We start from the raw sequence: 72089 nt of genomic DNA, 5'->3' as shown, positions 1-72089 counted from the left end.
GCTATCTGGTTCTTAGTATGGTAGGTATGGCAGAAAGACATGATTAGTTTTCTGGGTTATTATTGAAGATAATTATTGAAGAGCCTGTCTTTGGGTGGTGGAGAGGCTGGTGTAAGGATTTCAATATCTCCTAAGTGTTCTCTTGTAGATGAAAAAGTGAGAGTAACACAAAGTGGTGACCTATTATAACTGAATGGAGATGGGGTATGGAGATAATAATGTTATAACATATTTTACCTTATGTAGTGGAAGGGCTTTATTATTAGTTCCTTACTCTTCTTGGAACTATTCCTTCCAAATTGAAGAATTCATGACTCCATATTTCTCCTTCCCTATGAGGAAATAGCCGATATTCAGAAAGAATGATCCCCATAATAGAATATTAATATAGTTGGTCTGAATGGATTTAAGAGAATATCATAACTTGAAACTACCTTATCAAGCAGTAATTTTCCCAGTCAAAACTACAAAGCATTGATGAAGTAGGTAGGTAATAGGTAGATAGCGATTAGATAGATGTCAAATAAAAATTAATGTAGTGTTTTCCTATACATAAAACAGTATATGTATGAGCTCCTAGTGACATGGCATCAAGCTCTAGCTCATTATTAATGGATATTCCAGTTATAACCCTTCATATTCTTATAAGAATACAACCTCATTCAGCTACTATACCTCCTGTTAGGTTTTGCAGCAGTAGGGAAGGCACCTAAAATCCATGAATTTAGTACTGAATGGCTATCAAGGACTGTCAGAATATCTTTGTCATAGCATTTTTTTCTGAATTGGTATTTAATGGCTATAGAACACATGGCATCCAAGGTTGCTGGCAGTGTGAAACAATCACTCTCTTTTTGGTTCTTACAACTTTGAAAGTATATGACCGTCACACAATGAAAAGGGGATCATGACCTTTTGACCAAGTGGAAAGCATTAAAGTGTGAAAGGAAAAAGGGCACTCAAAATAATTCTCCCTTTTTTAAGTTCAGAAAACAACAACAAAAAATATACGTTACTGCCTTCTGTGCAGCAAAATGTACAAAAAATTTACTTTGAGCTTGTTAAATCTTTAATTATCTTAAAATAAAGTTTCAACCATAAAGAATTATAGTAATAGAAAGATAGCCTGAGGAAACTTCACATGATTTCAAATAGTCTTAATATGATCTTTTTTTTTTTAATTCTACTTTTTCCTACATTCAATTTTAGAAGTTGAGAGTTTAGATGATACTGCACTGTGATTATATAGAAACTACCAAATTAACATGAGGAGCTACTATTTTCTGTGTACTGTTAGGGGTGATTTGAACCTTATGTATTACATAAACTATAGAGAAAATTGACAAAGTTAGCAGGAGAAAAAATGAATCAGTAGCAAGCTTTATAATTTGATTCTATGGTCAAAGATTATATGAATATGCTTTTGTTTTTGTTTTGAAATAACTTTGGGCAACTGAGAGTGTTATAGGCAAAGCTGATGAACTACACTAAAGGCTAGCCTGCTAGACTTAATGTCCAAAATCTTGCCAAAAAGGGGGAAAACGTCTCCCACAGCCACTGTGCACTGTACTCCACAGTTTGCATTATTGGCTTTTCTGTGCCAAGAACTTGAATTTGCTTCAAGCACTATTTCCTCCTGCACCGCTGCCACTTCCCTGTCAGGTATTGACCTATGTTTCTTGCTTTCATAGCAACCATTATCAGTCCAAGACTTACAGACTGACAGAACTTATGGAACTTTTTCTAACTCCACTTGCTCCCCACCCTTTTTTCTTCTCTTTTGTTCACCAGCTTCTGAGTCAAACCATGGCCTGGATTCTTCTGATTGGAATATCCAAAACCAGTTGCTTATTCACTAGCCACAGGGAAGGTAGGAAAATAAGTGTATCAGAGATAGGGAACATTTTCACAGACTAATAAGAAAATTCTTCCAAAACTTAAAGTCTTCAAATCTAATGAGAAAAAAGAAAATAAAACTTCCTGTCTTAAATAAAGTATCTTTAAAAAGAAGCATACCTTTCTTTTTGTTTTGTGGTTGGTGTTAATATTGGTGGTGGTGGGGATGATGGCATGTATGTATTTAACTGGTTTTGCTTTCATCTATTTTGTTTTCAATCTGCTGAGGCAAGGCACAGGTTTAAATTACAACATGAGGAATTCAGATTTATTATTAGGGAAATATCAAGCTATCAGTATACGTGTTGAGAATCTATTCTACTGAGTACTATGGCAATAGCTTCCATCCTACTTTTGCTAGAAGTGGAGCCACTTGCAGCATGACAAGTATGCTATCTTTGTCCAAGTTTTACCTCATATCTTATTCAACATGAAGTTTTATCCAACCCTAGCTATTAAACTTCAAAACCAGTATTTTTCCTAAAATCCCCGCCAACATTTCGAGAGCATGAGTTTCATGGTATGCTGTAGAGTCCATTTCTTCAAAATTATGAAGAACACATATAATTCTATCCATCAACAATTCTTAAAAATGTCAAGCTTACTATAAGATCCTGGAGCCCTGATTCTCATTTATCATTAAGTTACCATGTTTCAAAAAGTACCCTGTAATAGAAAAGAAAAAGAATATACTCTCCGACTCAGCTTTTGATTCCCTTGAACTGACTTAAGATAACAGCTCAGTAAACGTCTGTCGAGTGAAATCTGACATTTCAGAGAAGACTTAAAACAAACACAAACTGGGATTATTATGAAATGACAAAACTATAAAGCAAGTCTACATTATCATCCTTTTATTTAGCATGAAAGGAAGAATTTTTCCCATCTATAGGCATGCAATTGACAAAGTAGGATCAAGTACAGGAAAATAATTATTATCTTCTATTTCAGATTCCATACATGATTTAATTTCTGTTTGAGTTGGAATTGTATAAAACATGCATAAGTAAATGAGAAAAAAAGACAAATTCTGCTTGTCTCATTTGGTTCCAAATTACAGTGTTTTATAGCTGAAAATCTAGAGATCAGTTATTAAGCTTACAGACTTGTATTAAATGAGATAATGCATTTGTAAATACATTATAAACTTTGAAACATTAAAATAAATATTCAGTGTTACTGTTTTCAAAGATTCAAGCAAATGACCTAGAGTAAGCAAACAATATCTAATTAAGAAAAGACACATGCCAGTTTTAAAACAAAACAGTGTTCCAGCCTGCTTAGTGCTTTTAAGTTTCACAGATTGCTAATTATTTTATAAAATAAATATTATGGACAGGTGGGTTCTCTAGTTAGTTCTTACACAAATGTTACCAACTCATATTGATCAAAAGAGACTGTTAAACTTACTAGAGCAAAGCAAAACAAAGAATTCCATTTATGCCTACTCCTTGTAGGTCTTATCTAAAATGTGACTAATTTATCTTGCCTTAAGGTAAACAACAAAACAGCAATATCACCAATGAAGTTTCATGCACCATGAAATATGCATACCTGGACATTCTTAACGTGGAGTTAATGCTGAGAAATATATTGTGTTAAATATCCTGTCGTTTTTCAAGATCCCAACGGCAGGGAGAGGGGGAATATTGCCTCTCAGCCACTTAATTATCTGCGATGTATATGCAGATGTTCAGAGTTAGATGAGGTCTTTACATTTCACCTCTAAGCACCACATTAGTAATTCATGAATCCACTACTAATGTTTCTGTGGCATTCAGGCAGAATGAAAAATTAAGCAATAATGACTTCAAAGGTGGAAGAACCACAAAATAACTCTGTACCTTTGAGGTCATTTTTACCATTTGAACACAAATTATATGAGTGCACTTCATTGGCTTCAGTATTTGCAAAGCATTGCTAATGAACAGGGAGGTTATTTAGGAAATGGAGTGCAGGAGGTAGATAGAGATAGAACACTGAAGCTTAACAGAATTGATTCCAAATATAAAAAGAAACTCATTTATTGCTTTTAAATGGCCTAATCTGTAAAATCTACAGATGAAACGTATTTTCAGAAAATCCAGGAAATGAACCAAAGTTGTTCAATCAACAAGATCAACTTTAGGCACTTGCTTTTTGTGACTCCTTTGCTCAATGGGAACTCAGAAATAATGATACATAAAAGCGTCTTTGTTTTATACAGTAGTTTTTGAAAATGCAGGCATATAAGACAAATTATACCCTCCTTAAACTGCTTAAAAGCAATTTTTCTCTAGCTGACTAAATTGTACATTGATACATAATATCATTGTATTAAAAATATTGTAATGGTCCAGTAAAGCAAACTGTCTCAGCCTTAACTGTAAAATTTCAAAATAATAAAAATGATAAGATAAATATTAATTTACAAACTATCCAGTATGTTAAAATTTTTGAAATCATTATGTAAAATAGTGAAATGCTAACTGTGAAACTTAATAATAACATTTTGAAAATATTCTAGATTATTTAGTTCAATGGATACCCAACAATCTGATATAGGTTAATCCTTTTAATAAGGTACATCTTTACTATTTGCTTCATTAGCTATATTGTGTTGTCTCACATAATAAAATATTCTAAATCAGCAAATATACAATGCCTAGAGACTAGATACGTTCAATGGATTATAATTATAATTGTCTTCCAAATTATGAATGATAGCTGTAAAATAATAAAAGTTCTTAGTAACTAACTTATTTTCCACAGGATATCTATTACCATGCCTACCATCAGTGCAACCCAATATAACTCAACTTCCTATGATACAGTCAGATTTAAATCTGATTTAATATGGTTGGGTGATACTTTAATATGATTAATATGATGAAGTTTCCAAATAAGATTGCCTAAAGCCAACAAAACCCTGAAAATATGTCCTGTAATCATAAAAAGAAAAATATTTTTCATAAATAGTTATCTTTATATAATAGAATGTGTATATATGTGTGTGTATATGCTAAATGTCATTCTCTGCTGCAGATACAACTAAACATTTTATTTCAAGTTGAAAAAAGTAAATATACAGATCTATTGCAAGAGTCATGCCATAATCTTTTTTGAGAGATTCTTGTCGACGTGATTCCCCATTGTCCCTAAATATGATAGTATGTATTGCCTATAAACAATGACACATTGCCATATTGCCGTAGTGCAACCATAAAAACCAGAAAATTCTCACTGGTACATTAATACCATATAATTCTCAGCCTGTGCTGAAGTTTTGACAGTTATCTCAATAATGTCCTTTATAGCAAAGGGGTCCAATCCAGGAACACCCATTTCATTGAGTTTAATCTCTTTCAATCTGGTACATATTCTTAGTCTTTGACTTCTGTGTCCATGACATCTTTAACATTTACAGTCCAGGTATTTTATGATTTATTTTTCCATTTGAGTATATTTGATATTTCCTATGCTTTCAAGTTGTATAGTCCTGGCAAAAATATCACAGGAAAACATTCTGCTCTTCTCATTGCACCTCATGAAATAGTAGCTGGTGCAGATTTGTCCCACTACATGTAAGATTAACTTTGATCACTTGAAAAAGGTGCTGTTTCTCCCCTGCCGACCTGCAGAGATATCCTTTTTTTTCTTTCATCACTAATAACACTTTATGAGAGGATGCTTCGAGGCAATGTAACTATCATTCCTCATCCAAATATTATATTATCAGTAGCTATGATATTTCTTGCCTGAATTAATATAAATATAATGGTGGCAAAATAATTTTCTAATTCTTCATTACTTGAAAATTGTTAGTTGTCATTTTTCCATGGAAAATCCCTCTCTAGCCTGCCCATTTATTCATGTCTTCTTTCAGTTTATTTATATCAATAGGGACACATGAATCGGTTTTATTAAATAGGTTATAATCTTTTACTACTAAAATCTACATTGACATTCACATTATCCCAGTTTTAACCAACAGGATCCCTTTTTTTTTTTTTCTGTCTTTTTGACATGTTCCCATTACTCTTTCAGCACTTTCTAACAACAGAATATTTAGCAAAAAGATATTCTTTCACCACCCCTGAAATCAGCCATTGTTCCAAGGAGCCTTTGGAGTACTTCTCCAAGCAGCATCTTATTCAAGTGATCAGAATTAATATCAGAAGTAGTTGAACGAATTTGCACTGGGTACTGCCTCATGAGATGCAATGAGAAAACCAGAACATTCTTCTGTGATATTCCTGCCAAAAATATTTAACTTGAATCTAATAATGACATTTGGAAATCAAGATTCAAATTTTAAGTATGCTCATTCTTACTGGGGTTTGGTGCTTTCGGATTTTGTTTGTGGTCAGGACTGTGGGTTGCAAAAATATAAACAGATTTTCACTTCTATATTTTTCTACTTTTCTCTGTATGTACTAAAACTCTTAAGTACACAGTGACAAACCCAAATTAGTATAATAGCACAAGGTTCATTCTGGTGTGTTCTCCATGTATTATTTAGGATAAGGTATTTTATGTAGAAAAGAAAAAAAGAAAGAGAAAAGGAAAAGGAAACTGTACAATAAAAACACCTGCTTGACCAAAGACCCCCATATATGCTGATTCAGATCTTCAGGCACTTTCTGACTTGATTTTCCATGAAACTGTTGGGTCCTTAATTCTATACACATCTAGCAGCCAGCAAATGTACTAAAATAACTTTCATTTACATTGCACTGTCCCAGAACTCTCCCTGTATCTAAGGGGATCCAAGAAATATAGCCCATAGCTAACCATTATAAGTGAACAACATATTAACATTATAAAAAGGGGGAGTGCAAACATTTGTTGAAAATATAATTATGTCAGTTACACCTTAATATGTCTCTCCTCTGCATGCCTGTTTTGATCAACCGCAGGTAGACTTTTACCATAGCTTATAGGAATTAAAATAATCCCCAAATGATTTCAATGCCTTCTCTCTTTTCCTGCCCACTCAATTTCATTCTTCTCTCTTCCAGCAGGTTGATCTAATTCTAAAATTTAACAAATTATTTAACTTTCTATGCATTCAATGATATCTATTACCTAAAGAATAAACCTCACTGTCTAAGCATGGTTTATGTGATATATCTACTAACTGGCCTTTGCCTATGTTCTCATTCTCCACTTAAGGCAATTGAAGGCTCACATTTTATCATCCAGTGTGTGAACTTTGCAATTCCTCACACACCGCTTGCTTTTCCCCTGAATTATTACTAGAGACCCAAGTCAGAGATGATCTACTATATATAGCTTTTCCTTATTCATGTTGATTTGTTTATGCAAAGTGACAGAATGCAATATGTAATTGTATTTTTGGGGCATTAGATTATCAAATTTTTAGGACCAAGTCATGTGCTAATTAAAATTCTAATAGAATATAATATGAAATTCTACTTCATTTACTATATTGTGCTATTTCAGATATCAATATATTTGATATAAAAATTGAAAGAAAAAAGGGTATCTTATTATATGAGACAAAGGAAATGATGGTCAAGTTGTTTGAGCCAATTTTTATGTACCTGTGTACAACATTGTCACTGCATATGCTAGAACACATTTTGCTCTCTTTATTCCCCATTGACCTGCAACAACATGGATCATAAAACACGATTTTTAACTCATTTATCACTGATGCTAGCAAAAGACCTAGATCATAGCTAGTATACAAGTTTGTTAAGCTCCTCAAAATGTGGTATGTTTCAAATAAGATATTGTTTTCAGAAATTCTTTGGGTAAAATAAATTAAGATCTTGATTGGAGCAAGATATTTTTGAGACATGAATATAATAATTATATAAAGCATCTGTTCCACAGATTAAAGTGACAGAATAATAATAAAAATAATTTTAACCATTTGACATGCCTATGAGTTCCTGAAGTTTATACCAAACTATCTGTATGATCTCGATTTATGAAAATTATAGTTTTGCATTCATGTGAAAAACCATTCTACTTTTAAATATTTTATTTTATTTTATTACTGTTTTTTGCTGGCTAAGACATGCTGGAAGGAATTGCATTTTTGCACAAACTTTTAAAATCTTATTAATTTACCTAGCACTTTCAAAGTGATGCATTGTTTCTCGTAAAAAATATCTCTGGCTTTTACATTTTAATCAGACTTCGATTCTGAAATACTTGTCACTCTTAATGGGATATTAAAGTCTTCAGGGCTTTTTGTTTTTGGTTTTATTTATGTGAAATTTGGGGGAAAATTTTACTTTACACTCTAATCTACGAAGCTTGTCATTTGAAATAATTTTGCATTTTCTGAAGACTTTCAAAGTGCATTAACACTTTGATGCCATCATTAAATTTAATAATAATAGCTTAAAAAGGTGAATATGTAATATTGTATACTTTATATATATATATCAAGTAGTGTATATGTATACTTTTGATATTTCTTTCAGACATTTTGCTGCAAAATTAATTATACCTTAATTGGTACTTTTCTAAATAAGAAGACTTTATTCAGGTGCAATCATGTAAGTCAGTGGAATTGTATATGCTGTGCACGTATTTAATACATAATACTCTATTTGTTATTTAATATAAAGGTTAAGTCAGAGATACTAAACAGGAAAGACTCAGCATGTGTTTGTTCATTCACTTCTTCATTCATCAAATAAGTACTAATTGCCTACTGTATATAAAGCACTTTGCTAGAAATGGGGTTTGTGCTTGGCAGTTGAATAGGTTGTTCCTTTCCTCATGTCATAAGAAACAAAATGACACATATACAGAAAAAAGTGTCTGAAGAACAGATAATGTCATCATATATATATATATGATCCTAGTTGTTGATTAATCCCACAAAACTAAAGGGCTGGAGGATTATAACTAACTCTCAAACAAAATGATATGTCTTCTTCCAAAGAGCTTGAAATGTGTATGTAAATGTGTTCTCTCAAACTGTCAAAGAAGCAAGACAATAGTGTCTCCAGGCAAAGACTTGATATTTAGGTACATATCTAATTATTATCACTACATATTCTCAAATAGGGGCAAAAATTGTTATGTCAGTGAAAGTATATAAAACTTATAAAATTTCTAATGTGGAAAAGAAAACCACCTTGTCAAAAAAGATGGAAATATAATCAACAACAATTTATTTCGGCTCCATGTTGTTTGCATTAAATTGTGTTTAAGTGACTCAAAACAATGGAGCTGAAACTTGTAAATAATAACTAGAAAATTTCTTTTGGAAAGGTGAGTCAAAGATTAAGTTATTGGAAAGATAAGGGCATTTTCCTTGAATATGTAGAATTTAAAACTCTCTTGGAGTACAGATGGGAGTCAAGAAGGTAAATTTAGAAGAATAACAGTTTTTCAAATTATGGGAACAATGTTTACAAATGAAGTGATGAATTAGAATAAAACATTCAGTGGTTCTGTGTGACAGGTGTGTGTGTGTGAGTGTGTGTGTGTGGGGGGGGAGGCTTTGATATGTCTAGATCATAGGCCTCATATTTTATTTGTCATTCTGAGAAGTTTGTTCTGTATTTTGTGACTGTGAGTGCTCTTTGAAGGACACGTGTATTCCATTGCGTAGACATTCTATATTTTTTTCAAGTGGCTTGTTTATTTGATAGATAAGAGATTAAACAGCAATGTAACTTACAAGACTTGCTGAAATTCTAAGAATTATTTAACTGGCTTTCTAATTTCAAACCCCTAGTTTAACAATAACTTCATTTTAGTAATCTTATTCCAACCATAATCATAATTTGACTAATCAAATGTCTAAGAAACACTTTGGACTACCATCATATTCTAAGCATGTTCAGCTTATTTTTAATTAAATAAGTTAGTTAATTTCTCTTATAGATACGATAAAGGACACAGTTCAGTTTCTCAATTCCCCCTGGATATTTTCTATGATAGTAAATCACATAGTAGTGCATATGTTCTCTGTTAAAACACTCTTATTCTAATGGTAAAAAAAAAAAACCTTTTATCTGTCATACTTGTTTCATTGATGTAAACTGTGTGGCCCTGAAGTCATATCCTTCTACCAAAGATACATTGGTACATAGCCCTTAGTCCAGGAGGCACATTCTCCTAAAATAAATACAAGTGAACTCTCTTCCTCTGTTGCTTTTCAACAGTCAGAAACTGACTTAACAACAAAACAGAAGAAGGAAGCGGTTGGTGGTCAAACTGGGAAGGAAGTAGTTTTTTAATTGATTTAATTGTTCATACTTTAAAATATCTTCATGTAACTGGCAGTGAGAAATGTAAACCTTTATTTGTTAAGGGTGGTGAGAAAATGCACTTTTTTTCCATTTGAAAGTAAAACTCTTTACCGTCTCAGCAATGAACTTTTCCCCTGAAGTTTATTTTTACAGAATTACCTAAAGCAATATAAAAGAAAATTCATTTTTAGAATCTCAACCAATTAATCTTTTATAAGTTAGAAACATTTGCGTATATATCATGGAATGGACAATGATGAGAGTATTTATATAATGGAAATTGAGAAATATTACCACTGAACTTTTGAGTCGTTGTTCTGTTGATTGTTTAAACGTAAGGTTGGCAACTTTGTCTATTGTAACTGATTAAAACTACCAGCTTGATTACCTAATATTTGAGGTGATAATTTTGTATTTGTTTAGAGAAATGTGAATGATCTTCAGTATTGATTTGTGAAGTCTTTAATTACCAGTTTTAAGGCCTTATTAAGATGAAATGGGAAGCTTCCTAATTTTCTATACTGTGTAACAACTCAGAGAGCATAATGCCTACTTTATCTTTGAAGATTTTTGAAAGAGTTTCTGAAAAACAAATTACCAAGTAAAACACAAGTTGTCTGGTTTCTTTTTCAGTCTGAAATCAGACTATAAGCTGATTCATCTATAGCTCATTATAAGCTTAGACTATAAATCATCAACTATTCTAAAAAATATGGTTGCTAAGTGTAGTTCTTCCTAATTTTTCAATTCTCATACAGATGCTCAGATTTTACAAAATTTACATTTATTGAATAAATCAATAAAAGTTTAGAAAATTTGCTCAGATCCAGTTCAAATAACTTTAATGCTAATAATAACCTATTATAGCTATTAAACTTAGATTTCATAGATTTGTATGCTTACTGTATAACCTTCCGAAGTAGATTATTTTTATGTTTTCAAGACACAAACAAAGGAAAAACTTTTTAGATAACTTACTCAATAAAACTTAAGCTTAGTTGTCAAATATATTTTTGAAAAACATTTGATTCTATTGTTTTAATTATCTAAGTACAATTTTTATCTAACATATAATATGTCACAATGAATCAATACACTCAGAATTTAAGAATCTGTATTTCATTTGCAAGAGATTCTGACATAACATAGCTTCTTGCCCTTTGGAAAACGCTTGACAAGTTATATCATACTTAACTCCTGTGAGTTAGCAAGCTGTTACCTAATTAGAGAAAAAAAACAATGTATTCTTTTATATTGAGATGAAACTCAAAATAAATAAATTCTAACTTTCTTACAGAATTCAGGAAGTTAAATGTTTTTAAAGCCTTTGCTCACATTGAAAGTACATTTTTTGTTGAATTAAGAATAATTAGATCAATATATATGAATTTTATGTGTTCCAGTTTCAACACATAACGATACATAAGTTAGATTTTGTCACTACTCTTATCAAAAGTCCTCAATGGCTTCTGATTTTATTTGGACCAAGTTTAAATCAATGATATTTAAGCTAAGTCATTATTTTAATCCAGAATATTATTAAATATTATTTTGTAGGTAATTCTAATAAGATATAAATGAATATATTTAAGCCTTAAAATAAAAAGGTTAAAGTGCAGTGATTAAGCTCAACATTTAAAGCAATTCAAGTTCCACTATAAAAGAGAGTATAGACATGACAGTGGTATGTTCCTGTGTTTTTTCTTTTCTTTGTGAGGCTGTCTGTTACTTTTATTAGTCAATATTCCAACCATAATTGGGAAGAGTGAGAAAGATCAAAAGAGGGAGAGAGAATAATTCTGTAATTAAAATCTCATTCTAACTAGAGACAACGTAATTTTTATATTAGCGCAAGTCACAAAATAAATACACTTTGATGACAACAAGACTAGAGTTCACTTTGCCTAATATGAGTATGATACCTGCTATGGTTAAGAAAATATATTTCTCACTACAATTAAAACCTGTAACTACCTGTCTACACATAACCTAGCAAGCTTAGCTGACTAGAATGAAGGTTGAGAATGCAGATTTTCGTAATAAATTTAGATCTGACATGACTAATTTTACACCCTCGACATGTAAATATTATTAAAATGAGAAAAATCCAAGTGTGTACAATGCTTTAAAAATTATAATTTCCAAAGTGAGTAAATGATATAATTGTTTGCATGTCTGATTGAGTCATTCTGTTGTTAAATTTGTTTATAATCATGTTCTGAGAATAAATACATTCTGAGACTTGACCCATGGAATCATAATCAGGGAAACCTTATTACGGCTTTGAGGTTACAGAAAGTAACCTCCAGCTGGCTGAGCAAGCTTACTAATCCTGGATGCTGCTGCTTTGTTTCTTAGTTCATTCAGCACTTTTTTTTTTCCTTTGGTTGTTTTGGTGTGTCTATGCTTTTATTTTTGTTTGTTCTGGTTTATTTTTTAATAGGAAATTTTTCTTCAAACTGTGATATATGGACAGAAAACTGCCAGAAACATACACACACACACACACACAGTTTAAAGAAAATCATGAATCACAAACCACTGTAATCATACATATGCCAAAGGATAGCATATTTACATGACCCCAAAGGCCACATGTTTATCTTCACTGATCAGAAACTTCTCCCTCCATCCTTGGTGCAACCATTATCCAACATTCTGTGATTAGCATTTTGTTTCTTTTCTTTATACTTTTGCCCCCTATATAAGTATATCTAAAAATCAAAACATTTTGTTTTCTGTTTTAAGAATTTATATAAATGGATTCATGATGTCTGTGTTTCTTTGTGTCCTGCATCTTTTTGCTTATTATTAGGTTTTTGTGATCCACCTTTCTCATTACTGGTATCTACAGTTTAATATTTTTATTATTGTATGGTTTGTGTTAATATACCACAATTATTTGCTCATCCATCCTTTTCCTGGTAAATATTTAGATTGTGTGTAGTTTTTAAATACATACAATTGTAAATGAAAAAAATGCTACTCTGAACATTTTTGTACATGTCTGATGTGAATAGGTGCAGGCATTTTTCTTGGGTATTTAATCAGGAATAAAGTTACTGAGTCAAAATTATGTATCTTTCCAAATTTTCTATATAATTTGTTGTTTTCCAACTTATTTTTATTGTTTATGCTCCAATTGTCTATATATGAAAGTTTCTTTGCTTAGAATACTCCCCAACCAACACTTAGTAATATCAAATAATTTGTAATGGCATCTTGTGATTTAACTTGATTATATTCCAAAAATAATGAACTAAATTTATTTTTAATTAATATTTTAAAATATAATAAGAATGAGTCATTTAATCAGTGATGATACAATCAGAAAAGCAAAAGATGCCCTAGGTAGAATGTAGAAAGAAATTTATCATAAGGAATTAAAAATAACAAAACTTTTGGTAAATCAAGTGAAGCTTAAATCACAAAAAGATGTTAGAAATGGATGATTCACGGGAGAAAGCCTGGAAGCCACAATGAATCTCAGCAACCTTATTATATGTTGCCACCCCGGAGATTTTTCAGCCGCTTTCTTGAAAGCATCAGTAAATCTCAGCAATTGAATTGTGAACCATTGCCGATTTTAGCTGCCTACTGTACCAATGCTGTTGATTTCCGAAGATTTGCCTCTGCTGAAGTTTTTCTTACAACTTCTTTCATAGAAAAGGGTTTCTCCTACCTTTCTTTCTTACAATTCTATTGAGAACTTCTCATAGTAGATTTTAATGCAAGCCATATGGAGAAATGGATTCTGCGCAAATCTCCAGTTTCCCATCTGTGATGTATGTCATGCTGTGCAACCTAGTAGGTGCAGAATCACTACACACCCTTGGCTGCATCTAAACCTCTCAGCACCAATGCTTCTGGTGTACACAGTACAAACCATCTCTTAACACAACAGAAAAGATACTTATGCTCTCTCCTAAAGCAGAGTATATATATCTCATAAATTTCTGCATCTATTTGTGGGTGATAATAAATGTTATTCTAGCTTAATTCCTATTATGTTTTGATACTATAACATAAATCTTGAATTATAGGTTTTACATATCCAGGAAGAGGAAAGGGGAAAACTGGCTAATATATGCAAATATGTGCATAAAAGTAAGAAAGAAAATATGCCTAGTTTTTCCTTGTATCTCTTACTGGTCATGAAGCCTTGGTTACTATTTATAGCTTCCTCCTTCTACTCTTTAATTTTTATTCCCCTTTTTTATTGAGCACCCCAGCTTGAATGCTATACTTTATATTCAATTTCATGAAATAATTCACACACTGATAAAAATATATAAAATCAATAATTTCAAGTCATTTGAGAGAAAATATGTATACAAGGCTCACTTATAACATTCTTGAAAATTATTATAATTTTTAAAATGCATTATATTCAGGAGAGTTCTAATACTTCAACCAATGTCTGTAATATGCATAGCAACTGACTTCAGGATAAAGATGCTTTCTGTAGAAGAAGTGTAGACTTTACTTAGTTAACCAAGTATTCTTATAGTATATTTAGATATAAAAAATCTAAGCTTTTAAAGAATAAAATATGGACACAAGATCATTGATATATTATAGCAAAATGTAATACAATGTAAGTGCATAAAAGTGCATACCCAGTTAATTGAAATGAAAACCCAACTTTAAAGAAGAGTGTCATTGGTGTTGTTTCCTCATATTCTTATGGCATAATACTTGTCAATAATAATAAGAGACTGGACATTAATCAGATAAACTCCACTTTATTATGTTCCTAATTATTAAATGACCTAATTCTCATTGACATGTAAATAGAAGCTGGGTACCACAAATTAACAGCACTGGATTATTTAAACAAGGTATGTTTTGAAGTACAGTAATTATATTATAATTTAAAATTTGCAGTTTTTTAAAAATATGCTTTCCTTTTGTCTTCCTTTTCTCTTATACTTTTTTCCTTTCTTGCTTTTCTAAAATGTGCCCCTTAGTTTCCAAAATATACAAACAGCTCATATAGCTTAATATAAAAAAAAATCAAAAAATGGACAGAAGATCTAAATAGACATTTCATCAAAGAAGACATCCAAATGGCCAACAGGCTCATGAAAAGATGCTCAATATTGCTAATTATTAGGGAAATGCAGATCAAAAGTATAATGAGGTATCACCTCACACCACTCAGAGTGGCCATCATCAAAAAAGTCTACAAATAATAAATGCTGGAGACAGTGTGGGAAAAGGAACCTTCCTACATTGTTGGTGAGAATGTAAATTCGTTAAGCTGCTATGGAGGACAGTATGGAAGTTCCTTAAAAAACTAAAAATACATTACCATATGATTCAGCATTCCCTTTTCCTGCAATCATATAATGGGGACTGAGTAGCAAGTTTGTTCCCCTTACTGCGTGTATGAATTACTTATGGAGGTTCTCCTTAGATCACAATTTATTATCATTTCATTATGAAATAGATATCCTCATGCATCTCATTTAATTAATTTTCAGATTAATTATATATTTTCAGAAATCTTATTAGTTATAAAATGTGTTAAATTTCAGGAATGGTTTCCTAGTTTTCAATAAATTTAGGGCCATTAATTATGTTCTTTTCTACAGATGATAAGGTTATTTGTTACAAGAATTTGACCTTACACAGGAGTGGTTGAGCAGGATCTGTAAGGTTGTAGTCTTCACGCCTAATGTGAGAATTACATGTCCATAGGTCAGGTAGGCAGAGAGATGAGAAAGAGCAAGAACAAATGGAACTCATAAATACAAACTCCACGAGACAGAAGGCAATCCATGTGTTTGTTACTTTTGGCCTTGATGGTGTGTTATCCTTCAGAAGTTAGGGTCATTAGTCTTAGAGCTAAATATACACAGACCTTGCCAGGAGTCAGAGAAGTTGAAGGAGAGTCCAATGGAAGGCAGAGAAGTAGAGGCACAGCCTCTGCCTCATGCCCACCAGGTGAGTCCCCAGATCAATGACAATGAGTATGAGCTACTAAATGGCTGCAGCTTCACTTCCACCCTTGAAATCTCTCACAGGAGACAATCTCAGGACCCATTCAAATCAGAGATACACAAGACACAAATGGGGATTCTGGAAAATATAGTTTAACTTGGGCAAGTTCACACATCACAGTCACCAAAATGAGCCATAGCAAATATCTTAACCTTGGAGATTTTCACTGTGTGTCACCAATAAAGCAAAGGGATTTTTAGGTGAATTTCAAAAGGATTTTAATAATGATTGATGGTACGAAAATGTCTTTCATTCATTTGGTTTAATATCTTGGAATAATTTGCAGAAGCTAAATAAACAATATATCCATTTTTAATATCTTAGACATTTCAAATTTGGGCAGATTATATTGTTCTATGAAGGAACAGAGGTGTAAAGAAGTTTAATTACTTGATTAAATAAAGTGCCAAATATTTACCTAACCTGCTGAATATAGAGAAATGGGTATTATGATTCCAGGACCAGTGATTTATATTCTAAGTAATATATGATCCAGTATTTTAGAAGACAGCTAAATCCAACTCAGAGAAAACTTTTAAATTATAGTTAATAATAATTGAGATGAAAGGAGGAATTTTCAGGAGGATGGCTTGATAAAAGGAGAAGATGATTCAAAGTTTTTAATAGAATGTAAAGATTTTTGAAGAATTGGAGTATTCCTCTGCAATATATCATCCATTGTAATACATATCTTAGAAAATTTTGTAGACACTGTCAGTTCCTCCATGAAGTGGCAGTTGGAAAGGATAAGTGTTATCTGTATTCAGTATAGATGCTCAAGATGCTGAAGTGTGCTATTTTTTTCCTATGATGGAAATGGAATAAAAGAAGGGGGGATAGTTTTTCAATTATTTCCATTATACCCCATAGTATAAGTGGGTTTGCGGTGCCAGAATATAGAATGACAGAACTTGAAAGATGAAAAATGCCATATTACCATTATTGTGCTCTACACTACTTTGACAAAAACAAGTTACTGAGACAGATACCAAATATTGTCATTCAAAATTGAAAGCAAATATTGGATCCACTCACATGTTTGTAGAAATGGATAGGGAGGATACTGGGTAAGTTTAAATACTCTGTGCTGTAATCTTTTCAGCCTTTTGCAAAGCATGTTTTAAGGTAGCCACTCAAAAAGAATGTTAGCTATCTTTAAATTTTGTTTCTTACAAAAATTTTGCAACTTCACTCTTGGTATCTTTTTTAACCTTTTTTTTTTCTAAATAGACTTTATTTTTTAAGAGCAGTTTTAGGTTACAGTAAAATTGAGGAGAAAGTACACAGTTCCCTTATACCTTTTACCCCAACACACTCATAGCCTCCCCACTGTCAACATCTCACACTAGGGTGGTATATTTGTTATAACTGATGAATCTACATTGACACGTCATTGTCACCCAAAGTCCATAGTTTACATTAGGGTTCATTCTTGGTATTGTATATTCTATGACTTTCAACAAAATTTTAATGACATGTTATCACCATGATAGTATCATAGAGAAGAGTTTTACTGCCCTAAAAATCTCTTGTGTTCTCTCTTTTCATTCCTAACCTTTTCCCTAACCCCTGGCAACCAGATCTTACAGAGACAGCACAATTCTATAGGTTTGCCTTTTCTATCATGGTATATAGCTGAAATCATATAGTAAGTAACTTTTTCATAATGACTTTTTTTCCCTTAGTAATATGCATTTAAGTTTCCTCTATGTTTTTTCATGCCTTGACAGTGCCTTTATTTTTAGCACTTAATAGTGTTTCACCATCTGACTATACCACTGTTTATTTATCCATTCACCTACTGAAGAACATCTTGGTTGCCTCAAAGTTTTGGCAAATATGAATAGAGTTACTAAAAACATTTGCATGCAGGTTTTTTACAAACGTGAGTTTTCAACTCATTTAGGTAAATATTAAAGAGTGCGATTTCTGGATTTTATGGTAAGAATGGGTTTAGTTTTATAAGCAACTGGTAGAATTCTAAAGTACCATTTTGCATTTCCACCAGCAGTAAGAGTTTCTGCTGTTCCACATTCTTGCCCATCATTTGATGTTGTCACTGTTTCAGATCTTGTCCATTTGAAAAAGTGTATAGTGGTGTCTCGTTTTAATTTGCGATTGACATATGTAGTATATTTTTACATGTTTATTTGCCATATGTATATCTTCTTTTGGTAAGGTATCTGTTCAGGCTCTTGACCTATCTTTTAATTAGGCTCTTCACTTTCTTATTGTCAAGTTTTAAGAGTTCTTTGTATATTTTGGATAACAGCCCTTTATCACATCTTTGCAAATATTTTCTCTCAGTCTGTGTCTTGCCTTCTCATTCTCTTGACAGTGTCTTTTGTACAGTAGAAGTCTTAAACTTTAATGGAGGCCAGCTTATTTATTATTTCTTTCATGGATCATGAATTGAATTTTTTTTAAATCATCACTATACCCAAGGTCACCTAGATTTTCTCCTATATTACTTTATAGGAGATATCTATATATCTATCTACATATGTATATATATATTCTAAGTATAAGAGCTAATTTTTATGAAGAGTGTAAATCTGTGCCTAAATTCTTTTTTTAATTGGAGTATAGTCAGTTTAAAACGTTGTGTCAGTTTTTGATGTATAGCATAATAGTTCAGTCATACATATACATACGTATATTCATTTTTATATTCTTTTTCATTAGCGGTTACTACAAGGTATTGAATATAGTTCCCAGGTCCTATACAGCAGAAATTTGTTGTTTATCTATTTTGTATATAGTAGTTAGTATCTGCAGATCTCGAACTCCGAATTTATCCCTTCCCACCTCCATCCCCTACTGGTAACCATAAGTTTCTTTCCTATGTCTGTGAGTGTCTGTTTTGTATATAAGTTCATTCTTTTTTTTTTTTTTTTAGATTCCATAAATGAGTGATGTCATCTGATATTTTTCTTTCTCTTTCTTTCTGACTTAATTCACTTAGAATGGTGATCTCCAGGTCCATCCATGTTGCTGCAAATGGCATTATTCTATTCTTTTTTATGGCTGAGTAGTATTTCCACAGCTTCTTTATCCAGTCATCTGTTGTAGGACATTTAGGTTGTTTCCATGTCTTGGCTATTAAATAGTGCTGCTATGAACATTGGGGTGCATGTATCTTTTTAAGTTAAAGTTTCCCCTAGGAGCAGGGGTTGCTGGATCATAGGGTAGGTGTATTTTTAGGTTTTTTTTTTTTTTTTTTTTTTGGCTGCACCAAACTATATCCCAACCAATAGTGTAGGAAAGTTCCCTTTTCTCCACACCCTCTCTGGCATTTATCATTTGTGGACTTTTGAATGATGGCCATTCTGACTGGTGTGAGGTAGTTTTTATTGTATTTGTAGTTTTAATCTGGATTTCTCTGATAACTAGTGATAGTGAGCATTTTTCCACTTGTTCATTAGCCATTTCAGTTCATTAGTATTTTGTCATTGGAGAAATGTTTGTTTATGTCTTCTACCCAGTTTTTGATTGGGTTGTTTGGTTTGTTTGTTGGTTGGTTGGTTTTGGTTTTTTTTGTTTGTTTGTTTGTTTTGGTTATTGAGTTGTATGAGATGTTTATATATTCTGGAAATTAAGCCCTTGTCTGTCACATCACTTGCAAATATTTTCTGCCATTTCATTTTATTTATGGTTTCGTTTGCTGTGCAAAACTTTATAAGCTTAATTAGGTCTCATTTGTTTATTTTTGCTTTTATTTCTATTGCCTCAGTATACTGCCCCAGAACATTGGTACAGTTTGTATCAGAGAATGTTTCACCTCTGAAGCCCAAGCTTCAGCGCTCAGTCCCTGTCAGCTCTCTGTGCTAACCTCTCTCCATTCTTTCTGCCACAAAGCAGCTTCTGTGCTCTCCTATGAGACTCTGAAGCTTGCCTTCTGTCCCAGTTAAACTCCTCAATGGAGAGAGGATTTCCCAGAGTGAGGGTGTTTTTCCTTTTTCGCCACTCCCTCCCTGAGGGGCAGGTTTTATCCTGATTTCCTTCTTTTTCCCTCCCACCCGGTTTTGTAATGAATTTCTTGTAGCTTCACTTGTACAAGATCTTCTGCCAGAATTCAGTAGATATTCTGGGAGAATTGTCCCACATGTAGCTGTATTTTTAATGTATTTGTTTGAGAGGGTGAGCTCCACATCCTCCTATTCTGCCATCTTGAAGCCTTTCTTCTCCTTCATCTTATAAGGATCTCTCCATTCTTTGTGACACTGTCAACATCCTGCCAACTTATTCTAAGGAGTGGAACATAAAACATAAGCAAAATATGTTTACTCAATACAAAAAATAAGAAAATAGAAAAGAAGAGACTGATACCTGTTGGTAGACTATTTCATTTGTGGTATTTTTTCAATTTTCTATGCCCCATAAAAGGTAGTGTGGCTTAGTGGACAGATCACTGGATTCAAAATCAAAGGACCTGAGTTCAATGATTCTACCCTAACAAGGTGCACAATATCAAGCATCAATTTACAATTATTGCATTTTGTCTTACCATCAGACTTATTGGGAATACTGCTTAACACAACATAATGGTTGTGGAGTAACTTAATCATTTTAGATTTACTTTATCTTTAAAATGGAGTCAGTCTATTATTTTTGTCCTAAAAGAATGTGTTTTTAAGTTTTTTTTTTGTTTTAAAGGAAAACTAAAAATAATTAGTAATTCTCATCGTAAGTTTTACTACGAAGAAAAATAAAATGTTTTAAATACCAAGTAAAGTTTTGGGATAGGAGTCAGTTCATATGTTGGCAATATGAACTCACCCAGCATTGTCTTCCAAATCGTTTTTAGTACATCATTGGCTAACGTGTGCTTAGACTAACACTTATTGACCCATCTGTGGCTGGTAGCACTCTGCTCTCTGTTTATGGCTAATTGCCTCATCTACTCTCTTTAAAGTGACATGGTAAGTTAGAGTAACAGCTCCAAACACTATTATATCATTTGTTTAAGGGACCCTAGACAGATAATTAATACAGTGCACCACAGGTTGAAATCTAGAGCTCATAATGAAGACTTAAAATCTATAACTCCACCCAAGGGCACCTCTCAGGAACTCAACTCTGCCCACTCAAGCAGTTAAAAGGATCACACAGTATTTTACTGCACTACTCTTAATATTTGCACTTGAAGCACAGAAAGCTTCCTGTAACCATACATTCTTATCTTATATTCTCAAATCTTATATCACTTCACTGTAGCTTGGTTCGTGCATCCATGCCATTTATATATTCTAAGTGAATGTATCAGTGAATACTATTTTAATGTATTCCTTTATAAATATTTACCTTTTTAGAAAACATTAATATACTGTATGATTTTAACTTGAATAATAGTAAGATGGAAGAGACTATAATGAAAAAACATCAAACTCTATAAATTAAAATAATTTTATCCATCATAGTTAAATTAAGGAATTTCATCTTATAAAAATACTTTTAGCATGGTATTCAATGCTCAGGGTAAACTCTTAATAAAAAAGCATTTACTTTTAATCACAATTTCTGATTTGAAAAACAAGTAAGAGTTTTAAAAGAATAACAATGTTCTGATAGAAATGGAATAGGGTCTCAATTACTCACTACTCTGTAATAGAGAAATATATCCATGCCGTTTGTCATGTAATTTCCACAATGAGTAGAGAATTTTCCCCTGCCTCACTGATGTTGGACTTGCATAGTATTCTGTTAATACAGTATAGCTAACAACTATAACTTCCATGTTTGGATATTCATCAGAATAGCGTAGCTGCTTCCTGCTGGAAAATCATTCAGTGACCACAGAGAAGACTCAGGGCAGAAAATGAGAAATGTGTTCAATATATTGTGATTGAGGTGAGGTGTTGTTGGTTTAAAACTGCATCCATCTAGTTGTCATCGCACCACTTAGAGTGAAAAGATGAGCCCAGAGGAAGTGAGAGGTAGAAGAGGTGTGAGATACACCCCTCACACAGGGCGATCAGCCTGTAATTTGCACTAAATACAATAAGTCACATAATCTCCATGGTGTTCTTTTATAGGAAAAAAGTTAGCATAGGAAGATTAATGTCTCCACCTACATTTCATACTGTAGCATCTGGTCCTAAGGCTGTAATTGATAATTTTATCTTCTCCCTTCTCTCCTATCCATTTTAGATTCCTTATCCTCTTGGCCACATAACTAGTTTCTTATCTTAAAACATTATAACCCTTAGTTACTTTATTTTTGTAAGTCTGGGGCTATTGAAGTTATCATTCATGGTAATTACTGGACATGGAAGCACCAAGAAACACCTCATTCAATCTCTTTTCTTTCATTTATGAGTTCTTTCCATTGTGTAACAGCAAACCAATGTACTCCTCATGAAGGTCAATGCCTCCTACAAATATAGTAAATCCTTTCTTAAAATGCGTTATTCCAATCTCATAAGAATATCAAAAAATCAGGGGTAGTTATAGCTTCAGATCAAGTATAATATTAATTATGTCCCTTGATAGAAGCATTATTGCCTCCTCTTGCCTTGAGATTCAGGGATTCCTGTCTTGAACCTAAGGCAATGCAAATGGGAAATGTAACTTCCACAAACTAGCTGCTGGGATTGTTGGTAAAAAAAGAAGGTACAATTTTATTGTATGCCCTTAGTTTCAGACTCAGCTATTCTAGTTATTCCTCACCACAAATTAGGTTCATTACATTTGCCACATCTTGGGTGACAGATCCTCAATCTGCATCATCTTGTGCCTCAGCTAACTCTTTATCTGAGAATTAATGAGGCAGTTCTCTCATTCTGTTAGGCTTGCTACTTCTGGTATATCCTCAGGTCATATACCAATTTTATGCATATTTCACTGTAAAATTAATTCCTTGTTTTGTGTTGATGAAAGATCCTGTCAGTAAATTAGGATCAGTTTTTTGGTCCTGTCATAGACTGTGCATGCCAATCTTTTCCAACCTGGTTACCTCTAATTACTTGATAATTGCTAGAAATTTATCCTAAGATCACACCCAAGATCCGTTGCAGAGTTCTCCCTTGCTTTGAGCCCCATTCACAACTGGCTACCATTTAAGTCATCTGATTAATAAAAATGAGCACAGTTTTCAAGTGTGGTATGTTCTATCTTCGGAATACAAAGAGGTCCGTCAAATGTCATGCCTCTCTTTCATTCTAAAAGTTACAAATTGCAACAATCTGCCTTAATCTTAGAGAATATGCCCAACATGCTCTAAGTCAATGGACTCCTAAATAGTTTATTTATGTGGCATAACCAATATTTTGGTGGGGTTCATCTTATACTTTTAAAATTCATGAGTCTTACATGCATGTGTCTTACAGGAAGGGTACCTGCTGCTTCCTCCTTACCAGGTACATTTAGTAGAACATAATTAATACAGTGAACCAGGATGAAGTCTGTGAAATATCAAGAATATCAAGTTCCTTTAGAAATATAATATCCATAAAGCAGTGCAACAGAAAGCTCTGGGAAAAGACAGTTACTATACACTGCAGTCTTCCAAACAAAAAACACTTTTGATTTTTTTCTCCACTGACAGATATTAAGGAAAAATTGCATTTTTCCAGATCAATAGCTACATACCCAATTCCAGAAACTATTTTATTTCCATCTTGTGGAATGGCTGGCAATGGAAATACATGGATAAGCATAGAGTAGTTCTCCAATACCTTCCAATGTCCATTTGCTTACTTTAGGGACCATCATAGTGCATATCATAGTGATCGCTATCCTGTAATGCTTGTGTATTTGGTGTTAGTGCTAATCTCTGTTAAATTTTGATAAAAAAGTTAGTATCGATACTGTTGTCTGTCTTAGATTGTGTGTAGGGCATTACACTTGGTTCTTCTTACCAAATATCTTCTAGTGTCATCAGCTAATTATATCCATTCTAATTATGCATTATGGGACAGGGAAATTAACAGAGTGGGTCAGTAGACCCATTGAAACCAGCTGAGATGCACATGGACCATAATTCTATTTATGACGTGAATTCTATACATTTCTCCTCTACATGGAGGACTAAATTATGGTGTATGGAATCCCCTGATGCAATTTTGAGCTCAGAGCCTACCTACTACTAATATCTCTGCATAATCAAGGTATTCATTTTTTCCTAATCCTTTGATTAAAGGTGATAAAGGACTGGGAAAATTCTTGTCTTATATATTTGTCTTATATATTTAGTTATTTCAGAGTTTTTGCTTAGAAGTATGTGTCTTCTCCTTTACTCTGGATCTAAGATTTGGCTTAGATCTGGAAACTACTAAGAGAATGTGATTATAGCAGCTGATGTCAGCACTTTGCTCTCAGCTTTCAATTTTTTATGTCTCCATGAATGCTGCGTCCAGTGTGATGCAAGACTTAAGAAACAGAGACCAAGTAAAGAGCAAAGATGGGACCAGGGGACTCAAGATCTTGTGGATCCAGAGTCCCAAAAGCCTGGTCGACATCATATTTATTAGGAGTATACAGCTCAGAAAAAAAATGCAATCGAAGAGGAGAGGCTTTAGATATTCCATGTGATAAACACTAACTTCTGCTTGCTATTTAACTGATTAATTTCAGGCCTATCTCTTCCAGGAACAATCACCTTCCTCAGGGTACGCAAAATTTCTAAATCTATCCTGTTATTGCCTCCAGGACACCTCGAGATAGCAAATATTTCCCCTGGGCTTAACCGCATGCTTTCATGCCAGAACAAAGTTCTCTTAATGGGCGATCTGGCTTTCCAGGACCATGCATTGTTTTACCCTAAGGAAATATCTGCCCTCCTTCGTGCCCTTATGATCAATCTCAGGATTGCCCACCTCAAATTTTCTTTAGCATAATACGTGCTATAGGTCATCTACTGCGTAAAACTTTAAAACAAAGCAAGCATGTGCATTTTAAGCAAGCAAGTGTGAATATAATATTTTAAGCTCATGGAAATTTAGGCGCGGCTTGTTTTCCAGCAGCTTATTTCCCAGCACATGAATAAGTCAAGAACCAAGCTGGTTAGCTCCAGAAGTATCTTGACCCTAGTAATACAATGGTCTTTTAGCATTGTGAGTTATCCCTGTAGGTCAAGTCATCAAGGTTGCCACTCTAACCTTGATGCCCATTAAGGTAACTATATCCACCCTTCTTTGTTTGTTAATTGGAACTCCCAGGATTCTAAAATTTCAGAATCCTATTAATTCCAATGAAACTAAGGAGCACATTTCCATGGTCACATCTCTTACTGTTAACTTTGATTTCCAATTCAACCACCACTGAGCTTTTCAAACATGCCAATACACTTCATCTTTTATTCCTTACTGAAGAAAAAAAATTTTTTTTTCCATATTTGTTCTTCTTGCTTTATTGAAGTGTGTCCTCTAGGTCCTTCTGGGAAACATAGTCAAGTGGTAAATTCTGTTGTCTCCCTAGTAAGTGCATTCTAACCTTAGTCCAGAACTATCCGACTCCATACTCTGCTAAGACAAAGTCCAGGCATTTCTACCTCCATGAAGCCATCTTTGTTTCCAAGTTTCACGGAGCTATTCCTAGAAGCATTTTAAAATTTGTCTTAGGTTTCCTTCTCAAGATATTAAACATGATTAATAAGTAAACACCTTCATTTCAATAAATTATTCCCCTATCAAGCTCTACATTTTACTCTACCTGGCCCAACTGATTCAAAATCGATTACAGCATAATGTGAGGCACCTACTCACTCTGGCTGAGAACTTTTCAGTGTTTCCTCCATGGAGGATAAATGAGGTGTTCTCACTTGCCCAAAGGATTAGGAGAAATGTGTGTGTTCGATATTCTTAAGCTTCTCCACTCAAGTATCGCTGGAGAGTCTAGGTCCCAAGTGTCCAGCCTCTCCCTATCAGAGGTCTTGGCAAAGAGAAGCACATCTTAGCTATTATACAGATATTATTATTAGTATTACAATAATGGCTCTTAAAAGAAAAATAGCAAATGAGCAATCTGATAATTCCTAGCCACAGTGGGAAGCATAGAAAATCAACAAAGAAGATGAATATTGCTGTTTCTGTTTTTATTTTCAAATTAATGCTCTTTTAAATTTGACATTCAAATCACCTGTTTTAAAGAAGCAGTATAACAAAGCTCATATTCAACTATTTTTTTTTCTTACAATTTGTTCTGAAGTGTTCTCTTTAGCTAGTGGAATAAACCTAAGAGACAATTCATATCATACAACTCTCTATTAAAGTGTATCTGATAATTCCTATTTGCTAATCACCTCACTCTTGAATTTTTTCTGTAATAGTATTGAAACACTAGTTCTGTGAACTTCACATTTTGTTTCCTTTCTTAGCACTTTTAAATACAGTGTTTGGCTAGTAAGTCTTAAACTCCATGCATTATCCTGATGAATCTATCTTTTTAAATTAGAAATTATACCATCCCTTTTGATAAATCAAAGCCAGTCATAATCTTTTTGCTTTGTATGACATATATATTACATACATAAGTTATTACACTTTTCATGTCTTATTAAATCATTATTTACATATCCATATTTCCTATTAGATCATTATTTTCTTAATAGCAATATCATGTTTTACTTTTTAATATTTTTATTGATTTATAATCATTTTACAATGTTGTGTCAATATCATGTTTTATTTATCTTATTTGTGTTGTAATAGCAAGTTCTAAGTAAGTCCTGTTGTACTTGACTCTACCAAATACCCCATCACACTCTATTTTTCCTCATGGAAATGTATTGCCTATCTAAAATCTATGTCAGAAAGCCAGACGTCATAACTTAAATCTACTCTTGTATTAGATCGTGCATTTTTCTTTCACTTAATTTTCCACTTAGTTCCCCATAAATTATAAAATTAACAGGCCATATTGAAATATGCCCCCCTCCCTCCATCCAGACCAACCCCATTTACATATGTACTTTCCTTTAATCTTCAACTTAGCAATAATCAATCTTGAGTAAATTGTTCTCAAGCTTATCCATATAATGGTATATTGGGCTTATAATAAAAGTGAAAAGGGAAAAAATATAACATTTATTGTAAGCTCAATTTATGAAGGAATTTCTATTTATAAAGTATTTTATCTTATTCACAAATAATCGCCAGATATTAAATGTCCCTATTATACACATGAGTAAAACATGGTGCCAGTAAGCTAAATAGTCTTGCCAAGGTTATACTAGTAATAAGTGGTAAATCTACAATTTAAAATTTAAAATTGTTTTCCAAAGTCCAAAAGCCATTTTCTTTATAAGATTCCAGTGTACATAGAAGCTAAATTGACTATTTAGTACTGCATGCCAAGTTGGAACACCTTTTTTTACACAACAAAATATGTACATTCTACAATATTCTACTATTTTTAAAATCAATGAAACTATTACTCATTAGACTTAACATCTGAATGCTGTGGGAGTATGTTTTCTAATAATCCTTAAGATGTCTTTGAAACTAGAGTAAAAATAGATTTCTTAGAAAGTAAAATCCCTGTAACTAATTTTTAGGGAAGGAGAGGATCAAACGTGCTTAGAGAGAGAAATGAACACAAACACAGAAACCCAACAGAACACACATTTACAGAATACTCATTATATTTGTAGTAGAATAACATTTTGAGATTAAAAAAATGGAGGTTTTTTCCTCCTCTGTAGAAATATGAAAGCCTTCTCGAACTCTGCTCATACCACTTTTCTTACATACACTTGGCAGAGTTAAGTCATGTGGCCACACCTCACTGTAAAAGAGGCACAAAGAAAATGTAATCTTTGTTCTGTACAACTGTGTAGTTTATGTTATTGTACAAGAAGAGAAGGGCTAGTGTGGCACAGATAACAGTTTCTACTACCAGAAGCAATCCTCAGTGTCTGTTGCTCATTTTCAGTCACCCAGAAAATTTGTAATTTAAATTTTAAAAATTCTGTCATTATAGAAAAGAAGTCACATTTCATGTATAACAAAATGTGTAAACCATTTGTACCCACAGCACACTTTTGGGATGAACATTAGAAAATTACATCACCAAAATAATTTGGAGTCACATTTCTATCAAGAACAGATGAAGAACCATACATTTTAAGCTCATCTATTACTAGTTACTTCTCATGGCCATCTGGATGTTCCTTTGTGGTGATTTCTTTTTAACATCTTATAATCACATTGTAATTGGCAATTTCTTAGAAAAAATTAAGAAGGCATTCCTTTATAAAACCCATATGTTCCTAACATAAGTACAGTTTAAAAGTTTTAAACGGTAACAAACACAATTCTTTAACTATCACAGATTTTTGTAGCAATAAAATTTTGTCTTTTGAATAAGTGGCAAATGGTTTAGCTATCTAAGGATTAGAGGTTGAAATGAATTATCTAAATGTCAAGCAAAACAAAACTTGTATCTTAAATTAGCACATAATTTGAGGTATAATTTATAAATTTGTATATATTACAAGCAACAAAATATTTAAGACAGATAAAATCAATTTGTAATCATTTTTTAAGATACAAAGATGTTATTGACACAATTTTGCAAAATTGCAATATAGATTGCAAAATAAGCATGCTAGCACCTTTCTATTAGAAAACATTTTATTATGTCATGTCAGCTCCCATTTGCCTATAATAGTGGGAAAATTTTTGCTTAGAAGGTGTCTTGGTAATTTTTCAAGAGCCTTGAAGGCTAACTCAAGTTAGGGAGTCAGCCCTGTGTCAAATGCAATATAGAAACAGGGATGGGTATTTTGATTTGTCCTATAATGGTAGAATTTTCATGTGTCCTGGGTTGCTTGTGAAAATCCCAGGAAACACTGTTGTTCTAGAATAATTATCAATAGCACTCACTTTCACTCTTTTAAATATATGAACCAGAACATGGAGTTGAAACCCACCAACCAGCATTACTTTGTGACACTCCTAGTTTTCAATTTACTTTGCTGATTCAAGGAAATTAAAAAAATATTAATATATGTGTTTTATTATAGACTGCCTTTTAAAAATTTAAGATAGTGTAATAGCATATGTAAGTCAGATGCACTCTGTCCTTTGAGATTTCTAAGAATGTGTGTCTACTCCTGGCATATAGCCTGGAAATTGCTCCTGAATGCCAATTTTTTTGAAGATAGTAAGAAAAGAATGGCAGGTGATGACTTGTGATTTTCTTAGACCCCCCCTAGCTAATGATTTTTATTTCTCTTTAATATTTTGATGTCCTACATATAGCACCACTTATCCTTATCACATGGAATAAAGTAGCTACACAATGCCTTTTAAAAAACTTTTAGTATAACACACACACCCCCCAAACAAACACAAACAAAAACATAACAAAAATACTTTCTTATAGTTGTAAATTTCTGAAGATTTTGAGCGTGCAGCAGGTTCTCAATGATGAAATTTTACAAAGTAACTAATATAGGTCATCTAAATTCTTGAAATGTACTTTGACAGTTGTGGAAAATCAAGTTCCAGAATTCTGCCAGTTCCCCAGCTCCCTTTATTTCTAACATTACTGGTCGCTGGGAAGCCCAAGATCGAAGTGCCAGCTAATTCGGTTCCTGTGGGAGCCCTCTTGCTGGCTCAGAAAACATTGCCTTCTGGACGCACCCTCACACGGCGGAGAGAGCAAGCTCTGGTGTATCTTTGCCTTCTTATAAGGGCACTAATCCCATTAGGGGAGCTCCACTCTCATGATCTCATCTAAATAGAATTACCTCCCAAAGGCCCCACCTCTGAATGTCATCACGTAAAGGTTAGGACTTCAACATATGAATTTTGAGGGGACACACATAGTTAGTTCATAACAGAGGATAATTTTACCTGTTCTATCTAGAAAAATGTAAGTCAAATTACAAATTTTTTCAGAAAGAATGCACTCATGACTGTCAAACATAAAACATACTACAGATAAGTTTTCTGTGTAAATAAAATGGAACATTCTGAAAATCAGATTCTGGCTATTTGCATCAAGATATTTGATCTAAGAAGATCCTTAAAATGCAATGCCAATGAAAACATTATGTAATTTTAGGTATCTTTTAGCTCCTCCTAATAATAATCTAGTTGAGACATGTTAGTCTAATGTAAACTTTTTAAAGAGAAGATAAACGTATTTTGTGCATAAGTAAAGCAAAAAAATTTTTTTAAAAATCATTGCAATTTCCTTGTACCAGTGACTTAAAGATTTTTTTTAATAAATAAAATGAATATTTCTATTCTAAATTAAATGCCAGTGTATTATTGAAATATGTCAGTAGGTGCTTTCTCATTGTAATTTCATGGACTTCTTATATTTATATATAAAAAGCAATTAATAAGATTTGAACAAATATAGATCAACAACTACTATTATGGGAAGAATAGCATTGTGTGCAAGACACAGAGAATTCACTGGTTTATTGAGTTATTGAACAAATTTTATATTCTCCATTAAATAAAATACAGATAGAAGGAAGTGAACTTCACCAAACCTCTAAAGATATTGGAAAGTTAGAGGAAGAATATTTAGTTAGATGATCTGGGAATTTTCATGAGTGAGGTGGCATCTGTGCTAGGACATCTTAAAGAATATGTAAAATGTTGATATATGAGATGACAGTAATGGCAGTGCTGTCAGCGGGGTGACCATTACTAACATACTCTAGTGGAAAATTATCAGGCATATATTATCTCAGATAAAATTTAAAAACACTAGTAGACTTTTAGGGCAGACAATAGATAATCTTGATAATAGTGTAAGTAACATGGAGTTTATCTTGTAGACAAAAAGGGCTATTGTGTGTGTGTGTGTGTGTGTGTGTGTGTGTGTGTGTGTATGGAAGTGCATGTATCTGTATGAGAAAGAGAAAGAGAATGAATATGTTCATATCATGCTTATAAACCAGTGAGCGAAGGGAAAAATTTTTTCCCCCTATACTAGCGTGTCAAAATGTTATTAGTAAATGAACACAGTATTCTATGTTGGCTTTGCTTATTAAGTTCCAGTGGGAAGAAATGAACAATTTTCATGTATCTGCATGTTTATGAGATGGATTACAATGTCTTTTTTTGTGTTTTGCAGCCTGACAATACACACTTTAATGTTTTATTTTATTTCATTTTATTATATACTTATTTGATAATTTAGTAAATGAAATACAAGTATGGGATTTTAAAAAAGTGAAACACAGCCTTAATTATATGCCCAAAGGCAGACTCTTCTGACTTTTTCTATTCTTTGGTTTTAATATTTAGTCCCTTTATATGAAATAATATACTCTTGTTTCTTTCTTGATTTATCAATTTTTCACTATGCCTATTGATTATTTCCCATGACAAATTAGAAGTTAGCCAACACTGCTAGCTCTAATTGTCCTTTACTTTCTGAAAATATTTGGTAGTTTCAATATTAATTTCAATTTTTCTATCAGTTTATTTTAAATGTTTATAGATCTATTTTAGTCAAGTTTGCATAATAGCTAAATGTTCCTTTAAGAGCAGAACATTATTATTTATTCCTTTCTCTTTGCTGTTCTTTACTTCTACCACCTATAAAATATAAATATGTATTTACACAGTTTTTCTTAACCTTAAACTTCTCATTTTATCCATCATTTGATTCAAAAATTTGAAAAGCAATAAGTAACATTTATAATATTAAAACTGCATAATTATTTTTCACTGAAGGACTAATGACTATTTCTTGAATAATTTTTCTTTCCTACAATCCCAGTGATAAAATGCAAAGTTCACTTGGTGGATTATGTTCTCAGCATTCAGGTGAATTAGGATATTTGCTCTTATGCCAAAATTCATTTGCCATTTTATTTTGTTTTGTATTAGACTGTGTTTTTCTTGAATAGTTTTGTCTACTTTTGGGGTTTTTGTCCTTCCAGATTTTAAATTTTTCTTCATTTGTGATAGCAACAGAATGATACAAATCAGACATACTCAAGTTTTTGCTATCTTGGCAGCCACACTATCAATTAAATAGATAAAACTCTTAAAAATAAGTTGGGCATTTATGCAAGAAGTCTGCAAACAATCTTCTGTTCCAATCTTTACTGTGTCCTGTTTTATAGCTGTCTAGTATGAACTCTTTATTGCATTTTTTGGTTAGATACATTTAGATCCATTTTTCAAAGACGTTAGTTTATCTTCCTCTTTCTTGTGTTTCTCACTGGTATTCTGCATGATTGCCTCCACACATGCAAAAAACTTTGTGGAAGAGAAATTTATGGTGTCATTATTTCCGAATTTAATTACAATAGTTATGTTTAATGGTTGTCCAGTGATTTGGTAAGATGTAAATTGTTGACTTAAAGAAATATGTTTTTTGAATAATTTGGTAAGACTGTTCCATTTTTTATAAAAGGTTGTTGAATTTATTCCAGTTATTTTGGAGCAGCTATTGAAATGATCACACTAAATTCCTCTGTTAATTTATCAAAATACAATTACTAGTTTACCTATCTTAAAAATTAGTGATATATCTGCATTATATACTACTGGATCAGGGAGCAAGGTTAAAAAAAAAAAAAAGAAATCAATGTACTAATGATTCAATTAATATTTGTTATACTTGGCCAAAAGGTAATAATTTATTTTTCTGTTCTCTTGATGAACAATTCAGAGTTGGATTAGCTTAAAAAATTAGTTGTATAATTTAACATATTTTTATATTATCTAATGCAGTTTTTTATAAGGCAAAAATCATATTCCACACAAGTAATTAGTGGATTTGACTAATGACCATTTGATCCTTGTGATTTTCTTTTCAGTGGGAAATGGATAATGGTTAGATCCCTGACTATTTTTTTTTTTTCAATTTTCAATAGTTTATTCACTTTTTAAAATTTTTAGAACAATTTGATAGTTTAATTTTCTACAAAATTTAATATTTTACTTAGATATTCAAATATAGAAGTATACAAAGAGTATATAATTTTCTCTTATAATTGTTCATCTTTTTGTATTTGTAATTATGACCTTTCTTTTTTATTTTTAAGTTCTCTTTTTTACTTTGATCTTAAGAGCCAAGAATTTAAATAATGACTTCATCTCTACTGTTTCTTATTTATAGTCCATTAACTGCTGTCATTTTTATAAAACTTTATGTTCTACCTCATTTGGGTTTATTTTATTGTTCTATTTTTGTGCCTCAAGAAATGAAACCTTAAATGTTTTTAAAATTTCCGGTTGTTTTTTTTTAATGTACACAATTTAACAGAGAATTTGTACTTCTGGGTATTTGGAGGAGAGTTGCTTTTCCCTATTCCTCCCATAAATACAGCTAAAAACCCTGGACTTATGTATAAAACTAATGCAACAAGACTAAAAGGTGAAGAAAAGAAGGCTAAGGATTGACACAAAATTGAATGTCTTTGATTATATCTGATTATCCCAGAGTAGGTACTGGAAAAGCCAGCAACCAAGAAATGAAAACAGGCTCAGACCAAAAAAAACACAACAACAAAGAAAAAAAAGCACATCAAGAAAAGACTGCTTTCTCTAGCTAAAGTACACAGTAAGAGGCAACCCCAAAAAGCAAGAATCGTTTTAGAAAATAACTGCTTTCACTCCAGCCAAAAAACTATGGTGGGGGGAAATTTGCAGTGTTTGAGGACTTTCCTTTTGACAATTCTACTTCCTCAACCTTCAACAACTTCTTGAAATGCACCTAAAATACATAGAATATTTATGCTGATTCCTACAATATTTCCTTCTAAAACCCATTTAAAAGATGATAACAATATTACCTAATTGTATCCCTTATGGAATGTTTACAGTGTGCCTTCTAAGTGCCAAGTATTTTTCTAAAATCTTTACATACGTTAATTTATTTGGATCTCACACACACACACAGACAAAACCCTATGATATAACTTTATTATTTCCAAGTTAAAAATAAGAAAAATGAGAAACAGAGAGTTTAATCAATTTGCCCAATATCAAATATCAAGAAAGTGTATAGATTCACCTGGCCAAGGGTACTGTCAATTCTTGTCAGTAATACTCCAGTTTTCAAGAGATCTATCCACTGTTGCTCTAATTTTGGATTACTTATCTCCTCATTTTAAAAGTATTTTTTCGATAGTTTCTTGGATCTAAGTTCCATCCACAACATTCATTTTATCTTCTTTCTCATAGCTTCTTAAAACTCGATAGATTACAATTACCTTTTCTATTCAAAGAACAACAAAAATTCCACCCTCTTTTCAAATTAATTCCTACAGGAGCAGTCAGATAAGTCATGCAATGTCTTAGACCTTCCCTTAAAGATGTCCCTCTCTGCAACTAATTCAATTTGCTGTATTTATTAATTTTCCCCTTTATTTCACTCCTTATATTTAGAGTAAAGAAAGAACAACTTTGTTTTGTTTTCATCCTTTCCTACCTAGCATCTCTTTGCAAACTTGGCTCTTCAATCATTTGTTTTTGGAATGATCCCATTTAGGGTTTTTTTTTTTTTTCCTTCTTTATTTGATAATTGACCTTTAAAGTTTCCGCTCTCACCCTTATGCTATATACGCTAAGGGAATACAGATCCACTTACCTGTGTTTACAAAACTTGTATTTTAGGGGAGGAAAAAGTTTTCCTGGACCCTTTTAGGGCCCCTGGATGGGTCTGATAACTAAATTGATCATTGTCACAGATCAGATAAACAGCCGAAAAGTGTACACATTTTACTGAATTTTTACATGTACACAGGAGCCTTCACAAGATAATGAAGACCCACGGAAGTGACCAGAATAGAAAGCTTTTATATATTTTAAATAAATACAGAATAAATTTGTGAAGAATTGGGGAAACAAAGACGTGAGGGCTAAGGATAGCTAGGAAGGTAAGGATTAGTTTAGCAGGGGATTGTACAGATTTCCTGGCTTCAAATTCCCCATCTCTAGTGATAAGAGTGTCTTCTTTCCTCCTGGTACGGGGAAGGAACTTTTCACATGGGAGTTTTATTTCAGAGAGGAAGAGTGATAGGGGAAGGTCAGAGCAACCCTTCTGCTTTGCTATTTTTTTAAAAATTCCTTCAGCTTAAGAAACTTAATATGACAAGGTAATGTGTCACGAACCCCATCAGTGTATTGACACCTTCCCTGTTTTTATATAGAGAGTTTTTTTTATTGGTCTTTGAAAGGACTTCAGTCTCTCCATATGTGACTGGATTTCCTTAATATGTAAAGTCATTTCTCTTTGGAGACAGATTTTAAGTAACTCTAAGTAAAACATATTTTAGCTTCTTTACTTTGATGTCCTAATCAATCATTTCTTAACTACTAAGTTTCAGCTCTCATCTTGCTCAACCCAGTCTTAGCCTAATGATTAAAAGAACAGTTATGCTTAAATCCAAGCCCCATAGTTAGAAATACCCACAGTGGTTAAATCTAGAAGTATATCTGGAGACAGTGGTCACTTAAACTGCATAGATAAAAAGTCCATGTGTCCCAAAATGTCACTTTTTATTTCTAACTTTCAAAGCTTTCAAGCCTTTTTTTCATGTGCTGAGGACACTGTGTCTCTGTGTAGTGTGTATGGATTGGCTGGGTAAAAAAAGTTGCCAGTTAACCACTCATCACTCATGCATGTTCTGAGACAAATTTATTCTAGGCACAAGGAGACAAATGAAAATCAAGCATCATTATTTACTTGATAAAACGAGGTTTGAGATAAGAAGTTCAACCAAAATCTAAAGTGAGGATTCCTTCTCTCCCCTCTGTGAATGGAATGTAAGTATGCAGTTTTAGAAGAAGGAGCTGGAGAAAAGTAGTCTTTTTCCACAAAACAGAATTTAAGTTGCATCCCAGTGAGCATATAGTATCACAGAGGAAAGCAAGGAAAAATATGCAGCTCCCATGTGGTAAAAGAGTTCACAGTGAAAACAAGAGAGACTACTTTCTCATTTTTTAGCCAAATAACCCCATTCACTATTGCATGGAATATGGAAAATCTCCACCACATGGGGGGCAGTGAGGGAAAGATCTGATTATGAAGAAAAGTGTGCATCGCATCCTACACTGAAATTAAGAAGTTATACAGATACTTCACAAAGACTTGAAGATAATTTTCCATAATCAGTTGTGATTTGTTATGATCAAAAGACATATGATATTTTTGTTAATCTATTTAGTGTCTGAGAGATAAATTTGGATATTGTATTTCTACATGCATTTTCTGCCTAACTCCTTCACAGTATTGAAGATAAAATATTTTTTGAATCTATTGTTACTTTAACTTTGATAAGCTTACATGGCTTAATCTCATAACTTCCCATTTCTGACATTGGTATCAGTTATTTAGATGATTAGTCATCTTTCCTGTTTTCTTATCCCTGTTCTTTGGGTCATTTCTTTCTACCAGTTTTTTCCTTCGTATTTCTTTCATGTTTCTTACAAGTGTTCTTTAGATTCACATTGTCACTAATTTCCATTATATTTAAATGGCTCCCTGAAAGTAGACTTTTAACTTTAATAACTTTTGCCCTATGTTTCCATAGTAACCTACTCAAAACATTACTGTCATCTTGTCATATTACTCCACTAAAGCTTTTGATATATTCCAGTTGTTAAAGAGATAAAGTTCACACTCCTCATTTTGGCATTCAGGGAACTCTGTAATACGATGCACCTATTTTTAAAGTCTGACCTCAACTCAACTCATATTTTATTGTTTAACCAAATTATAAAAGTCATTATTCCTTACATGCAATGTGCATTCTCCTGCCATTTTATATTTGCTCTTGGTAATGTTTATGTAATGTGGTATATCTTGACCTTCAAAAATATGTCTTTAATGTCTTCCTAGCTTTAAATAAATCTATTTTGACTTCTGTCTCCTTCATTAACTCTTTTCTAAACTTTCCCAAACTCTAAATCTAATCCAACTCTCTCTATGGACTAAAAATGACTTTCTAGCCATATATCCATTGACTACTGAATTTCTTAACATAAATGATTCAAAATATTTGAATGTATTTTATTTTCTTCTTATAACAGATTATATAGTTGTTCACAAAATCATTTCCACTTCCTTTTGGGAATTCAAATTAACTATGTTTTCCAGCCTTCTTTTACAAGTAGATATAACTGAATAAGTTATGAGCAATGAAAAGTGAGCATAAATGAAAATAAACTACTTCCCAGAAAGGTCCCTTAAAAAAAATCTTGCAATGATATTTTTTATATTTTCTTTTCTCTTGCTCTATTTAATTAAGGAGAGGACAAGATCTGGGAAGCCCGTGGTGTCCCATTTAATACACAAGTTCAGTCCTTCAGTGACTATGTGGAACAGGACCTCCAAGCTTACACTGATGTCTATTGGACTATGCTGTGAAAAATAAACGTTTCTTGTGTTAAGCCAGTGATATTATGGAACTGTGATTCAGCAAGTGAGTTGTGTTAGCTCAAAATATATACAAAAGCCCCTTATTTCTTTCTGTATTTCTATTACCCTAGTCCAAGTCAACATTATATCTTACCTTGACTACTACAAGCTTTTTAATAGCTCTCACTGCTTCTGTACCTACCATTCAAAATCATTTTTTCTTTACAAACAGAAACATCTTTTCAAATGTAAATTCAGTTATATCATATCTTTGATTAAAACTGTTCAGAGTGTTGCCATATCACTGAGAATAAAGTCCAAATTCTTACTCCTGGCTTAAAGGAATACTCATTAAACCAGGACCCTTCTGACAAGGGTCTCTGGGAAATAAAGTTCCCATGTCAGGCTTCCAGGATTCTAGGATTCCAGCCCTTATATTTTATGGCAAAACTTAAAAAAGAATGATGCAAATTAATTACAACACACACACACACACACACACACACACACACCCCAACACACAGTAGATTATAATGTAATAAAAGCAAAATTATATGTCTTTTAATCCCACTAGGTTAAGGTAAAGTAAAAACACATATGTACAGACTCACATACACAAAGGTCAAAAATTGAATAAAGGAAATTTTCTATTTTAGAGATCTATTAATGCAGTTTAGAAAGACTACAGAAAAAAAGCACAGAGAATTATATAAAATTAAGATGTTTTTCTTCTTCAGTCTTGTTTCAGTATGTTTAGTTGTATTATTAAATAACCTTATAAAATCTTACCAAATGTAGTTTTATTCTTTTTTAATGGAGAAAGATAAAGAGCTTGACAACTGCTGATCCAAATCTTAATGACTTCATTTAAAGAGAGAGAGAGGGAAAGACCAGCAGTATGACAAAATGACTACTATGCCCTCACATGTCATAAAAGACCTTGAAATACACGAGGAACACGAAACTAGTCATTATCTTCTTTTTTGTTCTGTTGATTATGTGTCTCAGCTGCCTCTACAGCAGGTGGCTTTCAGCAGAATGTTAGGGGGTGTCTCCTTGACCTGTTCCTAGGCTGGGAAGTCTTCTGTGTGCAGAGGAGACAGTGCAGAGTCGAGTTCGCTTATGGGATACTCTGCGATAGACAAGGCAGCAGCCTTAGTAAACAGCAGATGGCACGGGCAGGCATTGTGCCAGCTCATAATTACAACCCGGTGGGCCTCGGGGAACCATACGATGCACCTTAGAGCTGGAACTAAATGGATTTGTGTTTTTCTACATTATCCTCTTGTTTCCCATTGGTGTGGCTGCTGATATGGCCATCAGAGAACAACAAAGCCTTGTGTGTGTATGGGTTTATGTGTATATGGGTGTGTGTGTGTGTGTTTTAAGCCTTTAGTGGATTAAATAGCAACCAGAGTAAAATAGAATTTGCCCATTTGTAAGTAACAATGGATCATTTTGTGCTTATAGATTTTGAATTTGTGTGTTTTATCACATTCTTTCTTACTCTGACACAGGCTACATTGACCACCAGCTATGTGGTTAACTTATGAAATAAAAAGCCATGATGTTCATCATTTTCATAACTTTTTCACACATGGCAGTTGATAACAAGCAGCTGTAAGGAAGCACAGCTGGCCTGTGATAGGACTCTGTGTGAATGACTGAATCTCTATTCAGAGAGCAGGTCAGGTTGCTGCTGACAGTCTGTAAATAGGTGTGAAGGTAATGGGAAAGACAACATCTACACTTACACTTGTACTGGATTCTACCCTTAGGACCATGTCATCCATGCATCCCACAGCGTAAAGGTGAGAAACAGCAGCTTCAGGTGTTGTGAATGTAATGAGGTAACTTAGCTTTCCCTTAATTTTCTAAGCAACAGAGAGATATTTTTCAGAGTTTACAAGGAAGGATTGGTTACAAGATATTTGCTTCCCACTATTTACTTATTTGAATTCTATTTCTATATCTTAATATTATTGTGGTAGATCACTATAGGATCGGTTCACAATTATTTCATGCCTCCCTGCATCCATACTTCTGTGTATCCTCTCCCACACTGAATCTGAGCCGGACAAATGGAATGAGTATACATGATTCAAGTAGGGACTTAAATAGCTTTTGCACACTGAGGCTTGTGATCTCCTGCTGCACTTGGGAACACTGTAAATATCATGACGTGAGGAAGCCTGGGTAGTATGCTGGTGCCTAGACGCTCTGTGGAGAAAGCCCTAGTCATCCTTGCCACATAAAAAGGCCATCACAAAGCAGCCAAGTCCAGTCAACCTGCACTGACCGAGGCCGGGCTGACCAGCCCAGCCCAGGTGACCTGCAGGTTCATGAGATAATAGTTATCAAATATATCGTTATGAATTTTTGCTCTATAAATGATAAAATCTATACAAATATACATTGGTTTATATAAATACATTCATCTATATAAACTTATAGATGATAAATGTTTTAAGTTATTGAATTTTGGTGTAGTTTGCTATGCAACATTAGAAAACTGACATATTTCCAAAAAAGAAATAAAGCTATATACCACATGTCTCCATCTGAGGATCACTTTGATCAAAGGTGAAAAATCTTGTAGAAGTTCTGTAGCACCAGGCATCTCAAACTTTTTGAACATATGATTCACATTTAAAAGATTCTGAATCACTAAATATGAGGTAAGGCCTAAAATTACCCATTTCTAACACATTCCTAGATGCTGTCTATAACAAAACTCCATTATTTACTGTCCCATTTCAGCATTATGGAAATTGAGAGCCATGAGTTCTGCCAAGTCTTGACCAATAGTTTCCTGAATCCCTTAAAGTGTTTGTGGCTATATGTGTGTATGTGTGTCTGTGTGTGTGGTGGTGGTGTTTTCATTTTACTATAAATAATAGTCAATGTCATAGAAAGAAATGATCTAAAAGTCCAGTCGGGTTTAACAGTTAACATGAATCTGATATTTAAATTGTTGAAATCTGCCAAAATAGAAAAACGTAATTGCTATTTATTTGAATAAAACATTAAGATAAATGACCTATTTAAATGTGTTAGTCATTAAAATTATCAGAAGCAAATATTATTAATATCAAATTATTAGCTTAGAATTAAAGTTGCCAATGATTTATGAATCAATGTGTGCAAAATAAAATAAAGCATTAATATGTTAAATGATTTTCTCAAGTTTTAAATCCTTATTTTATTGCTCACATGTGATTTATTATAAAGAAAGTTTTCACACATTTATATTACAAAATAAAGCCTTGGAAAATGAAATCAAATATAGTTATTAAAATAAAATAGATACAACAAAGTCTAATAATAGTCTGCGCAGAGCTGAGGCAATATTTGTGAGATGGAAGGTCCAGTTAAAGAATTCTCAGAGAACATAGAATAAGCAAGGAGATGGAAAGAAAGAAAGAAAATTTACATTGAATATGGATCCAGAATTTCCCAAATCCTTTCTAATTGGAGTATCAAGGAAAACATAGTAGGGGAAAAAGGGAACAAAGCAAAAAACACTTGAAAAAATAAAGGCTGAATATTTTCAACTGAGGAAATAGAGTTTCCTCAGTTAAAAAGAGAGAAGTGCAAAGCATGATTTTCAAAAAAAGTGGGGAGGGAGAATATAACAATAAAAGAAGTTTCACATCTGAATCTGTTAATGAACTTTCAGTTTGTCTTAGGAGAGAAATGACTGAAGTGCATCAGAATATAAGACAACCTACAAAGGAACAGTTAGATTGACATCCACCTACTACTCAATAATACTGTGTACAATACAGTGGTTTTTTTTTTTTTAATTTTCAAATTTATGATGGAAGATTACTACCCATGCCCCTCTAGTTTGACTTCATTACAGGCACCTGGATCTTATCAGGTAGCCATGTAACCACACCTCTTTTCTGGGTGCATTTCCTACAGCTGAAAGAAATTAATGGTAGTCACCCAATTCTTTCTTAAATCTTAAACTATTGATTTATCTTTGGCCTAAAGCTGGGTCTGATTGACTACATCTGTGGATCGTTGACAAAACATTTCATTTTCCAAATTTACTTATCCTGGAATTTCTGGGTTATCTATATTTTTTCTTAATTTTCTTGCAATCTAACCAGTTCTTTTGTGTGCTCCTCTTTTTTTCTAGAAACAATAAATTTCATCAATTAACATTTGCTTTGAAATCATTTCACCCAAACTCACAAATCATTTAAGCACATTTTCTGCTTCCTATATTACTGCAGAAGATAGTTGAGTTAATGTTTCCCCCACTCCATATAGTGAGTCACCACTGTCTAGCTTCCATACCAGTCTCTTCATCATCCACCACCCAGTCTCAAAATCAATGTTAAATATCTCAGTTAGCAGCCTTCCCATTTCAGTTTCCCTCGTAAATCAGGTTTTTCATGACTATTCCTGGCTTTGGATGAACAGAAGTGAAAACAACTCTAAGTCTAAACCAAGTCAATATTCTTGGTCAGTCTTTAAATTGTTTTATCCCTTTTTGTTCTGGCTCAGCTCAACAGCCAAATAAATTTGGAATAATATGGCTAAACAATATAAAACAACTATAATAATCTACACCAGAGGGATATTGTAGAATACTACAGTTGTTTTATATTATTTAGAGCCATTAAAATTCAAAAGCCTATTGTGGATTTGAAAACTCATTCCCTGTATCCCTCCTTCTTTACCTGTCCTAGTCTCTCTCTCTCATCCTCTTACAGCATTTTCAGAGAGCGGTTCCACAAAACACATTTTTATAAGTACAGTCTTAAAGCAAAATAGAGGCATGATTCAACTACTTACTTAGAAATTGTTTTTGTATTCTACTTTTACCAAAACAGATGTAATAGGGTTATTTATCAGATGTGGTTTGATGTCCTTTTTATCATTCTAATATTAATAAATTATGTGAAAAGGTAATGAAATGCAAATACTTTATTTCTAGAAGAAATATGCTTCTTAACTGTAAAGCAGAAGAACAATTATAAAATAACAAAAACTGTAGTAAGTCCTGGTGTGATTTTTTAAATGTAGATTTTTTAAAGAAGAAATAATGTAGGTTGTAGGTGTTTAAATCAGGATTTAATAGTTACTTGGGAAACTACAACAAAAATGTGTTTGTATTCTACTTCAAATACTCCAAGAAAATGTTAAATATTAATTATGATAGATATATTAAATATACAATATACTTCTAGATTATTTAAAGTAGAATACACCTTTTTGCAGGAGTTACAGTAGCTGTATGTATATATAATATGTATATTATGTACATGTAATTTGTGATTATGGCTCACCCAACAAAAATTAAATTCACGTATTAAAAGACAATGGAGGAAACATATTTTCATAATTATTTGATTTGGACTAAATTCTTCAAATTGTTTAAGACTAGAGATATAAGGTTCTTAGTTAAATACACTGTATCTTTGAAACATTGTTGAATCTCAACTATTCCTCCAAAAATAGATGGCATCATACAACTTAGAGAATAATTTAGAAACTGTATTGTAAATGATTGTGTGTTTATACACTGAGGTGTTGGATTAAAAATATAAAGGTATTTTCAAATTTACTTTCAGGGGTACTAAATGGAAAAGAATCTGATAAAACCTAGTAAGTGGAAACCAAGGTTAGGCACATGACAATTAATTCAAAAGGGAACAAAGTTACTATATAATGTTGCACTGACAGATAAGGAGAATATTGAATTCTTTGCTGTATAGGTGCTTAGTCCCTAATGAGAACCAATAGAAAATGACCAGGTACTCTTCAGTAACTGAGCCATTGTCCCTTTATCACTGAATTAAACAAGAAGTTCTTTTAAAGAAAGAGCTAATTTCAGGAAGGAAACACGAAGTAAAGTATATACTTTAATAAAATGTCATAATTTCATGTTTATTTTCTCTCTTAACGTGACATTCTTTAAGAATCAAATTGTACTTTTAAAAGTTGTTTCAATATTTTATGATCAAAATTTAAGCAGATCAGAACCATGAACAGACCACTGCATGTTTCACTTGAGTTCAAGAATATTCTAAATAATTTCTTCCATCTACATTTTCTTGATTCTTTAGTTCTCTCTGAGACAAAAGATAAAATGAAAAATAATAAAGTTTATTCACTGAATTAAAATATACTGAGGATACAATTTTTATTTTTCCATTTCTCATTTTCTATTTCATATATTTTTGAATAATTACAGTATCTTTTTTAGCCAAATTTCCCTGGCGCTTTGCATTCAAAAATATTGTTCATGAAATGTCAGTTTTACATAGGACTCTCAATGTTGCTGCCTTTTCTGTCCAGAAGGTTTTTTTGAGTATTGAAATTCTAAACATCTATTTGATATTTCTAAATATCCCTATGTTATAAAACTGAAACTTAAGGTTCTGTTTTTATAGTTGTAACTATATTTCTTAAGAGTGTTTTATTTTTCACATTTGTGTTAGAATAAAAAATCATGGAATAATATTATCAGTGGAAAAATAATGAAAAACTGACTGAATAAGAATAGAAATAGTTTCAGTAATAAAGAAGCCAAGTAATTAGCAGGAAAGTTTGATGAAGAAGCTATACCCTTCAAAACAGTTATTCAGAGATATGATTCAAAGTTAAAATAAAATGCTAAATTTCACTAAATTACCAAATTGTAACAAGTTAAAATTTATATAAATGTCGATAAATAGGTTTTGAATTGACCATTCATATGCTCATACTCTGCAGTAGATCAGGTCCTCTGAGTTCAGGTCATGATTTTAGAATTCAAGCTTTTAAAATAAATGTAAAAAAGTTCTTGTCCTGGCATTGCTCTTAAGGAAAAAAAACATAAATGCAGAAATATGCAAAAACAGTAGTACCCAAACTAAAAATTAAAAAAAAATCTGAATAGTAAAACGTGTACACATACATGTAAATAAATCTATCGCCTGTCTGTCAAGGGAATATTATGAAGTATTATGCCAAAATGTTACCAAGGGCATATCTATGGTTGATGGGGTTATAGATTATTATTATTTTGCCATTATAAATATCTGTATTTCCTCATCTTCTAGATTACCAGTAACTATTACTTAAATATTACAATAGATTACAAATTAATTTATATTTTATTATAAAGTATGAAAATTGAGGTTAAAATACCTCATTTATATTTAATCTAATTCCCTGAAGAGTTAGGTAAATAGTAGAAATTGCTGTCAGAGCAGTAGAGTCAAGAAGTAAATTGCAAATAATTGATCTAAAACTGGACTAAATGGCAATGTTTAAGCACAAGCACATAAATACAGAATGACTTTTAAAACAAATGGACAAACTGTTGACTTCAGAGCCCTTTTAAGGGAAAGTAATAGGTTGCTCTGGGCAACTATCTACTATGAAGGTGTGATAGATGGAGTTGCTCAAACATCCCTAGAAAAATTAATTTTCCCTCATAGCACTAGAGTAATCTGAATTTTTATAGGTAACCTCAGATCATCCTAATGCATGAGAAAAACCTTTGCATTATAACTAAGACATATCTTGGTTAAAGGGAAAAGTTTTTCCACGGTTAGCTCCTCTTCGGGATAGCTTAAAAAGAGCTGACCTGAAACATCTACACTTATTGATGACTGTTCCTTGAGAAACATCCTCATGAACAACCTCTTGCCCCTTCAGATGGGTCCAATCACACATACAGGAAGCGCTGGAAGAACTCTAGTGAGTTTTAATTCTGTACCACACCAGGCCTTCTGCCTCAAAGAAGGAGTGCAGTGTAGTGAAAGGAACAGCAAAAGAAGTGCAATGTTTTAAAGCCAAATAGTCTGGCTCTTTATTTTTTTCAGTTTTGGACATCACACAAGTTAGTTTTTTCTTTAAGGCCCAGTTTCCTCATCTTTAATATAGAAATAGCAACTACAATTTCACAAGATTGTTTTTGGAATTAAATAAGATGATCATTCAATAACAAATAGCTTATGAGTATCAGGAACTATATTAGATATTGAAGCTACACATAATGTAATCATCATAATAAATGAATGCCCTGCCCCTGACTTTGAGGGACTCAGAATGTGCTAGCATATGGAACACACCAGCTTTATTAAGTCATCTTTACTCATCCTCAGTCATTGTGTCACAGGCTAAAAAAGGCTAGTAACTTTTCTTCCCCTTGTATGAACTTTTTTAGTTCAATAACAACTACTTCTCTCACCAATTTTAAGATTTTTTTAATATCCCATTTAGTTTTTCTTTTCTTTTCTTTTTCCCCAGCTTCTTCCCAATTCAGTGGGGAAATGTGAATGACTTTGAGCGTAACTAATAATATTTTACATTAGGATGAGAAATAACCAAGAAGCAATACTAAATCTTACTAGGTAATCAGAATATGCATGTAAAAGAATTCATTTTGAACTCGATTGATTAACCGTAAACCATTTCTTTCATATAATATATGAATTTGGGTGAATTACTTACTTTTATGAACCTATTGATTATAAAATATGGTTCATTAGATTCTATGTATTTGGCTCAGTTATAAACCTATTAATTTTGCTTTAGCTCTGCAAGGATTAACAAGAATAAAAAATCTAACAGATGAAAGAGCTTAAATCTATAACAGTCAACTTGTAAATGTTAGATGTTACTTTGTAGCAGGTTTTTAAATATTCACACCACAAATAAAAACATGATGTGTTAAAATATTTGTGTGTGATTGAATTTTAATAGATCCAAAATAAGACAGTTTTCCTTAAACACAAAATAGTAGGGTTCTTCATACAGATTGTTTTTGTTTTTTACAGAAAATGAAAAAATAAGCATGAAAAGTGTGAGAAACACCTGCAAATAAAGTAAATAAGGATACTAGAAAAATCCTAAATAATTAATTCACAAAGAACAAAGAGAATCTTTAAAGAAAAAAAAAAGTTCATGTAGTTTACCTTGTCAAATACTTGTTTTTCTGTAAATACAGCTACTAGGATGATAGAAAATTTTGAATTCTTGATAAATAATGTATGTGCTTTTAAATACCAGGGGATAGAAACATGAATAACACATGTTGCCTTAAATTCCAAAAGCTTATAATCAAGTTGGGGATACAAAAACATACATAATACACAGGCATACTATCACACAGTTTTAAAGAATTGTCCGATGAAGCATATAATAATATTAATGATCATCTTTTAGATTTTGTTTAAACAATGTAATAAATAAGGCCAATAAGTAAGATACAGAGAAAGAATTGAAGAAACAGCTTACTAAATAATTAAAGAGAATGAACTGCACATACTATAACTCCCTGTATACGTGTGTCTTTTTCTTATTAGAAGGTACTTAAAGTTACCTAGGAATCATGTGGTTCAAGAACTCATTTATAAATGAAGAAACATAAAATTAAAATGTTATATTGACTCTTCAATATCTGCATTGCAGTGGAATTTAGATTCTTCACTGAGACTGTGGACGGAATATTGGACTCACCATCATATATCTTATTTTTTTATCTAATTCAATCAATTCAATAATTTTAGCAAATTACTGTCTAGAATTACCCTGATTGGCCCACAATAATGAATATTTTCTCAATCTTTTAACTTACAACTCAGTGATGTAGTATGATTTGATTCAGTAATCATAGTAAAGCATTTACTTCGTTTGCAGACTTACTCCATTTTAAATTAATTTCCTCATGTATACATTGTGTGTGTATATATGTGCCTGTGTGTGTATGTATCTCTTTCTCTTAGAATTACACCATGTCAGGAAACATATTTGTGTTATATTCAAGATAAGGTGACAATATGTTTTATAGAGTTTAACTGAAACTGAAAGATTTGAAAATGAAAGTGGGGCAATACTAATTGCTAATCTTGCATGACAGGCATAAGCCTGGACTACCCTAGATAAACTGGCACATGGTATCTTCAGTTAAGATACCTGGGAAATTGAAAGTTAACTGTCACTGTGAGTTTTACATAGACATGACCACAATATTTGATTCTGAAGAAAAACTGCCAATGAGAGCAAATGAGAAAAATTTTATTGTCAAAGACACAATAAATTTTGATGATCATACCAATTCAAATAGCCAAATTGTATAAAAAACATAGTCTGTATTAATCCTGGGACTTTAATATCCTTAAATATAATTTCTATTACTATCCTATTATTAAATAGTCATATTTTAGGTATTTTTATAGAAAAAATTAAGCAAATAACATTTTGTATACAGTAACATAATTTGTTCAGGGTCTGAAATAAAAGTTAGGGAACATAAATGTGAGTCTCATTCTTGGTCAGAGCAAAATATTCAGTTCTTTCTAATCACTTAAAATTTCTACAAATGTTACCTTTACTGAATCAGCAATAATAATTGATGAAAAAACAAATAAGAACTATCTTTTTGAAAACCCAATATAATGCTCATATTATAGAAGGACTTAAAATGAAAATCTTGGATGTTACAGTAAGTAACATGCAAGTTTGAACATAACTTTTTCATTAACTAATTCAAAATTTCACTGGGCACCTATGTGTCCCATGCTATGGATCTAGATATTAGAGATCAGAAATGAAGAAAATAGTGTTAAAAGATAAACTGTACATTAAAATTTTGAAAAAATTATTTGAGAGAACATCAACTTGAATCTGGCAGTGTTAAACCAAAATGACTTGGAGTACTCAACTGACAGGATCTTGGGGAAAGACTTACAGAGCAGACACAGAAGCAAAGCAAGGGACTCATTTGATTGGCCGTAACTTAAGTAGTTGCCTAATTTGGGAAAGGCTAGTTGGCTGTTTGGAATTGATTAGTCTTAGGTTTCAATTTCTTAAATTTGAGGCGTTCATAGGAATTTGCCCTGGTTTGGTTTTTAGTTTGCTTAAAAAGGCTGCCAGGTTAATGGCACCTCAGTCTAATGGCCTTCTTGTTTAATTATTTTAACAATAGAAAATGAAGCACCTCAGTCTAATGGCCTTCTTGTTTAATTATTTTAACAATAGAAAATGAAATATCAGTGTTCATGGAGCTTACATTGTATGTGACCAATCAAGTGGATTTTCTTTCCATGGTACTATAGTTAAAAGTATTAAATCATGTTCCAATTACCAATTACTATTTATAGATCTGTATTTAACAATTCCTATATTTTCACTATTTTCATCAAACAAACTCAAATAAGTTCCCTTAAAATTTGAAGTAAGTTAGCACTTTGCACCAATGCTTAAATAATATTACCTGCCAATCATAATATTCTATGAATTGTCAATGCTGTCAGGGGAAAAAGAGCATAGTAGATCACATAATTTACAAGGACTCCCATAAATGCACCAGTTCTTGTCCCTCCTGCCTTATTCCTTTTCCCCTTCACCATCACCATGTCACATTCTGTGCTCCGACCATATTGGGCACCTTTGACTTTCTTGCAGTTTAGATAGTAAAATTAATAAAATACCCACCATCAAATCCATTTGAGAGAGTCCATATAGTGTCCCATGAGTAAGAGTAACCTAAAAATTTGGATATTTTCCCCTTTTTCTCATCCTGGGAATAATAAGCCTTAAAGAAGCGTATGGAAATTGGCATAGTAAAACAGGAGAATTTTTTCTTACACTCAGAAATCTTTAAAACATACTATGAGTACTTCAACAGAATTCACTAAATAATTACATATTATCAACTTAAATCTAACTTTGAAGTAGATGACATTTAGATTGCAAATAAATTATTATGCTTCAGAGCTATTGAATGTAGCATGGATAGCTACATGGTAAGTATATATAATTTTATTTTGAGCAAAGCCTAAAACATATGAATATATACGGGAAATAATTTTGTCATAGTATTTGATTCTATACTATTGAGTAGGCCACGGTCATTTCATTATGAGTATTACTTCGAACATATTAAATCGAAAACATTTTTTTTCAAAAAAATGAATTTCATCAAACTGTAAAAGTGAGAAATTTAACAAAATATTTATTGTATGATGTAAATGTGAGCCTTTTTTGAGTAATTATCTAATATAGGAAAAATATCAATGTTTCTGTTACTCTTATAAGAGATACAAATGTATAGATGATCAGAAATATGTGATGAAAAATTATGCATCTTTAATATATTATCACTATTATGACTAGGTTTAATATAAATTATAAATGTCACTAAAATTATTTATAAGGATGATTATACTTTTACCAGTTTATACACATATATTTGATCCCTTTCTTGACTATAATATGCCAATAAATTCAGTATATTGCAAGTGAATTTGAAGGCATATAATTTTGCTTTTTGCTACTGCTTTTTTTTGATGAAAATAATGTAATGATAAAAGCTTTCTGATAATGCATTAAATATACACTTCACATTCTCAAAATTGTTTAGAAGAATGTAGAAACTGCTCCCATAGATAAATACAAAAAAAGTTTATGTATGTCAAATATTAAAGTTGTCATCAAACTATTCATAGACTATTCTCTCCTTTACTGTACGTATTTATGAGTAGGCTTTTTATTGCATCGCAGTGCAATAACAGTTGACATTTTGCAGGAAACTGACTCCATAAAAATTGACTTAATACCTCCCAGAAGTTAAATCTCATGAGTTGTAATTTCTTTTCATTTAAAAATACTTCATCACTGAACTGCTTGGACTTTGTGCAGTAAAGGTTTAGCTCAGCAGTTCTGGGTTGCCCAAACCCTGCACATTCTACAGTTTTTCAGGAATGTTCTTTGAGCAGCCCTTGAGTGATGACCTCTGAACCCATGGGATGCCCTGGCTGAAAGAATGTCTCTGTATACCTGAGGCCTTGAGCTAAATGAGTTACTTGATGCCAACAATATGATTTATAGCAAACGACATCTATGACAATGGTATTATATGCTACAATCAGCTAAGATTGATCCCTGGGGTGATCAGTAGGTTTAATATCTGAAGATAGTTAATATAAAGTACTAAATTAACAGACTCCTACATGATCGTATAAAAAGATTTGAAACTATAGAACAATCACTTGTAAATAATACACTTCTTTACTGTAAAAACACTGAATGAACTAGGAATAAAAGGGATTTTCCTCCCTTGATAAAGTGCATCTGTGCAAACCTGCTACTAGCATCATGCATAACAGTGAAGGACTTCTCCAGATATGATGAACAAAGCAAGGATTTTTCTTTTGCCATTTTTCTTCAAATTTTACTGTGTATCATTCTAGGTAGTACAGTAAGACAACAACAAGAACAAGAACAACTAAATAATTTAAATGCATACACTTTGGAAAGAAAGAAGTAAAATTATATTTCCTGCAATGTGAGTCTGTGTTCCTGGATTTCTCACAGAAGATGTGATCCTGTATGTAAGAAATCACAAGGAATATACAAAAATCACGATAATGAACATATTTAGCAGAGTTGCAATATGTAAATTCAATATACAAATATCAATTATATTTTTATACACTAGCAACAAACAATTAGAACTTGAAAGTAAGGAAACAATTGCATTTGTGATAACAATACAAAAATAAAATTTTTTAAAATGTTATAAAGTAGTAAGATGACAAGGCACAGACTGAGAAAAAAATATTTTCAAGTGATACTGTTTAAGGGCTTATCTCAGACCATATAAAAGAATGCTTATTTTTCATTAACAGGAAGACAAATGGGTTAAGCTGAATGATTAAGCAGCACCTGAAAAGATAATGGATGAATTTTCAAAGCATTGTGGTAAGTGAAAATAGACTCAAAAGGCCACATTCTATACAATGTCACTGATAGGGCATTTTGTAAAATGCAAAAATCTAGAGACAGAAATCAGATAAATAGTTGCTAGGAGTTGAGAGTAAGTGGAAGAATTTGTTACAAGTGGGAATGAGGCAAATTTTGAGGGGGTGATTAAATTGTTCTATATTTTGTTCATGTTGGTGATTGTGAAACTTTGTATATTTTTAAAACTTACTGAACTTTGTTATCAAAAAACCTTCACTGGATAATATATATTATACCACAAATTGTTAAAATGCTATTTAGTGAAACTAAGCAATACATTACAAAAAAATAGTCTCAAAATATTATCAGAATTTCAGCTCTGATTATAATGTAGAAAGTTACAAGGGAATGTCACTTCAACTAACAAGGAGAGAAAGCTCCATACTCCACGAAAGGATGACTTTCCTTTGTACATCAGTAGTGAATTTGCAAAGTAAACCAGTCAACTGAATATCCAAGTGGGATAATCCCCTATGAGGTGAGACTGGACATGAACTATTTCCTTTGCCTTTCTAAGGTCATTGAAGGAAAAGAGAGTCACCATAAAAGCAGACAGAAACAGCTAAAATATTAAGATATCTTAGATGCTGAATGTGAACTACCAATTTAGTGTTGTATCTGTGGACCAGTGCCACACTTAGTTACAGTAACTTTAGTTACTATAGTTACAGTAACTTTATAATAGATCTGGAAATTAGATAATGTGACTAATTTTTTTTTTTTTTTAGTATCTCTTTTCAAAAGAATTCTGGGTATTCTAGGTGTTCTAGGTCCTGAATTTCCATTAAAAAATAGAGGTCTCTGCCATATGCTTTCTAGCAATCAACTAGAAAACTGAGAAGTTCATCTTGTGATAGAAAACAGACAAGTAGAAAAGCTACGTGTGGTCACCAGATAACCTAAAGCTGTTATTGAGGGAGGAGTTTCATATATAGACACTGAAATAAAAGATCTAACACAGGATAATGTCCACTCTTCCCTAAGCAACTAGCCTAGGTAAGCAGAATTGACTCTTATTCAAATTCTTATGTTCATCTTCTGTTGTTTAGTATAACAAAAAAAATAAATTTGATTTTTATTTAAAACTTAGCATATCTAATTTAAAATGCTTGGAAAAAAATTTTGTCCCTCTGTGTTTTCATAATTTTAATTTTTAAGTGTAGGGAACAGAAAAGGCGAGAATATCTATAATCATTTTATTTTATGCAGATTATAATTGGGGCAGTTTCATACTTGCTTATTCTATCTAGCCATTGAAAATCGTGATCTTCAATTTTGCCCCAGAAATGCAGGAATCACATTGATGTTGAAAACTGAGACTGTGAGGTCTTTGAAGAATGGCAAATATAGTGAAAACATACTGATATGACTAATATGCACAGGAAACACGCAAGGCTCGATATATGAATACTAAGTATGAACGGGTTCACCTGTACTTATCTCTTACCATGAAGTTAAGCTTGGCTTGCAGACTATCCAAAGAAAGTACAGCTAGATGGGCTTTTCAGAAATGGCCAGCAAACAGCCATGCTCTTCAGTAGATGTGCCTCAGCACCCCCAAGTCCTCAGCTTCATCAGTTCTCACATTTGGGAGATAAATGAGTCATAAGATGGCATGGAAAGATTTTCTGAAAGTATTTATTTAGATTTATTTTAGATGCCTCCAACTAATGTATTGTGTGAACTGATCTGAAATTTTGGTGACATCAACCTGGCAGGAAGTTCATCCTGGCCAGTTCTTAGGGTACCTGTTTAGCCTGGTTAGTAAATACTCTTATTATCACTGTTAAATTTGAGGTAACCAAGCCTTAGAGTTTACATTTAAACTATAAACTATCTATACTTCAATAGAATTTTTTTTTAATTTGAGTTAACCAAGCCTTAGAGTTTAATTAAATTTCTGAAAAAGTTCAAGTGAGTGGGTAATAATCTGAACCCTGAGTTTTTCTAACTCTGGAATATTTGTTCAAAATCACTACAGTATACTGCCCTTATTTGTGTAAAGTAATGTATCTTAAAGGGTAGAAAAATATGCCCCTTTTTTCAAGAACTGGTGCATTCATAAAGGCTTTGCTAGAGATAGTAGATTAAAAGAAAAATGGAAATTTTAAGTGGAGACCCAGAAGGAACAGTTTTTAAATTAATCATCATGACTGAGGAAGATAGGACTTCCACCATTACATGCAAAGAGTTAATATATTTTTATCAAATAAAGAGAAGAGATTCTTAATTAATTACTAGCCAAAAATGCCAATTTGTAGATGTGAGTTACATTTATGACAACTCTATTATAAGGGAAAATTTTCAAGACAGTAAGTATATTTTATTTATAAAACATTTCTTTCTAGAGACATCAGGGTCATTAAGATTATTTTACAAATTCTCAGAAATATCCATACATATCTGGGGAGTAATTATTGTACATTGCTAAAAAAATAAATTATAAGTACACAAAGGTAAAGATGAACAGAAGAGGTCTACAAAGAACATGTTACTGTTTACTGAATACATTCTGGAAAATTTTTGTAGTTATAAACGACAATGCAGAAATCTCAATTAGGTTTAATGTAACACTTACGAGAAGTCAAAAAACCTAGAAGAGATTTTACAGAAGTGTACACTGTAATCTACAGTAATAGACATTTAAGATACCGAAAATTTATTGAGACGAATAATATCTCTGAATTGAATAATTTTACATTCTTTATTTTTATATTATAAACAAATTTTCAAAGATGTACAAAAGAAGCAGAGAAAAACATAAAACAAAAGGTCAAATTACTTTTGTTTATCAATTAGAGTTCAGTTAGGGATTTTCATAAACTTAAGGTTTTGCTCTTAAGGCCTCTCCACTCTCTAACTGGACAAGGTCCATTCACATTGTTGAAGGTAATTCTCTTTACTTAAAGTCCACTGATTGTAGGCATTTACCACATCTACACAATACCTTCCCAACAATACCTAAATTAGTGGTTCACTAAATAATTGCATACTGTAGTGTATTAGACATATAAATCTCACCTTGACACTTTGTTGCAGATCTTTTAAAAAACTTTGTTACAATACTGCTGATCAGTGTGTGTAAATTAACTGTCTTCTATTATCAATGATTTTATAATGTAATGTGTAGATAAATTCTTACATAGAATAAAGTGTCCTAAACAAAGGGGAATAAAATAGTTAATTTAATACAATACCTTTTCCATATCCACTGGTTCAATATTATAATCATATAGTACTGTTAGTGTTTTGAGTTAAATGTTAGAAGCTGAATAAATATGAAAGGAAGTCCTCCACAGTTCTATACATCAAGTCTTCAATGTCTCTTTATCACACCTTTCTGAATTCTGGAAGCACTATGAGCGACAATGAGATATTTTGCTTTTACACATTTTCTGAGTGATTCCAAATCCTGTTAGGCTTTGAATAGGACCCAGATCAAGGATTATCCTTATTGCCTTTTTTTGTCCAGTGGAGCTTTTTTTTTTTCAATAATTGTAACATTAAGTATTGTCAAATTGACTCAGTTACAGGATAATGTGTGTGAGCATTCTGGAGGGACAGAGTGTGGAAGTGCTACAATCACTATCTAAGACTCAGTGCCAGGGAAAGGGTCATGTTCAGTAGTCATATCAACAACTACCATATTCTAGCCAGACCATCCATTTGCGTCAAAATTTTGGATGCAGTCTTCATTTTTTGCTTCTTGTCTAGGCGGGCTTCTCAAGTTTATATCATTGATGATTTCCAAAAATTCCCTTGTAAGTTAGTTAGAGTCCTGATATGACAGTATTAGAGCCTTTTATAGAAATGTAATTACCAGTCCCTTTTGCTTTTAAGTTAAGCTACCATGACAGAAAATGTGGTATATAGCACTATATAAGTGAGAACAATGAAAAAGTCCTCACCTACCCATAAAATGACAAACTGTGAAGATCTCGATGACAGAGAGGGTATAAAGAAATTTTATAAAGGCTTGTGTGTAATGCAATGTTTCCCAAGGAACCTATATTCTTTAAAAATCTTCCAGTCAGTAGGACAGTAGGAAACTTTTTGTATACTTAATAGCTAAGATAGTCAGTACTCTTTTGGAACTACCATTCAAAAAAAGATAATGATTGCAATTTGACAGAAAATAAAGCTGATGAATAAGCCAATTTCAAAGCCTCTCAGGCTAGTAGTAAATCTCCTGATCTGAATTAAATGGTATAAGCTCCGCACTGCCAAACGGAACAATATTATAACTCTTATTTTTATAGTACATTTCACTTAGATTTTTATAGGAAGAGGTTATGAAAAATTTTAAATATGTAAATTATTTTACTGACACAAAGAGATTGCATTTTTTCAATAAAAATTCCAGATTCTCACTCTCAATTACATTCCATATGATATCTGTTCTCCTAAACATGGAGATTGATGTCCATCTTTTTGAAGAACAAATACAAGAAAACTGTATTTCTAAATCTATGACTGAATTCTTTTGTATCATGGAATATTTCTTCGTATCTAAGCTATGATAGTAAATAAATAAAAATTTAAAAGAAACAGATGAACAAAACTTCACTAGAGGGAACTTAAAAATACATTCTAACTCCTTATGAAGCCTTTAGGAATGTCTCATGAAAAAAGGAAAATAAATGAAAATATGTGATTTACAAGATAGTAACTCTGCTTTTCTCTTTGATCTGAACATAATATCTAAGTATATACGATTTTGCAAGAAGTTATAATATTTTTTGTGACAATTGTATTAGTCAGGATTCTCCAGAGAACAGAAACAATGGATTTATTATAAGAAATTGAGAGAGCTGATGGTATGGTTCTAGTCTAAGTCCAAAGGCCTGAGAACTAAGAGAACTGAAGGTGTAAGTCCAGTGTGAGGACAGGAGAAGACCAGTATCCAGCTCAGTCAGACAATGAGAGCAGATTCTCCCCTTCTCTACCTTTTTGTTCTAATCAGGCCCTCACAGAGAGGACGATGCTTACTCGTACCTGGGAGAGCCATCTGCTTAGTCTGCCGATCCAAATGCTAATCTGACCCAAACACCTGAACCTCGTGACCCCATCAAGTTGTTACATAGAAGTAGCATGACAACTCCACCCCTTATCATTTTGGCATCCATGTGCATATCCTTAAACCAGACTTAATTTCCAAATAAGGACAGTATCAAGGTCATAATTCTGCCTAAAATGATACAGCTATCCTGTGTGTAACTGTAAATTCACTAACCTTTTCCCCAGAAGAGGAAGTAAATTCCTTGAGAGATGTTTACTGTTCTCCTTGATATTCTGTAACTTAAATTCTATAATATAAAGTCAATACATCATATGTTATAAGAAAAGGAAAAAGATATCATATATATGAATTTATAGTAAGCTAACACTCGTGACAATCACAGTACTCATTTCTGTGACTAGTCATGTGATTGTAGTTGGTATTCATAATTGCCTCCATCCACTATCCATTGAGGATTCCTTGTGCCTTCAGCAAGCACCTCGGTTGGTTGTGGTTTTTTACCTAGCAGAATGACCCAAACATACATCCCTGAAGAGTCTGAGCCATTAGTGGCCCTGCCTTGATTGGGTTATTGCAGTTTTCCATTGACTTTAATAACAGAGTATGGTAATATTAAGACACACCCTAAGGGATCTCCTGTATCCCAGACATCCTCTTCCTTACCTTCACTGTAGAGTAGTAGTCCAATTCCTCTTGGTAGTCAGTATCAGTCACCACAGCCAACACAGTAATTCTCTTCTTTGCCTGTTGATTCAGAGATAGGAAGAGCCCAAAGTGAAAAGGCAGCGGTCTTCCAGTTGAATGGAATCATGGTTGTGTCTCCTGGTGGAAGCATTCCTCCCTCTAGCACTAAGACTTCTAGGCCGGAAAAACTTAAATTTGCAGGAACAGGAAGCAAAAAATATTTTGGTAGGACATTCAGGGTAATAATAATAATTCTATTTCTACCCCTTGATCACTGGACCTGTGAATCCTGGGTATTGGAGGAATAGCACCATACCTTGGACATTGCTTTATAATATACAGCCTTCTGAAGAAACTTGCCCAAGTCCTGCAGGGTATTGCCACCTAGCTGGCACTGTAACGCAGTCTCCAAAAGGTCATTCCACCATTCTACCAAACCAGCTACTTCAGGATGATGGGAAACATGATAAAACAAGTGAATTTCATGAGCATGGGGCCACTGATGCATTTCTTTGCTGTGAAGTGAGTTCTCTGATCAAAAATAATGCTGTATGTAATACCATGACAGAGGATAAGTCATTCTGTAAATCTACTGACAGTAGTTTTGGCAGAAGCACTGTGTACAGAGAAGGCAAATCCATATCCTATGTGTCTAATCCAAAAGGAACAAAATACTGAGTCTTCCATGATGGAATCTGTCCGATGTAATCAGCCTGCCCGCTTGAGGATCATCCTGGGGAATGGTGCCCTATCAGGCACTCAACATTGGTCTCTGCTGCTGGAAGACTGGGCACTCAGCAGTGCCAGATCATCCTTGGTGAGTGGAAGTCCATGTTGCTGAGCCCATGCATAACCTCCATCCCTGCCACAGAGGCCACTTTGTTCATGAACCCATTGGTCAATGACAGGAGTGGCTGGGGACAGAAGCTGGGCTGGTATCCACAAAGTGAGTTATCCTATCTTGATTTTGAAATTTAAGTTGCTTATCACAATCTGCTCAAAGAAACAGTTAATTTTCCTATAATAGCTAACAGTTAGTTGATTTGAAATGGAATTAAATAGGATAATAAGATTTTTGTTGTATCACATACCATGGGTATCAATTATGTGGTTGGGGGGTGTTATCTGATGTATTAAATTAAGAACATGTGGCTTATGACCTGCTGAAAGAGGAGGTACAACCCACCCACGTGGTGTCAGCTGGTAGCGCGTTCGGCATCTGAGCTCCCACTTTCAGGAAATGAAAACCCAGAGCCTCTGGGGTTGTTTTCACTGAAGTCACAGTTTCAACACACTCACACAAAGGAAGTAAAAAAGACTTATTACTTACAGATCCCAGAAACGGGGGCATGCAGTGAGCCTGGAGAAAGGGCAGTGCTCTCTCCCAGGGCACAGGCGAGCCGGGATAGAGCAAGCACCTATTACTTACCACATGGTTGGGGCAGCATTCACTGACTTTTCATAAGCTCAGTTCTAAGTGGTTATTTTAAAAGTTTTCCTAGGGAAAAGCAAAGCAGGAGGAACTTGTGGTAGAAATCTTAAACTCAGGTCCTTACCTAAAGGTCCAGACTCTGGGTGTGAGGAGGGTTGTTACACCATAAAATGCCTAGGCAGCAACTCAGAATGGCTGTTTTCTCATCACAGCATACCATGTGCAAAGTTATTTACCCATTATAATCATTTCTGTTATTTTCTATCTTTGTTAACATGATAATTTAGGATATTTAACAGTTATTTCTGTTCATTGGTCTATACTTTTAAAAACTGTCCAAAAAATTTTCCTCTTCAGTAAAGAAGAATTTTAAATAAAGTTACTTTATCCAACAGAACCAGCTTCATAGAGTCTCTAATATTTGATTAACAAATAAAAGCTACTTTAGATATCAATTTATTGGTCCGTTTTGCTCTAAATAATGTAAACAAATGCTGAGGAATATTTTTAAGACTTCAAATAAGATACACTGAAATTCAATATATTTGTTGTGTCTGTCTGTTTAACTCACTGCCAAGTTTAATTGATATAGTTTTACTGGAAATATGATATCTACCATAATCCAAGAATGGAGTTAAGGTTTTATAAAGCAAAACTATTCCTATTAGTGTGATCATTTGTTTTGGGTGATACAGCTATAAAACATCTATTTCCTCATTCTTGTTGTGGCCGTCTAAGAATGTTTGTATTCTCCTTCAATTGACTGTAAGTGGCTATGTCTAATATATATTTAAAATTTCCCCAACTAAAAACATATATGGAGAATGTATGCCAGGCCAGGTGACATTTCCAGCCTGAGACCAAGGATAGGGAGTATATTAACTTGGACACAGCACAAGGCTGGTTCGTTTGTTTGTTCGTTTTTCTTTCTCTCTCTCTCTCTTTGTCTCTCTTTCTTTCTTTACATCTTTCTTTTCTCTCCAAAGTCATAATCATACCAAACATTCGACTGTACAATGATAATGATTAGGTGGATATGGTTGACTATTGTCTTTTTTATGATTCATGGAAATATACACTAGTTACTATTGTCTTTGAATTCACAGAGTATGTTTAGTTAAAATCGTAGGTACACAAATTATAAGCTCACTTCTCATGCCACTATCCATTTCACTACCCTAAAGAAGTTATTGTTACAAATATATGTGTGTGTATGTGTGTGTGTGTGTGTGTGTGTGTGTGTGTGTGTGTGTGTGTGTGTGTGTGTATTCTACTCAGTGATTTAATTCCTTCAGGCTATAAGTCAGCATTACTACTTTTTAAATTATTTTTAACAATCGGGAGGCAATTTTCCCTTAACAATGTTCAAATTATACTGCTGAATATTTCCACTCATATTTATAGAAGTTTGTTGTGGGCAGGTCTGGGACTGCATAAAGAAAATTAATTCACAAATTATTCATAAAGAAAATTATTCAGTAAATAACTTGAAGGAAATCATCCACAGAGTTTTTTCTCAATGGTTTAATTTATAGGACATTATTAAATCTTACTATATAAAAATTATGCATAGAGAATTTGATCTATATGGAAAATTCACCGGCATATTTGCAATCATGTTGTAAAAGAAATCATTTTGAATTATCCTAGTATATTTTACTTTGGGTAATTAATTACTTTTTAATGCACTTCATTTTTTAGAACAGTTTCAGATTTATGGAAAAATTGAGACAGTAGTACAGAGAGTTCTCATACATCTCAACTCAGTTTCCCCTATTTTTAACTTCTTACATTAGTATGATTATTTGATACAATTAATGAACAAATATTAATGCACTATTGTTAAGTCATCTACAGTTTATTAGATTCCCTAAGTTTTTATTTATTGGATTTCTTCTATATTCAGCTTTACATATAAAACACAGCATTACATTTAGTTGTTATGTCTCTTTAGCCTTCTCGTCTTTGTTAGTTTCTCAAATTTTCCTGGTTTCTGACAGCCTTGGGAGTTTGAGGAGTACAAGTTATTGTATTTTTTAAGATGCCCTGATATTGGAATTTGTCTCGTGTTTTTCTCATGGTAAGATTGGGGTTATGGGTTTTGGGAGAGAAAGACCACAGAGGTAAGAGCTATTTTCATCACATCGTATCAAAGGTACGTACTGTCAACATGATTTATAACTGGCAATTCTGATCTTGATCATCTGATTGAGGTAATATTTGTCAGGTTACCTCACAGTAAAGGTTCTCATTTTTCCCCCTTTCTATACTTTGAAGTTGAAAGTATGCACGTTGAAAGGAAGTCACTATGCACAGTTCACAAGTTATGTTCACCCTTCTCGAGGGTGGAATATCTACATAAATTAGTTGAAATTCTTCTGCATGGAATTTATATCTTATCATTATATATTATATAATATATTATTATATTCACATTATTTTATTTTATTATTTTATTCACATATATTATTTTATTCATACTATTTATTTATATCCATATAGACTCATGGATGTCTATTTTGTGTTTTGTTAGAAACAAATACTACCTTGTTTTGTTGTCCAAATTTTTCCAGTTGTGGCCACTGGAAGGAAGCTCTTTCAGTTAGCTTCTGTGCTCTTTTAAAGCAGTTCTAGCGATTTTTTTTTTTTTTGCACACTTCTTTATTTTTTTACACTACAAAGTGATCCAGGCTCATTTTGCATATTTCTTGGTCTAATCCTCAAATCAGGTATTTCTCTAAGAAACTCTGTTTCCTTTCATCAGATAATATATCAGGAACCAAGATCTGGGTGCTCATTGCTTCTGTGGTACCATTTCTTTTAGGTCCTCTCAGCTGACAAAGCAATATATGTGTGTGTGTGTATGTATATACACACGTGTGTGTGTGTGTGTGTGTGTGTGTGTGTACTAATCCAAGTATTTGCATATATCTATAAATATATGTATGCCTAAATGTCTGTATCTTTTTTGAGCCAACATGAGTTCATACCGATGTCTCCAATTCTAATTCATCACCACTTGGATTATACCAGTTTTCTCACCTTGCGTATCTTCACACTCCCAATCCCACAGTGACAAACCCGGCTTCCACTGTCTCTTATCCTTTTACATTTTTGTTCCATCCCCATATAAATATATAGCACTATAAAAATTAATTCATATTCTCTTAACTACTTTATAAACTGGTGTATAGGGCTTGTGTGCAGTTCCTTACAGATTTCACTCATCCCCCAAATTTCTTTGGTCATCAACGCCCTCCCCATGACCTCAGTGAGATTTTTTTCATACATTTGTAATACAGTTAGATTCTCGTCTCAGGCTGCAGGGTTTCTGGGATCCCTGACCGTACATGACTTTCTTGTATATTTGCACAAATTAAGATTCATTCCTTGTGTTATAAAGAGGCATGGGTCTTGACAAGCACATAATGTCTTTTATCTACTATTACAGTATCCTTCAAAGTAAATGCACTGTCCTAAGAAGCCCCTGCATTTCACTTATTCATCCCTCACCCCAAATCCTATCAACCACTAAGTATTTCAGCATCTCAATAATTTTGCCTTTTCCAAAGTATTATAAAGCTGTAATCATGCAGTATGTAGACTTTCAAAATGACTTCTTTCACTTATCAATATGCATTCTAAGTTTCCTTCGTGTCTTTTTATTGCCGCATGGCTCATTTATTTCATAGCTGAATAATATTTCTTTGTACAGATGTACTAACATCTGTTTATCCATTCACTTTTTGAGTAATGTCTTGGTGGGTTCTAGCTTTGGTGATTATAAGTATATATTACCATACAGGTTTCTATGTGAATACAGACTTTCAATCAATTGGGAACATATTTAGAAGCACAATTGATGGATTATATGGTAAAAACTATATTTTGCTTATAAGGGACTGACAAACTGTCTTTCAAAGTGCATGTATCATTTTGCATTCCCTCAAGCAATGAATAAGAGTTCCTGCAGCTCTACATTCTCACCAGCATTTGGCATGTTAGCCATTCTAATTAGTGTGTAGTGATGTCTCATTGTTGCTTAAATTTGCAATTCTATGATGATAAGTGATGGTGAGCATCATTCATGTTTATTACCATCTGCCTATATTCTTTGGTGAGAAACCTGTTAAGCCATTTTGCTGATTTTTAATTGTTAAGTGTTGAATTTCAGCTGTGCCAGTCCTCTAACTTTATTCTTCTTTAGCATTGTGTTGGATCCTCTGGCTGTTTTTCCTTTGACCACGCACTTAAAATCAATTTGTACAATATCCACAAAATAATTTTGTGGGATTTTCACTGGGATTGTGTTTAATCTATGAATCAAGTGGAAAGTGGAAATAATTTATATCATCAAAATATTGTTTCCCATTCAATGATCATGAATAATTATCCATATTTTACATTTTCTCGGGATTCTTGTTGCCAAAGTTTTATAGTTTGTATATATCTAGTTAGATTTATATCTAGAAATTTCACTTTTGTGGTGCTATTGTAAATAACATTGTGAGTTTTTTGTTGCACTGTCTAGAAACCAAGTACAAGGAAAATTTTTTAAATTATAGTCTACCTCAAAGCAATATTAATTCTATGGCGCATTTCAAAACAATCAACTAACTTCCTAAGGAGTTTATTTTGTTTTTATCTAAGCAAAAATAACATCAATGTGGATTGCAACTACACAAATGGATCTACAAATAGAATATTATCCTTATGAAAATGTTATTTTAAGATGTTTATAGCACAGTTAATGTCCTTTCACAATACACAGTCTAAGTCTGAAATTTTTTTGTGTTCATGCCATCAAAATACCTATTATTTTTTCAAAGCTATGTATACTAAGAAAATTGTATTCAAAATAAGATATAAATTTCATTTTGCAAATGACTTAAATATATCATTGAGTATGTGAGCCACACTATATTGCCTCATTTGTCAAGGGTCACAAAACACAAATTATTTGAAGACCCTGGTTTCTAAATATGCAGCAACAATAAATAATTAATCTTACCACAGGCAACATTTTCATAGTTCTCCTACGTATGACAACTGGGCCTCTTTAATATCCCAAACCATAGCTGATTGGCTAATGCCACTTGTTCAGCACAAATTTCAAAAGCCATTCATTTGTATACAATAGACAAGCACATAAAGTCAGCATACTCTTTGCAGAAAAGATAAAATATATACTCTAATCAAAAGTAGGAGCAGTAAATGAAAGAATGTACTGGAGGGGAAAGCTGTGTAATTTTGTAAACATCTAATATAGTATATACAGTGAAACATTAAGCCATTATGATGACTTTCTTAATACACTGTAGTTTCAAAACTAAAAAGTTTTAAGACTTGCTAGATCTGTCACTTGCCATGTGTGTTATCTTTGAAAAGATATTTATCCTCTTAAATGTTCATTTCTGCATCAGTGAAATAACAATTCATGTTTCTGGCAAATATCAAGTAAGGAAATGAATGAAAGTGATTATGTAAGTACTGGGGTAATTCAGTACTTTGATAAATGTTAGCAATTTTAAAAAAAATAAGTCTTATAAAATGAATTACACTGAAACCTTTGATGCATAAAAATAAAAATGGGTTGCCACACACCCACATATATTTTCATCATGTGTGCAAATTTGTGATTTTCCTTGAATTAAAGAACTTAATGTATCTTATTAAGAATAGTATCATTATAAATACTATGAGTATTAAAATATTTTCCCAAATTGCTGTGCCTGGGTACCATACCATCGTAATTTAGTGGTGTAAAGCAGTGACCACCCTCTTATGCTCTTGGACTCTGTGGCTCAGGACTTTGTCCAGGGCACTGCTAGATAGCTCTCACTTGAAAGTCTCATATCATTTCAGTTAGATGTCAGCTGAGGCTACAATAATCCTACAATAATCTAAAGACTTGAGTAAGCTGGGTATTCATAATGGCTCGCTTACATGGCTTGCTGATGATACTTTCTGTTGGCTGGAAATTCAGCTAGTGCTGTTGCTCGGTGCAATAATACATAGCCTCTTTAGCATGGCAGTCTCAGTATATGTGGATATTCCCAGAATGAATGTTCAAAGATAAGCACATAGAAGCTGCATAGCCTTTTACCTCCTAGTGTCAAAATCCATAAAGTGTTATTTTGACCATGCTGTAGTCATAAATATGTCCATATTCAAGGGGAGGTGTCAGATGGCCACCGCTTGGTGAGATAAACTTACGTACGAGGTAAGTTTACATTGTAAAACATGTGTGATGGGAAATAGAATCAGGAAGTTTCTGTCTTTGGGATCATCCTTCTGGGAAAAGTTATGTGTTCAGTTCTGTTTTCTGTCATGCTTGGGGAAGCCGAGAGACTCCTGATGAGACAGGCTCATGTTTATCTGGCCACCTGTATCTGTAATTGGATGGGTAGGTACCTATAATTCAAGAGTGAAGTGTTAGGGATTTTATGGGACCATACATTTTATAAGAAAACAGATATATAAGAACATTTTCCAAATAGTTCTTTCAATATTATTAGATTACTAAATAAAGAAAATATAAGAAGGATGTTATTGAGGAACATGTATGTGTGGAAATGTTTCATTTTTCAAAAGAAGTGAAATACAAAAAAATGATTTTTAAAACAAGTTAAATAATATGAGAGATTGAAGGATCATTGAGCTATGAAAGATCTTCAGCCCTGACAGCAAGAAAATGGGGACTTCACTCATACAACTTCAAGGAAATTAAATTCTCCAAGACCTTGAACTAGCCTTGAAACATATTCTTCCCTAGTGAAGCTTCCAGATGAGGTGGTAGCCTGGCAGACAACCTGATTTCAGCCATATGAGACATTAGACTGTCCCTAGAGTTCTGATCTACAGGAACTGTGAGATAATAACTGTTGTTTGACAGTGCTGAATTTGGATAATTTTAAAGCAGCAATCAGTGATTAATAAAGCACTATTAAATATCTTACAAATACACCTAGTTTATTATTAAACAGCATTTCAGAAATGTCTCATCCTTGCCTGCCTTCTTAAATGAATTCAAGATAAAAGTCAGAAAAATCTGGTAATTTAATGTCTACATCTATTGTGTGGAAGCCATAAAAATGGTTCCTACAGTATCATAATACTTTACAACTTTGTAAAAGATACAGATATTAGATATAGATATGGAAATTAAGGCTGTATCACAACAAAGCACACCAGGAGACAGTTCTGAAAATAATAAATTCTAGCCCTTGTTTGAGAAGTACACTTACTAGGACTGAATATCAATGAGACATAATTGCTAGACGCTTTCATACTTCAGCTTAACAAAATAAAACGGTCTAATTTTTGAAATGTTGGAAATGTCAATATATGCAAATTTGAGGAAGGGCTGGAAATCATAGGGTGACAGAGGGAAGAAAGAGATGAGATGAAATCCTACAATTAGATTTTCCTGATATGAATATGAAATGTAAAATACACATAAAAATACTGGTAGTAACTCCTCAATTGCCAATGTCACCATGTTCTATAAAATGATAAGTGGAGAGTCTATGTTAAGAAAGATGAATGACCTCAAACTTTATAACCTGTAAAATAGGATTTCAAAGTTAATGAATGGGCTGTTTCCTTAAGACATTATCATCAATGCAACAAATATATAAAGTACATTCTCCAGGAAATATAAGAGGTCTTTTGTAAACCTATTGCAAAAATATGGATATTTTTATGACAGTTCAAATTACTACCTCCCTGCATTCTTAATATATAGGAATTTATAACTCATTAAATATAGATACTATGCATTACTTCCTTTTTTCTTTCTTTGCTCTGAATATTTTGTTAAATCTTGACATCTACTATCCTCCAAGGATATTTAAAACATATTAGATTGCAGCTTTATAGATTGATTTTTTAAATTCTATTTTATTTATTTTTAATGGGTAATATAGTTACAAGGAAAAATCAAAAGAAACAATAGTATGAGTGAAAAATAAGCATTCTTCTTACCCACTCTCTCAACTCTCCTTTTTTCAAGTCCAGTGGTGCTTGCAATTGTCCATCTTTTGTGTATTCTTACAAGAATATTTTATGTGTGTATAACCATGTGTTAGTTAACAGAACAGGAAATCTTAGTATACCACAAACATATGAAATGATACTCCCTCTGACCAGCATTTAAAAAAATTAAAAATAAAATTTCAATGAGATACAATGTTAATCATGTGAGCTCTTCTACATGAACATTCATGTAACTATGATGGAGAGTAATTTGAATATATCTTACAAAGTTTAAGATGCACATAGTCAGCAGTTTCATATTATTTCTATATGATAAACTCACAATAATGCATGAGGAACTATGTAAGGAATGTTCACTGCAACATTGAACAAAAAAAACAAGAAACAACAAAGTAAAAAATTTTACTGATAAGAGCATGGATTAAAAAATCATGATATACTTGTGCAAATGGAATACTATCCTGCAATAAAAATCAATGCACTGACATTCCAACATCTACATTGATAAATGTCACCAATATAATTTTGACCAAATAAAAATGTTTTAAAAGAATACACAAAAAAAGATATAATTTATATAAAGTTCACACAGATAATACATCCTTTATGTTGTAGGGTATGTATACATACATGGTTTTGGTATAAAGTTGCACTTTTGTACATGTTGGCATACTAAATGTTCAGAGTCCTTGCCTTTCTCACTTAACACTGTATCTGAAAAATTTACTTTGCTACAGAGATCTGCCTAACTTGCTGCCTAACAGCTCTTTGTATTCCATTGCTTCGGTGTAATATAGTATCTCAATGTATACACATTTACTGCCTCAATCTCTCCTCTTTCCTGCCTCATAACACAGTTTAAAACTCTATATTGACAATGGCAGAACTACATGATTAAAGAAATTTGTGTCTTGAACCAATGTTTGAAGAGTGTGACAAAAATCGGTCATAATGTGCATATTTTAAAGTACAAGGTAAATATTGAGTCACATTCAGAGAATAAATAAATTATGGAGAAAAAATATGGCAAGGTATAAAAAAAAGAGAGAAAGGAAAAGACTTTCTTACATGCCTTAAAGTCTACGTACTGATTTAATAAAATAAATGGGGTTCAATAATTCACACAGCATCCATCATTTCCACACTTTAATCTCATATTAATAAAAAAGTCTTGTTGGCTTAGAGGCTTATTTGAATTGATTATATTATGTGCTCAGAAGCTGTGAAAACTAAGCAACACACATTCCTGAAGAGTGATTTAAGAAGATTAGGAAAATTGTTTAAGAAGCTTTTAATTCAAGAGAAGCAATTACTCCAATATGCATAGTAACATAGGCTGTTTTTCTACATAAGCTAACAAATTTAAACAACTGAAGGAGAATGAAATTGATTCCTCCGAGAATTTAATCAGCTGCAGAGTTTATTAGTGTTTCACTTTGGTGGTATCAGTGCTTTCCTGCCTTCTTTCTTAAAATTTTGCATTCAAATTTCATACAAATTCTGAGAATTTAGGCTAAATTCCTTCAAACCCAAATGTAATAGGAATATGCTTAAAACCAAAATGTGAAATGCTGTCATGAGGATGTTCTATCCACATTAATTACAGATAACCTACTATTTGCCAGGCAAGTCTGATAGCCCTGAAAGAGATTAAACTTTTTTAATCAGTGTACTCTGTGTTAATAAAAGTTTCCCTCAAGGCAAAGTACATTTGAATCTATGAAAATATTTCCAAACACATAGTCATTATTAAATGGAAAAAGAACCATTTTCTAAGTTTCAAAATCACCCTCATTACCTCTTTTTCAGGTGTTTTCAACTTCCCATTATGTTCTCTACTATAGGTGGTTAGAAACACTTTCACATTTTTGTGACAACCCCTCAGAGGTGGTATATACTCCCTTAAGCCCAAATTTGGTTTTCTTTTTTTCTTTTTTTTTGAGAGTGATAGTGACATACAAGCACCAGGAGGGTATGAAAAAGTCAATTGCTCACGTAATGAGGCTTTTGGGAGATAACAGGTCATACTCTCAACCTGCTCCAAGGTTGGCTTGCAAGAGAGGGAAAGGAAACTGGCTTGAATTTTATGGTGGTTAAAAAGTAGAGCTGGGGGTGAGCGTTCTTACAGTGCTGAAGGCTTGTACGATTTAACTTCTCTACCAATTCAAAAGCAGGGAGCTCCTGGGCTTCCTTATTAGTTTGCCCAGACGTAGGACAGAGGGGAAGTGGCAGTGGTGGGACTTGAAAGTTGTATGCAGTCAAATACCAAAATTGGATTCAATTTTATCATAATCTAAATGTGTCAGAAATTGCTAAATGATGACCTTACTTTTTTCTTTTTCTCCTTGCTGTACTATACACTTCAGAATTCAGGACAGTCAGGGATAGCTATGTGGCTGGGTTTTAACTATTGAGCTTTGAGAGTGTCATTAAGACTTCTGGGTCTACATTTAAAATGTAATGCACAGTATATATATTTTTCTGGGTGGCTTTTTAAAAAATTAAAGTCTAGTCAGTTTACAATGTGTCAATTTCTGGTGTACAGCATTATGTTTCAGTCACATATATACATACATATATTCATTTTCATATTCTTTTTCATTATAGGTTGCTACAAGATATTAAATATAGTTCCATGTGCTATACAGAAGAAACATGTTGTATACCTATTTTATATGTAGTAGTTAGTATCTGCACATCTCAAACCCCAATTTATCCCTTTCAACCCCTTTTCCCCACTGTTAACCATAATTTTGTTTTCTATGTCTGTGAGTCTGTTTCTGTTTTGTAAGTAAGTTCATTTGTGTCTTTTTTTTAGCTTCCACATATGAGTGCTATCATATGATATTTTTCTTTTTTCTTTCGGGCTTATTACTTCACTTAGAATGACAGACTCCAGGTTCATCCATGTTTCTGCAAATGGCATTATTTTATTTTTTTTATGGCTGAGTCTAGTGTTCCATTGTATAAGTACACCAAAACTTGTTTATCCAGTCATCTGTCAATGAACATTTAGGTTGTTTCCGTTTCTTGGCTATTGCTATGAATATTGGGGTGCATGTGTCTTTTTGAATTAGAGTTCCCTCCAGATATATGCCCAGGAGTGGGATCGCTGGATTATATGGTAAGTCTATTTTATTTCCTGTCTTGATGCAGAGTAACACGATCACATTTATCAAGTATCATTACACATGTTAAATCTATAACTATTTTATCAGTCCATTGCTTTCCCAACCAGGATAGCATTTTTTTCTTTTCTTTTTTTTTTTTTTTTTTTTTCACTTTCTGCTCCAGATGAAAGCCTTCTGTGGCAGGGAAACCTGCAGTGATCATGACCTGATCTACCCTGACAGAATTTCCACACAACTAAGCTAAGGAGAGAGTATGAGAATACCTCAACATTGCCACAGACTTGCAGTCTTCTCACTCAAAGTTTAATATTTTTTCAAGAAAAGAAGCTTCAAATTTGTTGCATTTCATTGTTCAAGTCCAGAGTCCTAAAATGGCTGTTATTCACAGTTTTGTCCAGTTCTGTAGTTGCTTTTCAGCATGCGATTTGCTGAACTTCTCAATTCATCATGCCATGATTTTTGCTTCCCTCATTTCTGTTGAGTTTCCTTTCTTATTTTCTACTTTAAATCTATGTTTTCTTTAGAACACTTTCTGTGATGCCCATTTACATATTTGTACATTGGTGTCAATTTTAATTATAATCTGTATGTATGAAGTGATTTTTCCTTTTATTTCTATTTTTCTGAGTTCAGAATATTATTTTTAATTTTTTTCTTTGTTCAATCATCATTTTTTGGATTTAAGCTAAATCTGATTTATGTTTCTCCTTCATTGCTATCATTTTTTTTTCAAAATTTCATTTTCAGTTGGCTTTGAAATACTGGGTTACACACTTCATCTGATTATGGGCATATCTTTAGAGCAAGCCTTCATTTTTTTTTTTTCCCACTCTGTACGTTTCTCCTCCTCCTATATGAAATTTTTCTTGCCTTTACCCTACTGACCATGCCCTACTCAAATGGATTGATATTCCTAAAATGTTTACTCATTTTAGAGTTTTGTCCTGGCAGGATGTTTTGGCCAGCTAGCTAGTATGTTTAGGGCCCAGTGTATATCAATACTCAGGAACTTGCTGGAACCCAGACATATTTTTCTCAGCACAAATTGGAACTCAAAACCTCATTTGACTTTTACTATGTTTCTCAGATAAGCTTGGCAAATTTCCATTCCAAGTGAAGATTCGTTTATGTAATGAAGATTTGTTAGAGCTGTCTTCTGTGGTTCTCAAGACCACTTCACGTTTCTTTATTATTCCCTTGCTTCCTTTTAAACAGATTTTTTTATTATTATTATGTAGACATTGTTGCTTTTGGTGACAACTGCTAGATTGTGGCTTATGAGGATACCTTGTTACCTAGTTTTTATTGTTCAGTTTATAGTAGTTGATTTATAAGCTAGTTTATATGACATTTTAATTTCTATAGCATAGGAACCTGGGAGATGTTTTTAACACAATATTACCTTGCTTTTAGCTGGTCTTTTGAATGTTTCTCTGTTGTAAAGTGGTCTTTTAAATATTACTCTTAACACAGTTTGAGAGAAACAGAAACAAAATGGGAGACTTTAAAATGATATTGGACAAGAGAAGAAAGGACAATAAATCCATGTAATACGGGAATTTTGTGGAGACATGATATTTAGCCTAGTGAAAATGAAAATCAGTAGAGACATAGCTATCATATTTTTCAGTTTTAATTTTGAACTAACGTTAGGCTTAGAAAAAGCTGCAAAAATATTAGAGTTTCAATCTACCCTTTACCTAGCTTCCTCTATTGTTACCATCTAACATAACCATAATACACTTACCAAAACCTGGAAATTAACATTGGCCCAATATGATTACCTAAAATGTAGGCCTTAATTAGTTTTTTTTCTTCCCCACAATAATGACTATTTTTTTCTTTCCTGATCCAGGATTCAAAGATTTCCCATTACATGTGTGGCAGTTCCCGATCTTTTGTTGTCTTTCATAATCTTGACACTTTTGATGGGCATTGGTCAGTTATTTCATATATGGTCCCTCAATTTAGGGTTGCCTGATGTCTTTCTCATGATTAGAATCAAGATACATGTTTTTGACTAGACTACTCAGAAGTGCTGTGCCCTCTCAGTGAGGGCATCACATCATGAGGTCAACTTGTCTTACTATTTATTAGACATAATGTTAACTGTGATGACTTTGTAACGGTACTGTCTATGGGATTTCTCCACTGTCATGTTACCTTCTTTCTCTCTTTATAATAATTAGTATCCTCAGGATAAACACCTTGAATCTATGCATATACAATATTGCATACTTGCACATGCTAACTTCAGCATCCATGGAAGACTTTTGTCTGCAGTTATTATTACTGTGATGCTTGACTAAAGGTGATTTTTATTTCCCTCTTCTCTTCTCCATTTAATTTTTGGAATTCTTATCTAAGGAAGAGCTGAGCCTTCTCCTCCATAGCCTCTTCCTTCCTTCCTTCCTTCCTTCCTTCCTTCCTTCCTTTCTTTCTTTCTTTCTTTCTTTCTTTCTTTCTTTCTTTCTTTCTTCCTTCCTTCCTTCCTTCCTTCCTTCCTTCCTTCCTTCCTTCCTTCCTTCCTTTCTTTCTTTCTTTCTTTCTTTCTTTCTTTCTTTCTTTCTTTCTTTCTTTCTTTCTTTCTTTCTTTCTTTCTTTCTTGTTAGAATTATCTTATTTCTGGAACTGTAAGATACTCTAGGCTTATCTCA

The sequence above is a fragment of the Camelus dromedarius genome, chromosome 1, assembly GCF_036321535.1.
Source record: "Camelus dromedarius isolate mCamDro1 chromosome 1, mCamDro1.pat, whole genome shotgun sequence".
NCBI lineage: Eukaryota > Metazoa > Chordata > Mammalia > Artiodactyla > Camelidae > Camelus > Camelus dromedarius.
The sequence above is the reverse complement of the archived record's forward strand: the minus strand, read 5'-3'. Positions refer to the sequence as shown.